The 72,089-nt window shown below is 43.6% G+C and overlaps 1 protein-coding gene across 2 annotated transcripts; it reads left to right on the top strand.

The window, feature by feature from the left end:
* Positions 1 to 27,827: 27,827 nt before the first annotated feature.
* LOC137384025 (biogenesis of lysosome-related organelles complex 1 subunit 4-like) lies at positions 27,828 to 59,487 on the top strand. Of its 2 annotated transcripts, XM_068057593.1 has the most exons (5): positions 27,829 to 28,135; positions 47,421 to 47,492; positions 48,972 to 49,073; positions 51,409 to 51,543; positions 53,217 to 59,485. In XM_068057593.1, the coding sequence occupies exons 1-5, from the start codon at positions 27,881 to 27,883 to the stop codon at positions 53,316 to 53,318; spliced, it is 666 nt and encodes a 221-aa protein (XP_067913694.1). In that variant the 5' UTR covers positions 27,829 to 27,880; the 3' UTR covers positions 53,319 to 59,485. The 2 variants fall into 2 exon arrangements, with proteins under 2 accessions (XP_067913700.1, XP_067913694.1); XM_068057599.1 differs by lacking the exon at positions 48,972 to 49,073 and having other exon boundaries at positions 27,828 to 28,135; positions 53,217 to 59,487.
* The last annotated feature ends 12,602 nt before the right edge of the window (positions 59,488 to 72,089 follow it).

Raw genomic sequence — 72,089 nt, 5'->3', positions numbered from 1 at the left:
ATGGCCACTGAAGAAAAGGGGATTGGCCTTTTGTGTATTCAAACTGTCTGACAAAGACAAAGCCTGAAAGGTGTTACTGGAACCCACCTTACACCTATCCTAAAACATTCCAGAATTGAAAGTCTTCTTCTGAAAAAGGTGTGAAGTAGCCATGTCATGGAAAAATCCGACATTTACATTATACAGCAGTGAGAGCTAGAAGTAACCCACCGTCTTCAACAGAACCTTCAATCAAAAGAGAAATCTGCCATCATCTCAGGCCTGCATCCATCTAGAATTTAATTCTCAAGAGAATTCAATAGGTTTATTGTAACCTTTCCTCCCACTGAAAGCCACCATCCTTTTTCCCTTCTCTATCTGTTTCTTCTTGTGTGTGTATGAGTGGATGCGGTTGCGACGATTTCGGGATATGGTGTATTGATCAATAAACAATTGATCTGTTTTTTAAAACCTATAAGAAAACCTGTCACTGTCTGTTTATTTGAGAAATAAATGCCAAGGAGCTAGACTCTAATACAAATACACTTGCTGTGGTCAGGTGAGGTGCTGAACAGTGGGAACCACCCACTTGACACCATGTGGCCATAACATACTAATGTATTACCATAACATAGCTATCCTGTCAAATATAATAAACTGTCAGTGGTATGGCACTTATTAAACACTATGACATTGAAAGTTAAGAACAACATTGACCTCTTAAGGCAATCTTATTGCCTTGGCTTTGACAGAAATGGCCAAATCAAAGGGTACAACTGCTGAATATTGGGAAATTGTAAGTATCCTCCTGCTTAGTCTGGCTTATTGGTTTGCTAAATAAGTTTTGATGAGATGTTTTCTGTGTTCCAACTTTAGAAGCTTAACTAAATTTCTATAGTAACACAAGGAAATGAAGTGGGTACTTTGTTTTCATTTGGTCTTTTTTAGAGAGGGCATTGTTGCTTACCTATCGGACATAAAGGAGGCCCCGGACTCTAAACTGAAGATTTTATTTCTTCTAAAAGTTTTCTGTCACTTATATCCTTTTCAGTTTGTGAAAAGCCCATGAAAGAATCCAAAGTGGATACAGCAGTGTTAGAAACAAAAGGCCAGCTAACACACCTGATGCCCTACAACAAACTAAAGAATGAAGTACCCAAGAAAATTCCAACAATTCTGTGAATATATTGAAACCCTCCAATGATTTTGAATCAATAAGCCTGTGCAGTGTACTGCATGTTGCCATAGAGAGAAACAATGAAGCACAAATGATACAACTGGACAGCCTGCTTATTATTTTACATTATTACATGTTTACTACAATGGAGCAATCCCCCAACCCATTTTCTGAGAAGCATCATAAAGAACAGAATTGAAGGTAACCTTTTGACTTCAGCTGGAGATTGGGAGGTAGGAGACATAGAGTGAGGATAAAGGGTGGGTACTCTGGTTGAATACCCCAGAGATCTGTTCTGGTGGCTCAACTTTCACTATATTAATAACTTGAATAAATTAAAAGAGTTCTATATCCAAGTTTGCTGACAACACTAATTTAGCAGGGGCAGTACGTAGTGCAGATGGGAGCAGGAAGTTACAAAGGGACATCAACAGATTAAGTGAATAAGAAAAACTGTGCAAATGGAAGTCATCCACTTTGAACCGAAGAAAGATGAATCAGAGCATTTTCAAAATGGTGAGAAACTAGGAACTATGGAACAGTAAACCGATTTGGGAGTTGAAAGTACAAAAATGATTCAATGTTGATAGGTATTAAGAGTAGTAAAAAGGCTAATGAAGTGTTGACCTTTATCTCAAGGGGCTGGAATGTGAGAGAGGGCTAGTTATGCTTCAGTTGTACAATGCCTTAATCAGACCCCATCATGAGCTCTGAGTTCAGTTTTGGTACTGCACCTCGAGAAGGATATATTGTTCATGAAGGAGGTGCAATGGAGACTCAACAGAATGAAACCAGCACTTCAAGAGTTAAAATTATACGGCTAGATAGCATAAATTTGACTTGTATTGGCTTGGCTTGAATTTAGTTCATGTGGGAATTAGGTGCAGAGGGGGTAGACTTGCACCTTTTTCAACCTCCAGTAGATGTAGAAGACGCAAGTTGCTTCCCAGAAATAGAGAGCAGTATTGAGACAGTGACATCACAGGAAAGCTGTAAGATGATTGGTTGGTGAGTAATTGCTGTTAAGGAGTATCTATAAACATCTAGCTTAGTGCACTACTGTTAGGGTGCATATGTTCATAGCTGGAGATTAGAAAAACATTTACGTAGCTACCTTCTAATAAATTAAGACATGCAAGAGGAAGGGAAGTATGTTGGTGAGTCTACTGTTTTGTTTTATTTTTAAGTGGTAAGGTTTATTGTTTTACCAAAGTTTAAATTAGTACAGTAAGTGCTGGTGGGGAGGCATTAATTTAAAAATATTAAAATACTTGATTATTTAAAACACAATCAGGATGGCAGGGCAAGTGATGTGTTGCAGCTGCAGTATGTGGGAGCTCTTGGACACCAGTGTGATCCACGGCAACCATATAGATTAGATTATTAGATTAGATTAGAGATACAGCACTGAAACAGGCCCTTCTGCAGTAACTGTCTATGGCTCAAAGTCAGTAAGCTGTAGGCCAACCTACAGACCCTGCAATGCATCAGGGAGGGGGAAAGTTACTTGGATACTTTGTTCCAGAAGGCTTTCACACCCCATAGGATAGCATTTTCTGATTTGGTCAGTGGTCAGGGACAGGGGATGTGACTGCAAGTGAGGCAGGTAAGGGGTCTGAGAAGGCAGCAGTGGAGAAGCCTTGCAATTGTCCAATTATTTGAGATTCTTTCAGCTTGTATGGATGACAGCAAGGGCTGGAGGATGCATGAGCAAACTGACCGTAGCACCATAGTACAGGAAGCCATTCAAGTGGGGGGAGTAAATAGAAATGTAGTCGTAGTAGGAGATAGTATAGTCGGGAGGATAGACACAGTTCTCTGCAGCCAAGAGCGAGAGTCCAGAAGGCTGTGTGGCCTGCCTGGTGCCAGTGTTCAGGACATCTGCTCAGGGCTGGAGAGAAACTCGCAGTGGGAGGGGGAGGATCCAATTGTCATGGTCCGCATGGGTATTAATGACATAGATAGGACTAGGAAAGAGGTTCTGCATAGGGAGTATGAGAAGCTAGGGGCTAAATTAAAAAGCAGAACCTCAAAGGTAATGATCTCTCAATACCTGAGCCATGAACAAATTGGCGTAGGGTAAATAAGATTAGAAAATAGAATACATAGCTCAACGACAGGTATGGTAGCATTGGGTTTTGATTCATGGGGCACTAGCACCAGTACTGGAGAAAATGGGAGCTGTACCTTTGGGACAGTCTTCACCTAAACCATGCTGGAACCAGTCTTCTGGCGAGTCGTATGATTAGGGAGCTGTACCTTTGGGACAGTCTTAACCTGAACCATGCTGGGACCAGTGTTCTGGCGAGTCGTATGACTAGAGAGGTTTTAAAAATAAATTGTGGAGGGAAGGGATCATGTGAAAGGAGATGTGGTAAATCAAAGGCAAACAAGGTAATAGAGCAGGAAAGCCAGAATATGGCAGGAAGGGACAGAGCATACAGACGTAAGACTGCACCATCGGATAAGGCCAAAGATTTCAAAAATGGTTAAAAGACAGAGTTAAAGGCTCTGTATCTGAATGTGCGCAGCATTCGTAACAAAATGGATGAATTGTAAGCATAGATGGTAATAAATATGTATGATCTGATAGCCATGACGGAAACATGGTTGTAAGGTGACCAAGGCTGGCACCTGAATATTAAAGGGTAATTGACATTTTGAAAAGACAGCAAGCTAGGAAAAGATGGAGGTGTAGCTTTGTTAATTAAGGATGTCATTAGTACTATAGCAAGAGATGATCTTAGCTAGACCTTAAGAAGAGCAAGATGTAGAATCAGTTTTGGTAGAGATAAGAAATAGGAAAGGTAAGAGGGCACTTGGGGGAGTAGTCTAGAGACTCCCTAACGGCTGCTATACTGTAGGACAGAGTATACAGGAAGAAATAAATGGGGCGTGTAAGAAAAGTACTGCAATAGTCAAGGGTGACTTTAATCTACATGTAGATTGTGCGAATCAGATTGGCAAAGGTAGCTTGGAAAATAAGTTCATAGAGTGTATTCAGGACAATTTCTTAGAGCAGTACAGTCTAGAGCCAACTAGGGAGCAGGCTATTCCAGACATGGTATTGTGCAATGAGACAGGATTAATCAATAACCTCATGGTAAAGGAGCCTCTAGGTGGCAGCAATCATAACATGATAGAATTTCACATTCAGTTTGAAGGGGAGAAATGTGGGTTTAAGACTAGTGTTTTAAACCTAGGTAATTAGGAGGATATGAAGGCAGAGCTAGCTAAAGTGAACTAGGTTAAAAGGTAGGACAGTAGAGATGCAGTGGCAGACTTTTAAGGAGATATTTAATAATTCTCAGCAAAGATTTATCCCAGTGAGAAAGAAAGAGTCTTTGAAAAGGATGCATCATCTGTGGCTAGGTAAGGAAGTTAAGGATAGTATCAAATTAAAAGAAACACTGTGCAAATCTGCAAAGATTAGTGGTAGGTCAGAAGATTGAACAGATTTTAAGAACCAGCAAAGAATGACGAAAAAGATAATTAAGAGGGAGAAATTAGATTATGAAAGAAAACTAGCTAGTAATATAAAAACAAATAGTAAGAGTCTCTACAAGTATTTAAATAGGAAAAGAGTAACTAAAGCTAGTGTTGGTCCTCTAGCGAGTGAGTCTGGGGAATTGATAATGGAAAACAAACAAATGATGGAAGAGTTGAACAGGTGTTTTGTGTCTGTTTTCACTGTAGAAGACTTAGAAAACCTGCCAAAGATACTTGAAAATCAAGTGATGAAAAGGAGAGAGGAATGTAAAACAATCACCATCACCAGGGAAAAGATGCTGGGAAAACTATCAGACCTAAAGGCTGACAAGTCCCCAGGATCGAATGTCCTATATCCTAAGGCCTTAAAAGAAATGGCTGCAGAGATAGTAGAGGCTTTGGTTTTAATCTTTTAAAATTCCTTAGATTCTGGAAGGGTCCCAACGGATTGGTAAATAGCAAATGTAACACATTTATTCAAGAAAGGAGGGAGACAGAAAGCAGGGAACTATAGGCCAGTTCGCCTAACATGTGTCATAGGGAAACTACTAGAATCCATTATTAAGAAGGTTATAGCAGGATACGTAGAAAATTATAATGGGATCAGACAAGAGTCAACATGGTTTTATGAAAGGGTAATCGTGTTAATTAATTTTATTAGAGTTCGAAGAAGTAATGCACAAAAGCAATAAAGGGGAACCTGTAGATGTGATGTACTTAGATTTCCAAAAGGTATTTGATGAGGTGTTTACGACACATGATAAGAGCACATGGTGTAGGGGATAACTTATTAGCATGTATAAAGGACTGGTTAGCTAACAGGAAGCAGAGAGTAGGGATAAATGCTTCTTTTTCAGGTTGGCAAGCTGTAACTAGTGGAGTGCCACAGGGATCAGTGCTGGAGCCTCAACTATTTACAATTTATATCAATAACTTGGATGAAGGGACAAAATGTATAGTAGCTAAATTTGCCGATGACACCAAGATAGGAAGGAAAGCAAGTTGTCACGAGGTGGTAAATAGTCTACAAAAGGATATAGATAGGTTAAGTGAGTGGGCAAAAATTTGGCAGATGGAGTACAGTGTGGGAAAATGTGAACTTGTCCACTTTGGCAGAAAGAACAGAAAAGCTGTATACTGTTTAAATGGAAAGAGGTTACAGAACTCGGTGGTACAGAGGGATCTGGGTGTCCTGGTACATGAATCATAAAAGGTTAGTATGCAGGTACAGCAAGTGATTAGGAAGGCAAATGGAATGTTGGCATTTATTGCAAGGGAAATCGAGTATAAAGGTAGGGACCTTGGTGAGATCACATCTGGAATACTGTGTACAGTTTTGGTCGCCTTATTTGAAAAAGGATATATTTGTGCTAGAAGCAGTTCAGAGAAAGTTCACTGGACTAATTACGGGGATGAAGGGCTTACCTTATGAGGAAAGGCTGAACAGGTTGGGCCTATACCCAATGGAGTTTAGATGAGGGGTGATCTTATTGAAACATAAGATCCTGAGGGGACTTGATAGAGTGGAGGATGTTTTGTCTTGTGGGGGAGACTAGAACTAGGGGACACAGTTTAAGAACAAGAGGTCTCCATTTTAAGTTGGAGATGAGATTATTTTTTTCTCAAAGGTTCATTAGAGTGTGGAATTCTCTTCCCCAGAAAGCAGCAGAGGCTGGATCATTGAATTTATTCAAGGCTGTGTTGGATAGATTTTTGATAGACAAGGGAGTCAAGGGTTATGTGGGGCAGACAGGAAAGTGGAGTTGAGATCAGATCAGCCATGATCTTATCGAATGGCAGAGCAGGCTCTACGGGTCGAATGGCCTACTCCTGCTCCTAAGTCCTACGTTCCTATGTATTCCCTAGTGTATAAAAGATTGAGGGGTGATCTGATTGAGATGTTCAAAATGTTAAAGGGATTTGATAGCGTATATACAGAGTAACTATTTCTTCTGGTGATGTTTCCCCTGGCTGGGGGGGTCTAGAACCAGGGGACAAAGTCTCAGAATAAGAGGTAGGCCATTTAGGACTGAGATGAGGAGGAAGTTCTTCACTCAGAGGGCGATGAATCTTTGGAATTCTGTACCCCAGAGGGCTCTGGAGGCTCAGTCATTGAGTGTATTCAAGACAGAGATCGATAGACGTCTAGATATTAAAGATATCAAGGAAAATGGCATTGAGGTAGAAGATCAGCCATGATCTAGTTGAATGGTGGAGCATGCTGGAGGGCCGAATGGCCTTCTCCATCTCTTATTTCCTATGTTTTTATGTCAGCCATGATTAATTAAATGACACAGCAGACTCAAGGGGCTACATAGCCTCCTAATGTTCCTATGTTTCTAACTCCTTTGTTGCTTCAAAAATTTCTAACTCCAGCCTTTATGAACCAGATAATACAATTCCTTTTGCAACTGCCCTTTCACAATGATCAAATTTGACTGTGCTGAAGTACCTTATGAATATTGTCCCTTTGTGTAAGGAAAGTCGGAAGAATCAGATTCTGAATAGCAGAATCCAGCAGTTCTAGCAAAGTGAAGAAATTACTTGCCCTGGCAATATATATTGTGTTGTGGCCAGTCACAGTTGCCTAGACCTAGAGCAAGAAAAGGAAAGGTTAGAATTTATCATCTGTATGTTCTGCCTAATGAGGAACACACAGCGGGACTCTGCAACATAACTACGGCGACTTCCTCTTCCTGCAGTCTGGCCCCCAAGACTTACCTGATGAAAAGCCCTCATTTCAAACCAAGCTTTCAGTAGGACAGGCACTCTGATCTTTGAGGTGCTCCTGCCCCTTTAACGTACTGTCTTCTGCAGCACTGTCGCGATTGTCCTCTTTGCACTGGCAGCTCCCTTTTGGTGGCAGGAATCCCACTATGCAAAAGAACAGGGGACAGATCCGGGTAAATGAGACAAGGTTGGGACAGGTCTGGAGAAAATTCCCATTCCACCCTGAGGAAGAGAATTCCAGCCATAATGTCATAGAACTGAATTTTCTCATTGGAGCAGGTAATGCGAGCCGGGACAATTTCCAGGTCACAAACTTATCCCCATGAGGAAATGTAAATGATGCATGATTTTCATGGGGGTGACCCCTTAATTGATATGGAGACAGGTTCGCCTTCCAATTAACAGCTGGGGGCGGAAGAGGTGTGACTTCTAAAGGGTGGGCCTGCTTTAAACAGACCATGGCAGTCACTACTCTAATGCAGACTTTGAGGCTATGTTGGAGGCTGTGAGGGAGAGGAGGGAGGTCCTCCTTCCAGAGGGTGCTAGGAGGAGGCCATTCGCACAAGCGAAGCAGACAGAGCAGCAATTGTAAGCAGCAGAAGTGGAACCCAAAGATCCTGGATCTAGTGCCAGAAATGGTTCAGTGATCTCATATGCTCTGGCAAGGTGAGTGGCACACCCAACCCTCTGGACTGAGATCTGGATGTTCAGCACTGCCATGGGTTGCAGACCTCTGGCTCTCCTGGGACACACCAGCTGAGGAGCCTTAGGATGCATGCTGCTCCTGAACATGAGAGAGTGCATGCCCAGGGAACTTAATGACCCCTTGGAATGACTCAGAGCCATGTTGCTGTTGAGGACTTGTCAGCACTGAAACATGCAGTTTCTAATGATTAGGAGCAAATGACATCGGTCATACAGGCAGCAGTGCCTGATCTCGCTCTCTTTTGTCAATGCAGGAGAAATGCGTACACACTGCAAGGGAGAGGACCCAAACAGGAGGTGTCTCCTACTTTCATGTGATACCACCCATAGAGGATCGAACAATGGAATAAACAGGATCACTGACCAGGAGGAAGTCGGCCCTGGTGAAATGGGCAGTCATGGTGGAGATGGTGATTTTGGAGGGCAATGTGCTCCTTGAGGGGGTGTATTGCACTCCACCATGTCCAACATCATGCTAAATACTGATTTGCATTGGGAAGCCTCAACACTGCAGAGACTTCTGCTTTCCAAGGTTTGCTCTCATCATCTTTTCTTGTGTCTCCCACAGGTTTAGACGTCCATCCCCAGAGACCCTCTCCCTCCCAAGCAGCATCCCAAGAGTAGCAACTAGAAACAGATGAAGCACCGTCACACCTTAAAAGCGCACTGTCCACCAGTGCAGATACTCTCAGCCCAGTGGATCCTTGCATTCAAATAGAGAGTGTGTCACAGGGTGAGGAGCACAACACTAGTGGGCAGGAGGAGGTGCCAGAGGCAGAGGGAGCTGTAGTCAGATATGGCATCTCCATGACGAGGACAACCGCCACATGCATCTCAGGCGCTAGCAGAGACAAGTGAGCAGGATGCCTCCACCTCCTCTGAGACCACAAGGAGCGCACTGCGTAGAAGTGGCCAAGTGCAGAGGCCACGGCGTAGCGCAAAGCACTGAATGGATTGCTAGGGTGCCTTCTTACTGTCTCTGAGCACTATGTCCATTTCTTTGCACTTTATAAATAATGGCACTTTAAGCCACATATCTGAAACTCATTTTATTGCTGATATGACTAGGAAAGTGGTATGAGGTGGTGAAGGAAATCAAGGGTTCCTTCACGGTGAGGGAAAAGCCTATGGTGAGATATGCATCCTTCATTGGCAGTAAATGATTAGATGTTTCAGGCTGTATTTTGCATGGATGTGTTAGCACAGGTACCTTGACTTATGTCCCTTCATCCTGGGTCAAAGGGTCTCGGTTGAAACGTTCCTGAATCAAATGATCCGTGATGTTTATGGCATCCTGACAAGATCTTGGCACCCATGCAGTGCCTGGCCACCTCCTTGTACAGCCACGATACCTTGCTGTTCTGCATCCATCCCTTCAGCCTCCATTTCCTCCTCTCTCACCTCCCTGCTCCTACTCTTCTTCCAATGAGCTATGTGGTTCCAGGGCCCGCCATCCTCAAGGTCCACAACTCGATGGAGGTCGCAACAGACCACCACAATGACTGAGATCTTTGCAGGAGGGTATTGGAGGGCGCCAAGCAACCAGTCCAGGCACCAGAATCACATTTTCAGCAGCTCGCTGGCCTGCTCAATGGTGGTCTGATTGAGCAGGTGGCATTGGTTGTATTGCCATTGTGCCTCTGTCTGGGACTCTCATAGAGGGGTGAGTAACCATCTCTTCAACTGATATCCCTTGTCCCCTAGGATCCATCTACAGACTTTGTGGGGTGGAGTGAAGATCTGCAGCAGCTTGGACTAGTGGAGGATGAAGGAGTCATGGGATCTGCCAGGAAAGTGACCACACACATGGAGGAAGCTCTTCTTGTGGTTGCAGACCAGCTGAACATTGAGGGAGTGAGGGTGCCCTTCCTGTTCATGAATCTCACTAGCCAGTCACTGGGTGCCTTGATGGCCACATGGTGCAGTCAATGATGCCCTGCACCTGGGGGGAATGCAGTGAGGGTGGCGAAACTCAATCCTCTCAGTACCTGTGAGGCCTCATCTGTTATGAAATGAATATATTGTCCAGCTCTGGCAAAAAGGGCATCAGTGACTGGTGAGATGCAGTGTTGTGCAGCTGTCCGTGAGGTGCCAGCAAGGTCTACAGTTGATCCTTGGAAGGAGCCAAAAGTGAAGAAGTTCTAAGCCACAGGGCATAGATGTCTGTGATCAACTGCCTGGAGAGTCGCAGTCTCCTGAGGCACTGGGTCTTGGTCATCTCCAGTAGCTGCTTTATCGGCAGTAGATTCTATGTGGAGGGTATGGCCTCACTGTCCTTCCAGCCTCTTGTTCCTCGCTCCTACCCTCCTGATGCCCAGTTCTCTGTCCTTTCTGTGGAAGGTGTTGCTCCTCATCGCCACCGGGCCCAAAGTCTGAGAGTTGTGCCCTCATTGCCGGCTGCTGCCCTCCTTGTCACCTGGTTGTTCAATTGTCCTGGCAGCCTTGCCCCCTACTCTTCTGGCCCTGTGATACCAGATGGGTGCCGACTGCCCACTCTGCCCAACACTCGTGCATTGCCAAGGGAACCTGTCTTCCAATGTCCGAGTCTCCTCTGCGCTGTTGAAACTTTTATGGCTCCAGGGTAATTCCTTTGTGCGGCCATGACTGGCACCCCACTCTGGACCCGTTTCCTCCACCTGTTCTGCCCCAGACAGCGCATGTAGCCATGTGCCCCCGTGAAGCTCTGAACACCCCCTGTTAACGAGCTCTGCAAGCACCTTAATTGGTCTTAGAACATAGAACATAGAACAGTACAGTCCCTTCGGCCCACGATGTTGTGCCGATCCTTTAACCTACTCTAAGATCAAACTACCTACATACCCTTCATTCTACGATCATCCATGTACCTATCCAAGAGTCGCTTAAATGTCCCTTATGTATCTGCTTCTACTACCACCGCTGGCAGTGCATTCCACGCACCCACCACTCTCTGTGTAAAGAACCTACCTCTGACATCTCCCCGAAACCTTCCTCCAATCACCTTAAAATTATGCCCCCTGGTGATAGCCCTTTCTGCCCTGGGAAAAAGTCTCTGGCTATCCACTCTATCTATGCCTCTCATCATCTTGTACACCTCTATCAAGTCAGCTCTCATCCTTCTTCGCTCCAATGAGAAAAGCCCTAGCTCCCTCAACCTTGCTTCATAAGACGTGCCCTCCAGTCCAGGCAGCATCCTGGTAAATCTCCTCTGCACCCTCTCTAAGGCTTCCACATCCTTCCTATAATGAGGCGACCAGAACTGAACACAATATTCCAAGTGTGGTCTAACCAGGGCTTTATAGAGCTGCAGCATAACCTCGCGGCTCTTAAACTCAATCCCCCTGTTAATGAAAGCCAACACCCCATACGCCTTCTTAATAACCCTATCAACTTGGGTGGCAACTTTGAGGGATCTATGGACGTGGACCCCAAGATCCCTCTGTTCCTCCACACTGCCAAGAATCCTGTCTTTAAGCCTGTATTCTGCATTCAAATTCGACCTTCCAAAATGAATCACTTCACACTTTTCCAGGTTGAACTCCATCTGCCACTTCTCAGCCCAGCTCTGCATCCTGTCAATGTCCCGTTGCAACCTACAGCAGCCCTCCAGACTATCCACAACTCCAGCAACCTTTGTGTCATCGGCAAACTTACTAACCCAGCCTTCCACTTCCTCATCCAAGTCATTTATAAAAATCACAAAGAGCGGAGGTCCCAGAACAGATCCCTGCGGAACATCACTGGTCACCGAGCTCCAGGCTGAATACTTTCCATCTACTACCACCCTCTGTCTTCTATGGGCCAGCCAATTCCGTATCCAGACAGCCAAATTTCCCTGTATCCCATGCCTCCTTACTTTCTGAATGAGCCTACCATGGGGAACATTATCAAACACCTTGCTAAAATCCATATACACCACATCCACTGCTCTTCCTTCATCAATGTGTTTTGTAACATCCTCAAAGAATTCAATAAGGCTTGTGAGGCATGACCTGCCCCTCACAAAGCCATGCTGACTATCTCTAATCAAACTATGCTTCTCCAAATAATCATAAATCTCTCAGAATCCTCTCCAATAATTTGCCCACCACCGACGTAAGACTGACTAGTCTGTAATTTCCAGGGTTATCCCTATTCCCTTTCTTGAACAAGGGAATAACATTTTCCACCCTCCAATCATCTGGTACTACTCCAGTGGACAGTGAGGACGCAAAGATCATCGCCAAAGGCACGGCAATCTCTTCCGTTGCTTCCCGTAATAACCTTGGGTATATCCCGTCTGGCCCCGGGGACTTATCTATCCTCATGTCTTTCAAAATTTCCAGCGCATCCTCCTTCTTAACCTCAACCTGTTCGAGCATATCAGCCTGTTTCACGCTGTCCTCACAAATGACAAGGTCCCTCTCACTAGTGAATACTGAAGCAAAGTATTCATTAAGGACCTCCCCTACCTCCTCCGACTCCAGGCACAAGTTCCCTCCACTATCCCTGATCAGCCCTACCCTCACTCTGGCCATCCTCTTATTCCTCACATAAGTGTAGAACGCCTTGGGATTTTCCTTAATCCTACCCGCCAAGACTTTTTCATGTCCCCTTCTAGCTCTCCTAAATCCATTCTTCAGTTCCTTCCTGGCTACCTTGTAACCCTCTAGAGCCCTGTCTGATCCTTGCTTCCTCAACCTTAAGTAAGTTTCCTTCTTCCTCTTGACTAGCTGTTCCACATCTCTTGTCATCCAAGGTTCCTTCACCCTACCATCCCTTCCTTGCCTCATCGGGACAAACCTATCCAGCAGTCGCAGTAAGTGCTCCCGAAACAACCTCCACATCTCTGTCGTGCATTTCCCTGAGAACATCTGTTCCCAATTTAAGCTCCCCAGTTCCTGCCTAATAGCATTTTAATTCCCCCTCCCCCAATTAAATATTTTCCCATCCCGTCTGCTCCTATCCCTCTCCATGACTATAGTAAATGTCAGGGAGTTGTGTTCACTATCACCGAAATGCTCTCCCACCAAGAGATCTGCCACCTGGCCTGGTTCGTTGCCAAGCACCAAATCCAACATAGCCTCCCCTCTAGTCAGCCTATCTGCATATTGAGTCAGGAAACCTTCCTGGACACACCTGACAAAAACTGCTCCATCCAAACTATTTGCACTAAGGAGGTTCCAATCAATATTAGGGAAGTTGAAGTCACCCATGACAACAACCCTGTTACTTCTGCACCTTTCCAAAATCTGCCTCCCAATCTGTTCCTCCGTGTCTCTGTTGCTATTTGGGGGTCTATAGAAAACTCCCAATAAAGTGACTGCTCCTTTCCTGTTTCTGACTTCCACCCATACTGACTCAGTCGACAAACCCTCCTCGACGACCTCCCTTTCTGCAGCTGTGATACTATCCCTGATTAGCAATGCCACTCCCCCACCTCTTTTACCTCCCTCCCTCTTAATGGGGGATGTGGCAGGATCATGATCCAGCCCTCTTTTCCCCCCGCCCCAGCGAACATAGCCAGCATCAGGAAACCGACATGCCAGCCAATCCTGGTATTTTGGGGCCCCGTCCACTTCCGATCCTGACTCAGCGGGACCCAAATATTTAGCCCATAGTTTCCTAAGGATATCATTCAATCTGGAATAGAGATAGATGTTCTGCGCCCTTTCAATATAAATTTGTAGAACTCCTGGGAAATGGATCTCATCTCTGAACATTAAAACTTGAAGGTTATCAGTATAAAGCGAGCTGATGCAGGATGTGAAAGTGATGTCTTTATAGATTGTCTTTCTCAAATATTCAAAGGCAGAAAAATATGATATCTATATCTGGCTAAATATACAGTACACAACCACTTGCAAGTTCCCCTCTAAGTCACACACCATCCCAACTTAGAAATATATCGCCGCTCCCTCACTGTCATTGGATCAAATTCCTGGAACTCCCTCCCTAACAGCACTGTAGGTGTACCCACACCAGATGGACTCCAGCGGCTCAAGAATGCAGCTCATCACTACCTTTTCGAGGGCAGTTAGGAATGGGCAACAAATACTGGCCTAGCTCGTGATGCCCACATCCCATGAAAGAATAGAAAAAAACCACTGCATAATGAAATCAAAAATTGGGAACTCTGGTTCTCCAATGTGAAAGCTTTATTATTTGAGCAATTATGGTGAAGTACAACAATCTTACCCATCCTTCCTTCCAAAACATCATAAAATCAACCAGTCTAAACTACACGGTGGCACAGGGCGGCACAGTGGCTCAGTGGTTAGCACCGCAGCCTCACAGCTCCAGGGACCCGGGTTCGATTCTGGGTACTGCCTGTGCGGAGTTTGCAAGTTCTCCCTGTGTCTGCGTGGGTTTTCGCCGGGTGCTCCGGTTTCCTCCCACATCCAAAGACTTGCAGGTGATAGGTAAATTGGCCGTTGTAAATTGCCCCTAGTGTAGGGAGGTGATAGGGAATATGGGATTACCGTAGGGTTAGTATAAATGGGTGGTTGTTGGTCGGCACAGACTCGGTGGGCCGAAGGGCCTGTTTCAGTGCTGTATCTCTAAATAAATAAACTAAATAAATACAGTGAAACAGAGCTAGCCTATAATTTCCTGAGGGGACACAATGTTCCCTCTATAACCGAACTACATGAAGGATATAATTGAATTATAGAGATGTATATCATGAGACCAGTGGGGAGACAGCGAATTAAAGATTTAAAATAGAGACATTACACAACACTACAGAACCCAATATATGGCAAGGATGAAGCTCTCAACAAAATCTTATGTGGGTTTGTCATTACTATTTTGCACAAAGGGGTCCCTTATGTGGAGAAAATCACAATAGCTGGATTAGGAACAAGAAAAAACAAATGTGGATCTTAAAATTTGAATTTGTGAAAATGTAACCTGCACTAAATGCTACAAGTTAATTTGACTTTTAAAATACTAGCATGAGAGTGAATTTGCTGTTAGAGATTTTGGTGAATTCACTCACACTAATCGAAACACACAAATTTTGGACTTCAGGTTAAAATCAAGTAATTGTTTGCTTCTGCATTCAGGCAACTAAACAGCACCCTACACCTATTAGTCAATGGGCACCCAATCCAGTGTGCAAGTTAGGTTTGGTCTATGTAATCCAGCTTATCTTTAGTAACTTTAGGATCCGGTCCATACAGTCAATTATCATATAGCTTATTGTACAAGAGTAGAGTGTATTTTTATCTTAGCTACGAATACTAATGCATGCATGGAAGCATGTCCTAAATTGACTGTGCACCATCTATATCAATGATGGCCCAGGTGCAATTTTTCTCACATGTGTTCTGTACAGTGTTTGCTCATATACTATTCCTGCTTCCTCCAAAAAGCTGCTCCAGCCCTTCAGTAGTCAATAGCTGTGTGAAACTGCACTTAAACAATCTACAGCCCAATAAGTATTATAACCCCAATGCTTCTGTAGATTAATGCCAGTTTCCTTGCACCATCGGCTAGGCATCTTAACCTCTGCGACCAGCTTTCACTGGCTCTTTACACAGAGATCTGATTCACCTGTAGGGTATCCAAGTGACTGCTACACAGACACATCTTCTGACTTATTAGCTGAATGTTATGTAGATGCAATAACAAATCAATGGAAAAACATCAAAATAGTTTAATTGAATAGCAAACATCTCCCTCATATTCAAGTCACTGAGGGGATCACATTGACCTTTTCCTATCCTGCCTCTGTTTTTTCTTCCAAGGCAGCAGCATTCCTCCAGTACTTTAATCAAGTGTTCATTTTTATGTGTGAGGCAGGGCTAACACTCACTAGAGTGCCTCTGGCACCTTGGGAGTAGTACCCATTAGAAGCATTGCAATTAAACCTAATACTGTCCTGATCCAGTATTAGTACACTTTCTAATAGCAGTCTATCAGCATAATACCCTTTGTAAAATTAAGATAAATTATAGTAGCCCCAGCTGAGATCATATCAGCTAACTGCAGCATGTCACAGACCTTCCTCAGTTCAGTCCCAAACCAAGCAGTCCATTCTTTGCCATATGAGAAGTGTTTGGGAAATTTCAACCCAGGAACGAGTTGCACCTCAACAGGACTGGGACAAATGCCCTCACAGGGATGTTCATTAGTGTGGTTAGGGAGGGTTTAAACTAAATTGGCAGAGGGATGGGGACCAACGTATCAAAATAGAAAAGAGGAATAAGGTGCATAAAGGATTGAGAGTGTTGGATAGTATTAGAGAAGGAAGTAATATCATGTTAGATTAAAAAAAAAGCAGGCTAAGAAGGACTACAAGGAAAAAAAGGACAAGTTTAGAATGCATGTATGTAAATGCACAAAGTGTGATGAATAAGGTTGATGAGCTGAGAGCAGTTACAGCTGTGTGGGATTTTTTTTATTTAGAGATACAGCACTGAAACAGGCCCTTTGGCCCAAGTCTGTGCTGACCAACAACCACCCATTTATACTAATCCTACATTAATCCCATATTCCCTACCACATCCCCACCATTCTCCTACCACCTACCTACACTCGGGGCAATTTACAATGGCCAATTTACCTATCAACCTGCAAGTCTTTGACTGTGAGAGGAAACTGGAGCACCCGGCAGAAACCCACACGGTCACAGGGAGAACTTGCAAACTCCGTACAGGCAGTACCCAGAACTGAACCTGGGTCGCTGGAGCTGTGAGGCTGCAGTGCTATCCACTGCGCCACTGTGCTACCCATATGATGTGGCAATAACACAAATGTGGATTAGAAATGGTGAGGTTTGGGTGCTTAATATTCAAGGATAGTGTTCAGAAAAGATAGGGAAGGAAAAAAAAATAGGTGGGGTGGTAGTACTGATTAGGGAAGACATTGTAGTGTAGGAAAGGGAGGATGTCCTTGAAGGGGTAAGGACAGAATCAATTTGGTTAGAGTTGAGAAGCAAAAAAAGGGTATGATCACACTATTCACCGAGGAGAGGGACATGACGGATGTTGAGGTTAGGGACAGATGTTTGATTACTCTAGGTCAAGTCGGCATAAGGAGGGAGGAAGTGTTGGGTATTCTAAAAGGCATTAAGGTGGACAAGTCCCCAGGTCCGGATGGGATCTATCCCAGGTTACTGAGGGAAGTGAGAGAGGAAATAGCTGGGGCCTTAACAGATATCTTTGCAGCATCCTTAAACACGGGTGAGGTCCCGGAGGACTGGAGAATTGCTAACGTTGTCCCCTTGTTTAAGAAGGGTAGCAGGGAAAATCCAGGTAATTATAGACCGGTGAGCCTGACGTCAGTGGTAGGGAAGTTGCTGGAGAAGATACTGAGGGATAGGATGTATTCCCATTTGGAAGAAAATGGGCTTATCAGTGAAAGGCAACATGGTTTTGTGCAGGGACGGTCATGTCTTACCAACTTAATAGAATTCTTTGAGGAAGTGACAAAGTTGATTGATGGGGGAAGGGCTGTAGATGTCATATACATTGACTTCAGTAAGGCGTTTGATAAGGTTCCCCATGGTAGGCTGATGGAGAAAGTGAAGTCACATGGGGTCCAGGGTGTACTAGCTAGATGGATAAAGAACTGGCTGGGCAACAGGAGACAGAGAGTAGCAGTGGAAGGGAGTTTCTCAAAATGGAGACGTGTGAACAGTGGTGTTCCACAGGGATCCGTGCTGGGACCACTGTTGTTTGTGATATACATAAATGATTTGGAGGAAAGTATAGGTGGTCTGATTAGCAAGTTTGCAAACGACACTAAAATTGGTGGAGTAGCAGATAGTGAAGGGGACTGTCAGAGAATATAGCAGAATATAGATAGATTGGAGAGTTGGGCAGAGAAATGGCAGATGGAGTTCAATCAGCGCAAATGCGAGGTGATGCATTTTGGAAGATCCAATTCAAGAGTGAACTATACAGTAAATGGAAAAGTCCTGGGGAAAATTGATGTACAGAGAGATTTGGGTGTTCAGGTCCATTGTTCCCTGAAGGTGGCAACGCAGGTCAATAGAGTGGTCAAGAAGGCATACGGCATGCTTTCCTTCATCGGACGGGGTATTGAGTACAAGAGTTGGCAGGTCATGTTACAGTTGTGTAAGACTTTGGTTCGGCCACATTTGGAATACTGTGTGCAGTTCTGGTCGCCACATTACCAAAAGGATGTGGATGTGGGTGCAGAGGAGGTTCACCAGGACGTTGCCTGGTATGGAGGGCGCTAGCTATGAAGAGAGGTTGAGTAGATTAGGATTATTTTCATTAGAAAGACGGAGGTTGAGGGGGGACCTGATTGAGGTGTACAAAATCATGAGAGGTATAGACAGGGTGGATAGCAAGAAGCTTTTTCCCAGAGTGGGGGATTCAATTACTAGGGGTCACGAGTTCAAAGTGAGAGGGGAAAAGTTTAGGGGGGATATGCGTGGAAAGTTCTTTACGCAGAGGGTGGTGGGTGCCTGGAACGCGTTGCCAGCGGAGGTGGTAGACGCGGGCACGATAGCGTCTTTTAAGATGTATCTAGACAGATACATGAATGGGCAGGAAGCAAAGAGATACAGACCCTTAGAAAATAGGCGACATGTTTAGATAGAGGATCTGGATTAGCGCAGGCTTGGAGGGCCGAAGGGCCTGTTCCTGTGCTGTAATTTTCTTTGTTCTTTGTACTAGGGATATTCTATAGGCCTCCAAATGGTGAGAGAAAGATAGAGAGGCAAATCTGCAGGTAAATCACAGAACTATAGAGTGGAGATATTAGGGCCTTTAGTTATCCAAATATCAATTGGGATAATGTTAGAGTAAAGGGGAAAGAAGGGGAGGAATTTCTGAAATATGTTAAGGAGAACTTCCCTGGCCAGCATGGTCTCGGTCCAACTAGGAGGGAGGCATTGCTGGATCCGGTGCTGGGGAATGAGGTGGGCCAAGTGGATCAAGCATCTGTGGGGGAACACTTTGGTAAGTAAGAGTGATCATTGTATAATAAGGTTTACATTAGTCATAGAAAAGAGCAAGGAACAATCTAATTGTAAGAGAGCTAACTTCAATGGGATGAGAGCAGATCTAGTCAGGATAAAATTGAAGCAAAGATTGACAGCAAAAATGGTAACAGAACTATGGGTGACCTTTAAGGAGGAGATGTTTGAAGTATATGCTAGGTCCATTCCAACAAGGGAGAAATAAAGGAGAACTAAAGCGAGGGATCCTTGGATGATGAGGAAGATAGAGAATATGATGAAACAAAAAAAGAGCGTGTATAAATCAGGTCAGGTGAATTCTTCAAGCGAAAACAGGCCAAATACGATAAGTTGAGGGGGGAAGTGAAGAGCAAAATAAGACTGGCAAAGAGAGAATATGAGAATAGAATGGCAGTTACCATAAAAGAGAATCCAAAAATCTTCTACCGGCATGTAAATAGTAAGCGGGTAAAAGAGGTGGGGAGGGACCTGTTCGAGACAAAGACGGTGATATATGCTTAGAGGCACAGGGCAAGGCTAGAATACTTAATGAGTATTGGTGCTTACTAAGGAAGAAGCTGCTGACAAAATATCGGTAGAAGTAGAGGTAATAGGTGAAAATTGATTGAAAGGATGTACTGGAAAGGCTGGCTATGCTTAGAGCGGATAAGTTGTCCGATCTGGATGACTTGCATCCCATGTTGCTAAAGGAAGTGGATGTGGAGCTGGCAGAAGGGCTTGCCATAATCTTCCAATCTTCCCTATATACGGAAGAGGTGTCAGAGGATTGGAGAGTGGCAAATGTGACATCCTTATTCAAGAAAGGGTGTAAAGTCATTCCTAGTAACTACAGGCTGGTCAGTTTAACATCAGTGGTGTGTAATATTTTAGAAACTATAATCAGGCGAAAAAAATCAACAGGCACTTGGACAGGTTTGAGTGAATTAAGGAGAGCCAGCACGGATTTGTAAAAAGAAAATTGTACTTGACACACCTAATTGAATTTTTGGTGAAGTACCAGAGAAAGTCGATGAAGAGAAAGCAATGGATGTTGTCTATATGGATTTTAAGAAAGTGTTTGACAAAGTACAACATAAAAGGATGGTTAACAAAATTAAGGCTCATAGGAGGTTCAGTGTCAGTTTGGATTAAAAAATTGGCTTAAGGACAGAAAATAGCAAGTCTTGGTAAATGGTTGCTTTTCAGACTGGAGGATTGTAGACAGTTCCCCAAGGGTCAGTGCAAGGATCACTACTTTTTTGATATATATCTATTTTTGGATAATGGAATACAGAGCAAAATTTCAAAATTTACTGATTTTACCAAACTTGGAGGTGTGGCAGACAGTGAGGATAACACCAATCAACTACAACAGGACATAGCTGGGGTAGCCTAATGGACAGACAAGTAGCAGGTGGAGTTTCATACAGAGAAGTGTGAGGTGATGCATTTTGGCAGAAGGGATAGGGAGAGGTGATGTAGACTTAATGGCACAGTTCTAAAGAGTATGCAGGGATAGAGGGACCTAAGAGTTCATGTGCGTAGATCTGTGAACGTGGCAGGACCTATTGAGAGAGTAATTAGCAAAGCCTATGGGCTCTTGGGCTTCATAAATAGAGGTATTGAGTACAAAAACAGGGAAGTTTTGCTACCTTTATAAGGCTCTGGTTAGACCAAAACTAGAGTATCGCTTCCAGTTCTGGTCACCACACTTTACGAAGGATGTGAGGGTCCCTGAGAAGATGCAGAGGAGATTTACCAAAGTGGTTCCAGGGATGAGGGATTTTAGCTACAAGGTTAGATTGGAGAAGCTGGGGTTGTTCTCCTTGGTGCAAAGGCATATGAGGGGAGATTTGATATATGGTACAAGGACTAGGGGATACAGATTTAAGGTGTATGGGGGTGGGGGAGAGGTGGTGAGGAAGAATTGTTTCATGCAGTGAGGTTAATGACCTAGAATTTGTTACCTACGAGGGTGGTAGTAGCAATATTTGGTTTGGTTGACACAAAAGGCAGTACAAGTTTCAGCATGCTAACGTGCTTCACTCTGTAAGCATCCATCTTTATTTTCTTGTATCTGTGTGGGTATGCGGCCCTAGCCACTAGAGGGAGGCAATATGAATAGACTCGCATCGAGTGACGCGCAGGGTCTTAAAAGGTAGCCTGCTCTGGTTATCACAACAGCACAGCAAACAAGTCATGTTCTCCTCACATACTGCTTTTTAAAAAAAAATATTGTCCAAAAGAATAAAAGTAAAACTGCACATTGATCCCAATTACAGCACAATAATAAACAACAAATGTATGTATATTCATAACAAGTGAATGATATGTTTTTTCAACTGAATCTTTTGTTGTTCATAGTGTTCTTTTCAGTTCAATGAGTCAATAAAACTTAGTCTTTGTGCATCAATAAATGTGTATCCAGTGTTCTCTTTAGCAACTGTTCTCAATGCTGAATAGACCATTAAAAAAAAACTTGATCTTTATAAAAGAATTCCCTATGTTCTAGTAGGCACGCTCAGCTGAAAAACTGCTTATATTTGGCTGTCATCTTGATATTCTGCCTTGATCTGGTGGACCTAGTCAGCCAGCTTTGCTGTGCTGCAGTCACAGATGTTGTGACTGTTGATTTCTCTGCTCTAGGTCTTGTGGATGCAGATGCTCCTTCATGTTTCTGAAGCTGGTGTTTGTCAGTCTCAGCTATGACGGGTGTGCTACCCATTGCTAGTGCATGGGAAGGGTTTTCCTTACTCTCTCCACTTTGAGCCGTCATCCGATCTGCTTCTCGATGATTCTCTCGTGGGCTGACTCACCGGCCCAGATTGAGCAAGAGGTTGTATCAGTTCATCCATCAGTCTCAGGAATTTACGATTTCTCCTGTAGACTTATCCTGTCTCTGTCTGACGTAGGTAAGATCTGGGTCCTACTTTGTCTTTACACCAGCCTACCCTCCATTCAAGGCCTTGACTGTCTGGCTGGATTCTGACTGGCTGTCCTATCCCCAGTTTTGTCATATTGCTTCTTTGCTTGTTGTTTTCTGTGTTGAATGTTCTCAGCTATTCCTTCTACTACATGTGGTTTCAGTAATTTCTCAGGTGTAGGTAGTAGGGGCTGGTACGATGAGACATCCTGTATCAGGCTGCTTCCACTCTCATTGGGCGTGTTGCACCAATCTAGGACTGCCAAGCAGGCATCTCGCTCTTCTCTTGAAGTTTCCTTGAGAATATTCTTTGCTATCTTCATTGCTGATTCAGCCTTCCCGTTGCTCTGGCTGTGTAGTGACGATGTTGTGATTTTTTTTTTATTCATTCATGGGATATGGGCATCGCTGGCCAGGCCAGCATTTATTGCCCATCCCTAAATGCCCTTGAGCAGGTGGTGGTGAGCTGCCTTCTTGAACCGCTGCAGTCCATGTGGGGTAGGTACACCCACAGTGCTGTTAGGAAGGGAGTTCCAGGATTTTGACCCAGCGACAGTGAAGGAACGGCGATATAGTTCCAAGTCAGGATGTTGTGTGACTTGGAGGGGAACTTGCAGGTGGTGGTGTTCCCATACATTTGCTGCCCTTGTCCTTCTAGTTGGTGGAGGTCGCGGGTTTGGAAGGTGTTGTCTAAGGAGTCTTGGTGCGTTGCTGCAGTGCATCTTGTAGATGGTACACACTGCTGCCACTGTGCGTCAGTGGTGGAGGGAGTGAATGTTTGTAGATGGGTTGCCAATCAAGCGGGCTGCTTTGTCCTGGATGGTGTCGAGCTTCTTGAGTGTTGTTGGAGCTGTACCCATCCAGGCAAGTGGAGAGTATTCCATCACACTCCTGACTTGTGCCTTGTAGGTGGTGGACAGGCTTTGGGGAGTCAGGAGGTGAGTTACTTGCCGCAGGATTCCTAGCCTCTGACCTGCTCTTGTAGCCATGGTATTTATATGGCTACTCCAAATCAGTTTCTGGTCAATGGTAGCCCCTGATATGCTCAAACTGCCAGGTTCATGCAAATTCTTCATACTCTCTTGCCACAAATTGGGGCCCATTGGCAGTTATCACCCTATCTGGCCTGTCATATCTTGCAAACTGGACCCGTGTGTGTTTGACTTGCTGCAGCTGTGGTGTCACCTGTTAGTCTATCCACCTTTCAGTAATCACTAGTGATCTGCTGCTATCAAGTAGTCCTCACTCCAGTAGCTAAACAGATCGTGTGACACAACACTTCAGGGACGTGACTGTATGTCATATGACAACATTGGCTCTTTCTGCTGCTTTGTCTGAAAAGCATTGCACGTGCTACATTGTGTTACTTTGTCTTTCAGTTGTGCAACCATTCCCAGCTAGAAAAGAACATCTCTGGCTCGTCTGATGCAAGCGCCTACTCTAAAGTGACTGTTGTGGATTCTCTCCAACATCAGTGACACCATTGCTTTAGGTACAATGACTTTCATTCCCTTGTAAAGAATTCCATTCTGCACTGTTATCTTCTCTCTGAAATTGAAGTACTCTCGAACTGAGACTGCTCTTTCATCTGGCCATCCATTCATCACCATGGATGCCAGTATTTGTAATGTCTGATCCCTCAAAGTCTCTTTCTGGAGATGGATGGATATTACATCAATCACTTTCGGATAGTCTGCTTGATCAATCTGTACTATTTCATCATAGATTTGATCAGCCTTTCTGTTATGGGATTCATATATGTAGTCTCTACTCAACCCATCAGCTATGCACATCTCTTCCCAGGACAGTACTTGACATCTAGCTGGTAGTTCTGTAATCTCAGCATCATTCTTTGAAGCCTCTGTGGAGCACTGTGAATGGCTTTGCTGAAGATTGGAACAAGTGGCTTGTGATTAGCGTGCACCATGACCTTCCTCCCCTTGTATGTAAAGGTCAAACCTCTCGCAACTGACGACTATGGCCAAACATTCCTTCTCTATTTGAGCATAGTTGCACTCTGCTTTGCTCAAGGCTCGTGACGCAAAGATAACTGGCTGGCCACTCTGACGAAGGGTGGCTCCAAGTCCTTTCTCTGATGCATCACATTGGATTGTGACCTCTTCATGCAGGCTGTAGTACTTCAACACTGGAGCTTGCATGAGAAGTTGTTTGATCTCATGTAGTGTTTGAACATGGTGTTCTAGCCACTCAAAGTGAACATCTTTGTCCATCAATCTCCTTAGTGGCTTTGCAACCTGAAACAGTTTGGATCGGAACTTTGTCAGGTATGCAACACACCCAAGAAGATGCTGCACTGCCTTCTTGTCTTTAGTGACTGGCATCGCCATGATGGCCTTTATTTTGTCCAGATCTGGATGTAGGCCATCCCCTGTCAGTATGTGTCCCATATAAGGCACTGATGAGATGAAGTTGAAGCTTCTTGCTGTTCAAGTTGACTTCTCTTGCTCTCTGCAGGAACTTATCTAAGTTCTTGCCATGGTCTGCTGCTGCTTCCTGGTGGGTGTCACCACTGCCAAATATCAGAAAGCCATCAGTTATGACATCAACACCATCCAAGCCTTCAATAATTTCATACTGCATCATTGAAGCTCTTCCAGGGCTGTTGATATCCCAAACGGCATATGTGCCCATCTATAGCGGCCATAGGGTGTAGCAAACATTGTGAGAAGACTACTCTCTTCATCTAGTTTCATTTGCCAAAATCCATCTTTTGCATCAAGAACTGAGAAGACATGGGCTTTAGAATGCCTCAGTAGGATGTCATCTACAGTGGGAATAGGATAGTGTGGGTGGTTCAGAGCCTCATTCAAGTCCCTAGGGACAATACAGATTCAAAGTTTGTTAGGCTTCTTCACAATGACTGCACTGATGGTTGTGTAACTTTGACAAGGATTCGCCATTCTTCAAGTTTACAGAACTTCTGCTTCAGTTCCTGCTTCAAGGGAGTAGCTACTTTACGAGCTGCATACTTCACTGGAGGTACTGTGACATCTATGTCGAGGTGATACTCCCCTGGAAGGCAGCCTAAGCCTTCGAAAACATTGGCATACTCGTTGATTACATCTGTTTAACTTCCTTCAATGTCTCTAGGGTATTTATTGTAATCAATCCCATCTGGAGTGATGTTTTGCTTGACAGAAGAGGCATCTGTTGCACATCCACTACCTTGAAAGTGACCTTGTGCACACAACCCTTATGTTGGCAGAAAGATCACGCTCTCCTCTTACAGGAATATTAGTTCCATTATAGAGTCTAATCTTTGTCATGCTAGGTCTTAGCATTGGATGTCCTGTCTTATCAGTCTCACACAACTGCCTAAATGATATGACACTGCATGTTGTTCCTGAATCAACTTGGCACACTATCAGTTGTTTGCCACAAAATAATGGTACGGTTAATTTCTTTCCTTCATCATGAATGTGGAGAGCTCCAACTTCCTCAATAGCTTATGTCTCATCCTCTGAATCTGACATCTCATTATCATCCTGTACTTGATGTAGTGCTAAAGCTTTCCTTTTGCAGACAGCCTGGAAATGGTTCACCTTGTCACATTTCCTGCAGACCTTTCCATACGCTGGACATTTTTCTCATCCTTTTCCATGACTTTCTCCACACTAGGGACACATGTTGGAAATCTTGTGGCTTCTTTGTGTAGGCCTTTGGCTGTGTGATGTCTTTTGCAGGCATTTCTTCACGCCGTAAGTCTGCTTTGAGGAGCCTGCTGACCTTGTCTTGGACTTGGAAGATAACTTGACATGGCTGTAGTGCATCTCTTCTTGCTCTCCAACAACTTTGAGTTGCTGATGAGCAGCCTCACTAACTTCAAGGTCTGCAATAGCCTTCTTCAGATCAAATACTGTATCCTGCTGTCTAAACAATCTGGCTTGAGCCCGTTTATCTGGACAGTCTAGCACCAGCCTATCTCTCAACATTTCGTCAAGTAGTGTAACAAACTTGCAGGGCTCAACTAACTGTCTCAATCGGACCACAAACTGGTCAACACTCTCATTTGGCTGCTGGCTGGCACAATGAAAAATGTATCAGTCATACAAAACATTCCTTGCAGGTGAGGTGCAAAATGTTCAGATAATTTGTCAAGTATCTTGCTTGGCTCTCTTGCATCATCCTCACGCATTCCAAGCATGCTCAGTCTCCCTTTGCACTCCTGACATATTACAGCCCCCAGGGTAGCCATCTGGATTGTCTTTAGCTTCTTATCCAGTTCTGTAGCCACTAGATAATCTTGACAGAATACTTCAAAAACTTTCCAGTTCACCTCTAAGATCACCTTGCAGCACGCACATCAGCTGCGGTGCTGGAATCTGGCAACACACCATTTTGACTACATGGGTAAGTCACTCAGACGGTACTCACTACTCCGACAAACTTTGTGTGAAGAGACGATGTGAATCTCTCAGGCTACTATCCAACATGTCAGCAATCCGCCGCTTTTGACACCATGTTTGGTTTGGGTTGACACAAAAGATAGCACAAGTTTGTGTCTGTGTGGGTGTTTGGCCCTAGTTATTCGAGGGAGCCAATATAAATAGGCTCACATCAAGTCACACACAGGGTCTTAAAGATAGCCTGCTGTGGTTATCACAACAGCACAACAAACAGAATTACAGAATTATTACAGCACAGAAGGAGGCCATTCACCCCTGCTCGCCGAATGAGCAATTCACCTAGTGCAATTTCCCTGCCTTCTCCCCTGAGGTTTTCTAGCACTCTCAAAAATATTCACATGCATTTAACTAAGACTGTAACAAGTCATGTTCTCCTCAGATACCATAACAGCGGAGATAATGATTTCAAAAGGATATTGGATGGGCACTCAAGGGAAATAAACTTGCAGGGTTATGGGGATAGAGTAGATGAATGGGACTAATTGTATTTCTCTAGAGAGCCAGCATGGACTCGTTGGGCCAAATGGCCTCCTTCAATGCCATAATGACTCTATAACTCCTTGTAGACATGGGCACAAACTATAGAACAGGTCAGTTTAGAAACAGATGAGCCAGTATCACCAGGAAACCACAAAATGTATGAGAGAAGCTATCTTGCTCAGGTATGTAAACCATCTGATCAACTGGAAGTAAAAAGTGAAAGAATTCCATTAACAGGAACTTCTGTTTTGAAAAAGATACATAATTATACATGAGACAGAGTCCTAACCAATTCTATATATATTTATTAGATAGGTAAATAAAATTGTTCTTGATATTGAGCAAGTAGTTGGGGTTACGAAGAAGGGTCACTGACCCGAAACGTTAACTCTGCTTCTCTTTCCACAGATGCTGCCAGACCTGCTGAGTGAATCCAGCATTTCTTGTTTTTGTTTGGGGTAGAAGCATGTTGCCAGGGCAGAGAAAGCTTTGCTCTGTGAAGGAATAAAGGAATCCTTCCACTTTATTTAACTTAATTGTGCCTGATGTAGACACTGGATGTTGGAAACTGATTTGTACCTTTTGGTAGTCCGCTCACTGTTGTGCATGCAGTTTTTCCGCGAAACGACAGTTTAGTTTCAGCCAAGCCATGTAACCAGTGCAGTCTTGCTGAAGCCACGTGCAAATGTACTTAAGGCAACTTTGTGTAGAAATCACAGCAAAATAGTGCAGATGCTGGATAGAAATCCTCTCGTTCTTGTTTGATTGGTACAACTTTGCCCAGCTGGAAGGGAGCGGAGCAGACGGTCTGGAAGGGGGCGGGGCCTGAGCCTGGGCCGGGCAGAAAGAGGGCGGGGCCTGAGCCTGGGCCGGGCAGAAAGAGGGCGGGGCCTGAGACTGGGCTTGGCTGCAAGGGGTGTGGCCTGAGCCGGGCAGAGGGCGGGTCCTGGCTTGGCTGGAAGGGGTGTGGCCTGAGCCGAACAGCCAGAGGGCGGGGCCTGTCCGGCCTGGAAGGGGTGGGGCCTGAGCCTAACAGAAAGAGGGCGGGGCTTGGGCCGCCTCCGTGATTGTGGACGATGGAGGAAGAGCGTATTCGAGCTCCTGCGGTAACTGTAGGTCCCGGTTCCCGTGGTAGGCCGAGCGGCCGGGTCAGTAGACAGGGGGAGGAGGAAGAAGAAACAGAGGAGGAGGAGGACGGGACAGGCTGTTCGGTGGAGGGTCTGGCGATGGAAGCTGTCGGCGAGGCCGGTGCGGAGAGTGAGCAGGAGGCGGTGCTGTGGCGCACAGCGCGCTGTTACTCGAGCTATTTAACAACTGCTGCCGGGGAGGAGGTAAGTGGCCGGGGGCACTGTGCCCTTGCTTGGGGTGGGGGGTTGCTGTTTACTGGCCCCCGGAGCGGGACTGAACTTCCTTGCCCAGCGGATGGGCTGACTGGGCGGCGCCATTCACTTCCTCACAATTGTAGGAAAGTTGAAGCTGCGGCTTGTACTGCATCTGAGGTACTCAGTGTCGGTGCAAAGTGCAGCGAATCAGGTCAATAGCAGTGGCATTTAAGTAGGAATACAAAACACAGTGATAATACATAGCAAATCAGTTAGAATTTGTGAAGAAAGTTGATGTTTTGAGTTTTGTAGATTTGTTCTGTCTGTATCCGAACTCGCACCAAATCCCCTATCACCCCTATTCTCGTTGATCTACATTGGCTACTGGTCCTGCAACACCTCGATTTTAAAACTCAACTCATCCTTGTGTGTAAATCCCTTGGTGACTTGGAAACATTGTGAACTGTGAGGAGGATAGTGTAGGACTTGTAAAAAGACAGACAGGTCAGTGGAATGAACAGACAAGTGGCATCTGAAATTTAATGCAGAGAAATGTGAAGTGATTCATTTTGGTAGCAGGAAGATTGAGAGACAATATAAAGGGTACCATTCTAAAGGGGGTACAGGAGCAGAGGGACCTGGGTGTATATGTGCGTAAATCATTGCAGGAGGCAGAACAGGTTGAGAGAGCAGTGAATAGAGCATACAGCATCTTAGGCTTCATTAACGGGCATAGAGTGCAAAAGCGAGGAAGTTATGTTAAACTTGTATGGAACACTCGCTTGATAACTGGAGTATTGTGTCCAGTTCTGGGTGCCACACCTTAGGAAAGATGTGAAGGTATTAGACTATGTGCAGAAAAGATTCATGAGAATTGTTCCCGGGATTAGGTTACGTTGATAGTTTGGGACTGTTTTCATTGGAGGAGAAAGTTGAGAGGAGATTTGATAGAGGTGTTCAAAATCATGAGGGGTCTAGACAGAGTAGATAGGGAAAAACTTCCCATTGGTGGAAGGATCGAGAACAAGAGGGCACAGATTTAAGGTGTTGGCAAAAGAAGCAATGGCGACATAAGGAAAACGTTCTTCTCTCAGTGAGTATTTAGGATCTGGAATACACTACCTGACAGTGTGGTGGAGGCAGGTTCAATCAAGGCATTCAGGAGGGTATTGGAGTGTTATCTGAAAAAGAAAAATGTGCAGGGGAGAAGGCAGAGGAGTGGCACTAGGTAAATTGCTTTTTGAGAGCCAGCATAGATACAACAGGCTGAATGGCCTCCTTCTGTGCTGTAACAATTCTGAGATTCTGTGAGTGAGCCCCTCCCTAACTCTGAAACCTCTTCTAGCCGTTTTGAATCGTTGAATACTTTCGCCCACTATTGATAACCATGCCTTGAGCTTTCTAGACCCCAAGTCTGGAATTTCCTCCCTAAACCTTTCCTTCTTTAAAATCTACCTCTTTGACAAAATGTTTGGTCACCTGCCCTAATGGCTTCTTTAGCTTGGTCAATTTTTGTCTGATTACAATCCTGTGCATTACCTTGGCATTTTATTATGTTATGGACTTCCTCACAGCTATTTTGGTGAATGAATGATGAATTAAAAATATTTTGGTGATGTTGGTTGAGTCAGGAATGTTGGTCAGGATACTGAGAGAACGGCGTGCTATTCTTTCATTAGTACCCAAAGATCTTCTGCAGCCTCTTACCCCCAGCAGATGGGGCCTCAGTTCCAGTATCTCAGTCTAAAGATGACAGCTGTGACAATATAGCAATCCCTCAGTACAGCACTGAAGTTTTGGTCTACGTATGCACTGAAGTCCTGTATCGGACTTGAACCCACTAATTCGGATTTGGGTGAAAATCCTAGCTGCTGTGCCAAGCTGATATGTAGAAATGAAAATCTCATTAAAAAAGGTTGTCAGGATGCCAATCTCATTGCATTGCATCCTTTGGTACATTTCTGATAAAGAATCCACAGGAATGTCACTAAGTGATGTCACCACTGCTAAGACTGCCTATTTCCACCTCTGTATCATCACCTGGCTTGGCCCCTGTCTCAGCTCGCCTGCTAAAGCCCTCATCCATGTCTTTGTTACTTCCAGAGTTGACCATTCCTATGCACTCCTGACTGACCTTCCATGTTCTGCTCTGTAAACTTGATATCAAAACTCTGCTGCCCATGTCCTTACACCAAGTCTTGTTCACGTGTGCTTGCTGACCTACATTGGCTCCAGTTAAGCGCAACGCTGTCGATTTAAAAAAATAAAATAAAATTCTCATCCTTGTTTTCAAATCCCGCTGTGACCTCACCTCTCCTTATCTCTGTACGCTTCTCCAGCCCCACAGCACACTGAGATAGCTGCCTCTCTCTCTAATTCTGGCCTCTAGGGCATCTCAAATGTTGTACCATTGGTGGCCGTGTCTTTAGCTGCCAAGTCCTATATGTTGGAATTCCCTCCCTAAACCTCTCCTCCTCTACCCCTCTTTCCTGCTTTAAGATGCTCCTTAAAACCCAACTCTTTGACCAAGCTTTTAGCCATCTACCCTAATATCACCTTGCATAACTCGGTGTCAAAATTTACTTTAAAACGCTCCTGTGAAGCACATTGGAAAGTTTTATTGTGTTAAAGGCACTATATAAATGTGAATTGTTGTGTGTCAACATTTACAGGGTCTCCCAACACACAGTTTGAAAACCATTGTGACTATGGTGAGTGGCAGAGATGTCTAATATGAGGACTTCCTTTGTCTCTGCAGGTTCCTGTAGATGCTGTTAGCAACACTGGTGGGGTACTTCTAGTGCCTGCATTTACATAGGGGGATGTGGGGTCTAACTTTTCAAACATTTCGGGATTGGGTGACCAGACAGTAGGGGTTTCCATTTGGGATTCCTCCTGGACTCTCTTTAACCTGCCGCCTTTGTCCTTTTTTCCTCCTTCCTTTCTAACCTTTTGCCAGCCTTGTGCCTGCTTGTCCTCTTTTGTTCTCGGCAGGGATCCCTTACAGTCCACCAGCCCTCTGCTGGAGGGTCCAACGAACACTGATACAGGACTTAGGGGTGCAGATTTCACTGTAGGTTAGGGTTTCCCCTTAACCTAGCACATGTGGCAACTCCTACAGTGCTCCACCACATCTTTGTGGCGTTTTGGCCAGTCAAACTGCCGTCTTATGTAGATTTTGGTTTTTCGTATACTGACATGTACAGCCACTGTAATCTCATGGGCCATTCTTAATATTTCTCTCCGGTACCTCTGTGACACCACTAACTGGTGAACCACTGTCCACCCCTTGCTCTCAGGTCTGTGAGGAGAACTCCACTTCCTCATTGCTACCATCTAAAGAATGAGGTACTGATCAGGGACTCCCTCTGCTTCAATTTTGGACTGGGCAGCCTATGCTAACACTGTCAATACTGGGTCAGCTTGCTGAGCCTCAGCTAGGGAAGATCCATTTAACTCATTCCCTGGGTCTAACTTTCCAAAGAAAGTCTTAGACAGACAGACTTCATGGTCATCTGCCTGCAGTGCCAATTCAGTTTTCTCTAGGGGAGCAGGTTTGATCATGGCCTGATTCACTACACATTCAGGGAAACGGCAGGGGATTGTCTCCTGCCACAGCCCTGTCTCTCTGACCTCCTGCAGTGTATCTTTCACTACTGGTGAAACTACCATCTTCGTCCCCATCAGATCATTACCTAGGAGCAGGTCAACCCTGTCCACAGGCAAACTAGGGACAATCCCTAAGGTCAATGGTCCCGAAACTAGGTTGCCCTCCAAGTGCACCCGGTGTAAATGTACACTGTCCTCCAATACATTCTCCACCATTCTGATGTTTACTGCACTCTAGTGGCCCCTGTGTCCCTGAGGATTACTATGTGCTTGCTTGCCCCTCTCGAGGGGTTCTGGGTTACTCTACCTTCAGACACAAAACCCTGATAACCCTCAGGAATCCTATTAAATTTTCCTGCGCTTGCCCCATTTCGTTGGGGCCCAGTGCATGCTTTAAAACTTGTTTCGACGTAGGAGTCTTTTCTCTTGTGGTTTAAGTGACTTCATTGGATCTGGAGATTATTGAAAGAGAGAGAGCCAGACAGGAGAGAGGCTATTGTTCCAAGTTTAGATGCAATCTGCAGTCTTACCCAAACTGTCCTGTGAGCAGTTCAAAACCAGACTTGGGCTAGCAGGTTAGTCATGTGACTTTTTAAACAAACGCCAGCGCTTGTGGATTCCAAAGTCTCGGTGGGTGGGTGTAGTGCTGTCTCTTACCCGACAAAATGTGGATCACCATTTCCCAGCCCAGTCTCTGTTAATTGACTCAGTGAGCAATTCTTTTGTCTCTCCAAGCACTGTCTCTAAGTATGCAAATGTTTTTCCATCCACTGCTGATCTCTTTAAACATGTCATCTCTTTACTCCAGCAACAGTTTAAAATTGATGTTCAAATGACAAAATTAATATGCCTCATTCTTGGCAGGTGGGGGTTTTCATGACAGGTGCCAAGATCTGGTTGTTTCAGCGACTTGAGACATGCACAGTTTAATAGAAATGGTGATTTTATGTTTCATTTGGCTGCAGCTTCTATGATGCACAGCTATGCAGCCCATGGAGATGTGCTTAGACAGGCCTGCTCGATGGTACTGTTTAGAGTCAGTCATTACACCAACAGAAGGAGGCCATTCGGCCCATTAAGTCCACACTGGCTCTGTCTTGAGCAATCCAATCAGTCCCATTCCCTGCTCTATCCCCGTAGGCTTGCAAGTTTATTTCGTTCAAGTGCCCATCCAATTGCACTCATTCATCGTCTCCGCTTTCACCATCCTCACAGGCAGTGCGTTCCAGGTCATTACCACTCACTGTGTAAAAAAAAAAAGTTCTTCCTCACATCCACCCTGCATCTCTTGCCCAAAACCTTAATTCTGTCTCCCCTAGTCCTTGTACCATCAGCTAATGGGAACAGCATTTCTTTGCCTACCTTATCTAAAACTGCCATAATGTTGTACGTCTCTATCAAATTTCCCCTCATTCTCCTTTGCTCCAAGGAGCACAAGCCCAGCTTCTCCAGCCTAACCTTGTAGCTAAAATCCCTCATCCCTGGAACCATTCTGGTATATCTCCTCTGCACTCTCTCTCGGATGCTCACATCCTTCTTAAAAGTGTAGTGACCAGAACTGGATACAGTACTCTAGTTATGCCCTAACGAGAGCTTTATGCAGCTTCAGCATAACTTCCCTGCTCTTGTACTCATACCTCTATTTATGAAGCACAAGATCCCATATGTTTTGCTAACTACTCTCATGTTTTGTCACCTTCAAAGATTGATGCACATGCATCCCCAAGTCCTTCTGTTCTTTTTCACTCTTTAGAACTGTGCCATTTAGTCTATACTGCCTCTCCCTATCCCTTCTGCCAAACTAACACATCTCTGTATTAAATCCCATCTGCCACTTTTCTGCCCATTCTGCTAGCCTATCTGTCATATTGCAGTTGATTGGTATCACCCTCACTGTCTGCCACACCACCAAGTTTGATATCATTAGCAAATTTTGAAACTTTACTTTGTATTCTAATATCCAAGTCATTTTTTACATATATTTTTAAAAAAGCAGTGGTCCTAGCATTGAACCTTGGGGAACGCCACTGTCTACCATCCTCCAGTTTCAAAAACAACCATTTACCGTGACTCGCTGTTTTCTGTACTTATGCCAATTTAAAAATTTGTATTTGTAAATTTGTAAAATAAAAATATTTAGTAGCATGAAGTTCTGCGCAACAGAGTGCTGAACTCGGGAATTTAAGTGTGGGAATTCAGTGCAGTGAGGGAGGAGGTCCTGTTCAGAATAAGCAGTGATCTAAGAAAGGGAACTGGAGACAGTGAGGCCTGAGAGCTGTTGAGGCATTAATTAGAGCAGGTAGGTGATTGGTGAGTTTTAAGGTTTTTTTTCTTTCTCAACTAAGGCGGTAGTTTAAACTGGTACTGGGGAAATACAAGTATTAAATTTGTAGCTTAACTAGTTAACTTGTAGTTATATTAAGTAGTTTATCAGTATTTTTATTTGAATTAATTAAATTAAATTAAACTAATTAAATAAAACACAGTAGAGATGGCAGGGCAGGTGATGTATTGCAGATGTAGCATGTGGGAGCTAGTGAACACCAATATGATCCACTGCAACCACATCTGCAGTAAGTGCAGGTCGAGAAACTTCGGCTCAGAGTTGATGAGCCGGAGTCCGAGATTTGGACATTGCGATGCATCAGGGAGGGAGAAAGTGCCTCCTGGAACAAAGCGTCCAGGTAAAACACACCCCTTATGTTAGGTACTTCAGATTTGGTCTGTTCTCTGGGACAGGAGAGTGTGACTGAGTGAGACAGGTATGGGGGTCCAGACAGTGGTAATGGAGGAGCCTCAGCCCTTGCACCTGTCCAACAGACATAAAAGGCATCCCAGGAATGGCAGAAAATCAAGAGGCAAAAGGGAGGGAGGAACTTAAAAACAATCACGATAGAAGAAGTACAAGGTAAACTAATGGGACTAAAGGCTGACAAGTCCCTTGGACCTGATAGCCTCCATCCTAGCGTCTTAAAAGAAGTGGCTGCAGAGGTAGTGGATGCATTGACTAATCTTCCAAAATTCTCTAGATTCTGGGAAGGTCTCAGTAGATTGGAAAACCACAAATATAACACCTCTTTACACGAAAGGAGGGAGACAGAAAGCAGGAAACTGTAGGTCAGTTAATCTTTGGGAAAATGCTAGAATTCATTATTAAGGAAGTAGTAGGCAGGACATTTAGAAAATCATAATACAATCAGGCAGAGTCAACATGGTTTTATGAAAGGAAAATAGCATTTGACAAATATTTTAGCATTCTTTGAGGATGTAACAAGCAGGGTGGATAAAGGGGAATCAGTAGATGTAGTGTATTTGGATTTCCAAAATTGATACGGTGCCACAAAAAGGTTACTACACAAGATAAGAGGTCATGGTGTTGGGGGTAATATATTAGCCTGGATAGAGGATTGACTAACTCACAGGAAAGAGAATCAGGATAAATGGGGCATTTTCAGATTGACAAACAGTAATTAGTGGGGTGCCACAGGATCAGTGCTGGGGCCTCAACTATTTATAGTCTATATTAGTGACTTGGATGAAGGGACTGAGTGTATTGTAGCCAAATTTGCAGACGATGCAAAGATAGGTAGGAAAGCAAGTTGTGAGGAGGACACAAAGTGTTTGCAAAGGGAAATAGATAGGTTAAGTGAGTGGTCAACAATTTGGCAGATGGAGTATAATGCAGGAAAATGTGAGATTGTCCACTTTGGCAGAAAGAATAGAAAAGCAGAATATTATTTGCATGAAGAGAGACTGCAGATTGCAGAGGGATCTGGGTGTCGTACATGAATCACAAGAAGTTAGCACGCAGGTACTGCAAATAATTAGGAAGGCAAATGGAATGTTGGCATTTATTGCAAAGGTGATGAAGTATAAAAGTAGGGAAGTCTTGCTACAACTGTACAGGGCATTGATGAGGCCGCACCTTGCATAAGGGGCATTCAGAGAGGAGACTTTGCCTGAGTGAAATGCAGTCAGAGTGTGAAATGGGAATTTGGTTCACCTGGGAATTCAGTGCAGACGGGAAAGAAGTACTCCTTTTTCAGCCTCCAGTTGCTGTAGAAGATGCAAATTGCTTCACAGAAAGAGGGCAACCTTGACACAGTGACATCATGGGAAAACTCTAAGGTGATTGGTCGGTGAGTTACTGCTTTTGGGGAGTATCTGTAAACAGCTAGGTTAGTACATAACTATTAGGGTGCGTGTGTTAATAGCTGGAGATTAGAAAAACGTAAATTAAAAATTAAATTTTACAGAGCTACCTTCTAATTAATTAAGAAACGTAAGCAAAAGGGAAGTAAGAAGTTGGTGAGTCTACTGTTTTGTTTTATCTTTAAGTGGTAAGGTTTATTGTATTACCATGGTTTAAATTAGAACAGTAAGCGCCGATGAAGAGAGGCATTAATTAAAATTAAAAATAATTAATTAGTTATTTAGCACACACAGTTAGGATGGCAGGGCAGGTGATGTGTTGCAGCTTCAGTATGTGGGAGCTCGTGGACACCAATGTGATCCATGGCAACCACATCTGCAATAAGTGACTATGGCTCGAGGAACTTCGGCTCAGAGTAGATGAGCTGGAGGCCGAGCTACAGACACTGCAATGCATCAGGGTGGGGGAAAGTTACTTGAACACTTTGTTCCAGAAGGCAGTCGCACCCCATTGGATAGCGTCTTCTGATTTGGTCAGGGTCAGCAGAGTGGTAGGTAGGTGAGGCAGGTAAGGGGATCGAGAGGGCAGAAGTAGAGGAGCCTCAACCCTTGTAATTGTCTAACAGGTTTGAGGTCCTTTCAGCTTGCATGGATGAGAGCGAGGGCTGCAGAGTGGATGAGCAAACTGACCATGGCACCGTGGTGCAGGGGGAGTGAACAGGAAATTAGTGGGAGTAGCAGATGATATAGAGCGTCACTACCTGACCCAAACCCAACCAGATCCGACGACATGTCAGGTTCAGGTTAGGTCTCTCTTCCGGGGTCCGGCAATCGGGGTCGGGTCGGGCCGGGCCGGGCCAGGTTGGACACAGTGCTGCCTTTTGGTCAGGGAGGGAAAAGCTTCCAGATTTGAACAGCCAGGACATCAAGGTGGGAAACGTGCATCCGGACTCCGTACTATTCTGCAGTGAGTGATTCCATCCAAAGTAGAACACAACCTCTTTAATATAACTTAATTCGGGTCTGGTCGGGCGCTGGAAAAAAATCAAAGAACTTGGGCCAGGTCGGGCTTGGGTCGGATTTCAATTGCAGACCCGAGCAGGCCTTTAAGATGATATAGTCATAGGGGTAGACACAGTTCTCTGTGGCCAAGAGCGAGAGTCCAGAAGGCTGTGCTGCCTGCCCGGTGCCAGAATTTGGGACATCATCTCAGGGCTGGAAAGGAACTTGTAGTGGGAGGGGGAGAATCCAGTTATCATGGTCTACGTGGGTACCAATGACATAGATAGGACTAGGGAAAAGTTTCTGCATAGGGACTATGAGCAGCTAGTGGTTAAATTTAAAAAAGCAGAACCTCAAAGGTAATAGTCTGTGGATTATTACCTGAGTCACAAGCAAATTTTAGAGAGGTGAATGCACGGCTCAAAGACTGGTGTGATAGAAATGGGTTTTGATTCATGGGGCACTGGCACCAGTACTGGGGAAAGTGGGAGCTGTACTGTTGAGCTGGTCTTCACCTGAACTGTGCTGGGTCAATGTTCTGGTGAGTTGTTTAACTAAAGTGGTAGAGAGGGTTTAAACTAAATAGTGGGGGGAAGGGATCATGAGAGGGGATATGGTAAATCAAAGGGAAACAATGAGGTAATAGAACAGGGTAACGATTTGAGTAATAACGAGAGTATGACAGGAAGGGACAGAGTGTACAAACATAAGAATGTTTCAGCAGATAAGGCCAAAGATTGCAGAAATGATAAAAAGAAGAGTTAAAGGCTCTGTATCTGAATACATGCAGCATTTGTAACAAAATGGATAAATTGTTGGCATGGATAGAAATATATATGTATGACCTGATAGCCATTACAGAAATATGGTTGCAAAGTGACTAAGGCTGGCACTTGAATATTGATGGGTATTCAACATTTTGAAAAGACAGGAAGCTCGGAAAAAGTGGTGGTATAGCTTTGTTAATTAAGGATGTCATTAATACAGTAGCAAGAGATGACCTTTGCTTGGTAAAGCAAGATGTAGAATCAGTTTTGGTAGAGATAAGAAATAGGAAATGCAAGAGGGCACTTGTAGGAGTAGTTTATAGGTCCCCTAACTGTTGCTACACTGTAGGACAGATTATACAGGGAGAAATAAATAGAGCGTATAAGAAAGGTACTGCAATACATGGGTGACTTTAATCTACATGTACATTGAGTGAATCAGATTGGCAAAGATAGCCTGGAAAATTAGTTCATAGAGTGTATTCGCAACAGTTTCTTAGAGCAGTATGTTCTAGAGCCAACGAGGGAGCAGGCTATTCTAGACCTGGTAATTTGCAATGAGACAGGATTAATCAATAACCTCATGGTAAAGAACCTGTAGGTGACAGCGATCATAACATAATAGAATTTCACGTTCAGTTTGAAAAGGAGAGGTATGGGTCTAGGATTAGTGTTTTAAACCTAAATAAAGGTAATTACAAGCGTATGAAAGCAGAGCTAGCTAAAGTGAACTGGGAAGCTAGGTTAAAAGGTAGGACAAATAGAGATGCAGTGGCAGACATTTAAGGAGATATTTAATAACTCTTAGAAAAGATTTATCCCAGTGAGAAAGAAAGAAAGTCTTTGAGAAGGTTACATCATCTGTGGCTAAATAAGGAAATTAAGGATAGTATCAAATTAAAAGAAACACAGTACAAATCTGCAAAGATTAGTGCTGGGCCAGAAGATTGGACAGATTTTAAGAACAAGCAAAGAATGATGAAAAAGATAATTAAGAGGGAGAAATTGGAGTATGAGAGAAAACCAGCTAGCAATATGAAAAACAGGCAGTAAGAGTTTCCCTAAGTATTTAAATAGGAAGAGAGTAAGCAACAATTGGTCCTCCAGAGAGAGTCTGGGGAATTGATAATGGAAAACAAACAAATGGAGGCATTGAGTAGGTATTTTGTCTGTTTTTCACAGTAGAAGATTTAGAAAACCTGCCAAAGATACTTGAAAATCAAGAGGTGAAAAGGAGGGAGGAACTTAACAATCACCATCACCAGGGAAAAGGTGCTGGGAAAACTATTAGACCTAAAGGCTGAGAAGTCTCCAGGATCAGATGGCCTACATTTTTTTTTTTCCTGGGATGTGGACATCGCTGGCTAGGCCAGCATTTAATGCCCATCCCTAATTGCCCTTGAGAAGGTGGTAGTGAGTTGCATTCTTGAACTGCTGAAGTCCATGTGGGGTAGGTACACCCACAATGTTAGAAAGGGAGTTCCAAGATTTTGACCCAGCAACAGTGAAAGAATGGCAATATAGTTCCAAATCAGGATGGTATGTAGCTTGGAGGGGAACTTGGTGGTGTTCCCATGCATCTGCTGCCCTTCTCCTTCTAGTTGGCAGAGGTTGTGGGTTTGGAAGGTACTGTCTAAGAAGCCCTGGTGCGTTGCTGCAGTGCATCTTGTAGATGGTACACACTACTGTCAGTGGTGGAGGGAGTGAATGTTTGTAGATGGGGTGCCAATCAAGCCACGGATTTTATATGGCGACTCCAGTTCAGTTTCTGGTCAATGATAACCCCCAGGATGTTGATTGTGGGGGATTCAGTGATCATAATGCCATTGAATGTCACGGGGAAATGCTTAGATTCTCCCTTGTTGGAGATGGTCATTGCTTGGCACCTGTATGGTGCGAATGTTACTTGCTACGATCAGCCCAAGCCTGGATATTGTACAGGTCTTGCTGCATTTTTACACAGACTTGTTCAGTATCTGAGGAGTCGCAAATGGTGCTGAACATTGTACAATCATCAGCGAACGTCCCCACTTCTGACCTTGTGATTGAAGGGAGGTCATTGATGAAGCAGCTGAAGATGGTTGGGCCTAGAACACTACCCTGAGGAACTCCTGAAGTGATGTCCTGGAGCTGAGATGCTTGACCTCTAACAACCACAACCATCTTCCTTTGCGCTAGGTACAACTCCAGTCAGTGGAGAGTTTTCCCCTGATTCCCATTGACTCCAGTTTTACTAGGGCCCCTTGATGCCATACTCAGTCAAAGGCAGTCACTCTCGCCTCACCTCTTGAGTTCAGCTCTTTTGTCCGCGTTTGAACCAAGGTTGTAATGAGATCTGGAGCTGAGTGGCCCTGGCAGAACCCAAACTGAACGTCACTGAGCAGGTTATTGCTAAGCAAGTGTCGTTTGATAGCACTGTCAACGACACCTTGCATCACTTTACTGATGATTCACAGTAGACTGATGGCCTGGTTGGACTTGTCCTGCTTTTTGAGTACAGAACATACCTGGGCAATTTTCCACATTGCTGGGTAGATGCCAGTGTTGTAGCTGCACTGGAACAGCTTGACTAGGGGCACAGCAGGTTCTCGAGCACAGGTCTTCAGTACTATTGCCGGACATTTGTCAGGGCCCATAGCCTTTGCAGAATCCAGTACCTTCAGTTGTTCCTTGATATCACATGGAGTGACTCGAATTGGCTGACGACTGGCATCTGTGTTGCTGGGCACTTCAGAAGGAGGCCGAGATGGATCATCCACTCTGCGCTGCTGGCTGAAATTTGTTGCAAATGCTTCAGCCTTCTCTTTTGCACTGATGTGCTGGGCTCCCCCATCATTGAGGATGGGAATATTTGTGGAGTCACCCCCTCCTGTTAGTTGTTTAATTATCCACCACCATTCACGACTGGATGTGACAGGACTGCAGAGCTTAGATTTGATCTGTTGGTTATGGCATCGTTTAGCTCTGTCTGTTGCATGCTGCTTATGCTGTTTGGCATGCATGTAGTCCTAGGTTGTAGCTTCACCAGGTTAACGCCTCATTTTGAGGTATGCCTGGTGCTGCTCCTGGCATGCCCTCCTGCACTCTTCGTTAAATCTGGGTTGGTCCCCCGGCTTGATGGTAATGTTAGAATGGGGGATATGCCGGGCCATGAGGTTACAGATTGTGGTTGAGTACAATTCTGCTGCTGCTGATGGTCCACAGTGCCTCATGAATGCACAGTTTTGCATTGCTACATCTGTTTGAAATCTATCCCATTTAGCATGGTGGTAGTGCCACACAACACAACAAGGAGTATCTTCAATGTGAAGATAGGACTTTGTCTCCACAAGGACTATGCGGTGGTCACTCCTACCAATACTGTAATGGACAGATGCATCTGCAGCAGGCAGATTGGTGAGGACGAGGTCAAGTATACATTTCCCTCTTGGTTGCCTCACCACCTGCTGCAGACCCAGTCTAGCAACTATGTCCTTTAGGACTCGGCCAGCTTGGTCAGTAGTGGTGCTACGAACCACTCTTGATGGACATTGAAGTCCCCCACCTGGAGTACATTCTGCGCCCTTGCCACCTTCAGTGCTTCCTCCAAATGCTGTTCAACATGGAGGAGTACTGATTCATCAGCTGAGGGGGGGGGGGGGGGGGTAGGTAGTAATCAGGGGATTTCCTTACCCATGTTTGACCTGATGCCATAAGACTATATGGGGTCTGGAGTCAATGTTGAGAACTCCTAGGGCAACTCCCTCCAGACTGTATACCACTGTGCCGCCACCTCTGTTATGTCCTGTCCCACCAGCAGGACAGACCCAGGGATGGTGGTGACCGTTATCTGAGGAAGGATGTTCTTGCTATAGAGGGAGTGCAGCGCAGGCTTACCAGACTGGTTCCTGGGATGGCGGGACTGACGTATGAGGAGAGATTGAGTCGGTTAGGATTATATTCACTGGAGTTCAGAAGAGTGAGGGGGGAAATCTCATAGAAACCTATAGAATTCTGACAAGACTTGACAGGGTAGATGCAGGAAGGATGTTCCCAATGGTGGGGGTGTCCAGAACCAGGGGTCATAGTCTAAGGATACAGGGTAAACCTTTCAAGACTAAGATGAGAAATTTCTTCATCCAGAGAGTGGTGAGCCTGTGGAATTTGCTACCTCAAAGCAGTTGAGGCCAAAACATAGTATGTTTTCAAGAAGGAGTTAGATATAGCTCTTGGGTCTAAAGGGATCAAAGGGTATGGGGAGAAAGCGGGAAGAGGTTACTGAGTTGGATGATCAGCCATGATCATAATGAATGGCGGAGCAGGCTCGAAGGGCCGAATGGCCTACTCCTCCTATTTTCTATGTTTCTATGACATTGTCTGTTAGGTATGATTCAGTGAGTATGACTGTCAGGCTGTTGCTTGACTAGTCTGTGGGACATCTCTCCCAACTTTGGCACAAGCCCCCAGATGTTAGTAAGGAGGACTTTGCAGGGTTGACAGGGCTACGTTTGCTGTTGTTGTTTCCGGTGCCTAGGTCGATGCTGGGTGGTCCTTCTGGTTTCATTCCTTGTTGACCTCTTGGTGGTTAGGTACAACTGAATGGCTTGATAGGCCATTTCAGAGTCGACCACATTGCGCCTGGAGTCGCACGTAGGCCAGACTGGACATTAGTAAACCAGATGGTTTTTTACAATAATCGTCAATGGTTTCATGGCCATCACTGGGCTAGCTTTTAATTTCAGATTTTATTTTTATTAATTGGATTCAAATTCCACCTTATGCCATGGTGGGATTCGAACCTATGTCCAGAGCAATACCCTGGGTTACTAGTCCAGTGATAATACCACTATGCCACCGCATCCCCAAGGGTCCTAGGGTCTGAAAAGAAGTGGCTTCAGAGATAATTAGAGAGAGAGAGAGATACAGCACTGAAACAGGCCCTTCGGCCCACCGAGTCTGTGCCGACCATCAACCACCCATTTTATACTAATCCTACACTAATCCCATATTCCTACCGCATCCCCACCTGTCCCTATATTTCCCTACCACCTACCTATACTAGGGGCAATTTATAATGAAATGGCCAATTTACCTATCAACCTGCAAGTCTTTTGGCTTGTGGGAGGAAACCGGAGCACCCAGAGAAAACCCACGCAGACACAGGGAGAACTTGCAAACTCCACACAGGCAGCACCCAGAATTGAACCCGGGTCGCTGGAGCTGTGAGGCTGCGGTGCTAACCACTGCGCCACTGTGCCGCCCATAATAGTCTTTGATTATAATCTTCCAAAATTCATTAGATTCTGGAAGGGGCCCAGCAGATTGGAAAATAGCAAATATAACACCTTTATTCAGTAAAGGAGGGAGACAGAAAGCAGGAAACTATAGCAATATGAAAGCAAAATACTGCAGATGCTGGAAATCTGAAATAAAAACAAGAAATGTTGGAAATACTCAGCAGGTCTGGCAGCATCTGTGGAGAGAGAAGCAGAGTTACCGTTTCAGGTCAGTGACCCTTCTATAGGCCAGTTAGCCTAATGTGTTCTAGGAAAATTACCAGAATCCATTATTATGGTTATAGCAGGATACCTAGAAAATCATACTGGGATCAGACAGAGTCAATATGTTTTTGTGAAAGGGAAATCTTATTTAACTGATTTATTAGAGTTCATTGAGGAAGTAACAAGCAAGGTGGATAAAGGGGAACCTGTAGATGTGGTGCACTTGGATTTCCAAAAGGCATTTGATAAGGTGCCACATCAAAGGTTACTATACAAAATAAGAGCACATAGTGTCGAAGGTAACATATTAGCATGGATAAAGGACTGGTTAGCTAACAGGAAGCAGAGAGTAGGGATAAATGCCTCTTTTTCAGGTTGGCAAGCTGTATCTAGTGGAGTGCCACAGGGATCAGTGCTGGTGCCTCGCTATTTACAATTTATGTCAATGACTTGGATGAAGGGACCAAATGTATGGTAGCTAAATTTGCTGATGACACCAAGATAGGAAGGAAAGTAAGTTTTCAAGCGGACGTTAAGAGTCTACAGAAGGATTATAGGTAGATTAAAGTGAGTGGACAAATATTTGGCAGATGGAGTATGATGTGGGAAGATGGGAACTTGTCCACTTTGGCAGGAAGAATAGAACAGCAGTATATTATTTAAATGGAGAGGGGTTGCAGAACATGGTGGTTCAGAGGGATCTGGGTACATGAATCACAAAAAGTTAGTATGCAGGTACAGCAAGTGATTAGCAAGGCAAATGGAATGTTGGTGTTTATTGCAAGGGGAATCGAGTATAAAAGGGAAGTTTTACTGCAGCTGTAAGGGCCTTGGTGAGATCGCATCTGGCGTACTGTGTACAATTTTACTCTCTTTTATTTGAAAAATGATATAATTGTGTTAGAAGCAGTTCGGAGAAGGTTCACTTAACTAATCCTGGGGATGAAGGGCTTATCTTAGGAAGAAAGGTTGAACAGGTTGGGCCTGTACCCATTGGAGCTTAGAGTAAGAGGTGATCTTATTGAAACATGTAAGGTCCTGAGGGGACTTGATTGAGTGGATACCAGGAGGATGCTTCCTCTTGTGGGGGAGACTAGAACTAGGGGGCACAGTTTAAGAATAAGAGGTCTCGCTTTTAAGATGGAGATGAGAATTTCTTTGCTCAAAGGATCGTTAGTCTGTGGAATTCTCTTCTCCAGGAAGCACTGGAGACTGCGTCATTGAATTTATTCAAGGCTGAGTTAGATAGATTTTTGGTAGACAAGAGAGTCAAGGGTTATAGGGGCAGACAGGAAAGTGGAGTTGAGATCACAACCAGATCAGCCATGATCTTATCAAATGGTGAAGCAGGCTTAAAGGCCAAATGGCCTAATCCTGCTCCTAAGTCCTTTGTGCAGTTTTGGTCTCCTTACTTAAGGAGGGATATGCTTGCATTGGAAGCAGTTCATGAGGCTAATTCCTGAGATGAAGAGGTTGTCTTCTGAGGAAAGGTTGAGCAAGCTGGGCCTATACCCATTGGAGTTTAGAAGAATGAGAGGTGATCTTATTGAAACAAGAAGATTCTGACGGGCATTGACAGGGTAGATGCTGCGACGATGTTTCCACACTTGGGGGAATCTAAAACTGTGTGCACACTTTCAAAATAAGGGTGTCCCATTGAAGACTGAGGTGAGGAGGAATTTCTTCTGAGTGTCGTTAATCTTTGGAATTCTCTTCCCCAAAGAGCAGTGGAGGCTGGGTCATTGAATATATTCAAGGCTGAGTGAGACATGTTTCTGATCTACAAAGGAGTCGAGTGTTATGGAGGGCACACAAGAAAGTGGAGTTAAGACCACAATCAGACCAGTCATTACCTTATTAAATGGCCGAGCAGGCTCGAGGGACCGATTGGCCTACTCCTGTTCCTATTATGTTCTTAATATTAATATTGTGATACCACTTTAAAAAAGGGCATTTATGTTCTCACCCCAATGTTCCAAAGCACATTCCAATCAAGTACCTCTGAATTGTCGACACTTTTGTGTAATGTAGGATGTTACCAGCAGCTAGCTGTCCACCATACATTAATATAAAATATCTGTGTAAATCTGCCAGAGCTGAGTTTATTTTACCTCCATTTCTCCCCCTCCGCCACCCCCCCCCCCCCAACCAAAGTTCAGATGGGATAGCATGTTCGTTTGTTCCAGTCCACCTTTGGCCTGAATCTATTTTGGAAGCTACGCCTGAACACAGCTGACAGTCTTTCTATCCTGTCTGTCATGTTAGTTGATACTGTTCACTGAACTGAAGGAGCAAAAAAAAAACTCTGCAATTTCTATGTTTTCAAATTGCTAAATATGTTTCCCTGCCCTGTGGAATTAGTTGTTCTAATATTTGAATTTGTCCTGTTGTGTGGCATCCCATAGGTTTGAAATGTTTGGATTTTGGATTAGGAGTGTGTGACGGAACAATCATTCAGTATATATATTTGTACTGCTGCATGATGCAGAAGGAACTGGAATAGAACTGTTTGCATAAAATCTTTGTCACAACTCAAACAGGTCATTCAGGCCACCAAATGTGCACTGGTGTTTTTCTCCAGCCTATCCTTTTCTTCACTCCCTCCCTATTCTGTAAATATTCCTCTTTTTCAAGTAATTATCTGATTCCCTTTTAAAGGAATTTATCGACTCTGCTTCAATATTTGGTTATGGCAGAGAATTCTACCCTCGCAGATTCCGGTGATTTGTATACCTTAAGTTTGAGCAACTTCTTTGCTTATCACTTCTCTTTGATTACCTCCACATCTGGTGGTTCTAAAGCGTCAACATCCACCTCCTGTGTGAAAACTGAGGCAAAATACTTATCTAGTATCTTTTGTCATTCCATCATTTTCCATTACAAGCTTGCTTCCTTCATCATTTAATGGCTTACTCCTATGTTATCATTTTCAAAATTTGTTTATGAAAAACCTTTTTATGATCCTTTTTTGGGTAATTTTCTCTTGTACTCCCTTTTCGGACTTTCTAATTTTTCAGATTTTCCTATATATTTGTTGTCTGCACTGTTGATGCTAAATTCTCATTTTAAATTTTTTTTACCTAATTTCTCTTTGCCCATAGGCCTCCAGCCTTGATGCTTTATTTGTGCCCTTGCTGTTTTCTGTAGAAACATTTCTCATTCCTGATCTATTTGCCAATTTTGTTTCATTTGATCTGGACATGATCCTTTTTTATCTTGCTATCATTTGCTTTTTTCCACTAGTCAAGTACCCTCATTCTTGACTCGCTCTTTCACCGTTGCTATTCCTTCATTGATCCTAATTTTATTATGGATACTGCTTCCCAAACACACCTCATTACCCAGAACTCGGTCCATGTTGGAAACAGACTCCCGTTGTTTGAGAAAGTAGTTATGCTGTGGAAACAAAAAACCTTGCTTACCACAAATGTTTTTTGTATCCAGCTCAATTTTTAGTTTATTAAAATTTCATAACACATTGTTAGTACATGACTCTAATTTGTCTACAAATTTTATCTTTGATTTATTTCCGTTGTTTGGTCATATCGATGCTGTTAATACTATATTTAAATCTTTGTGTTCTAGTACTAAGAGATATGACTCTACTAGCCTGCCTTTCTTTCTGCTGTCTTGTTTTAATAAATACTCAAAGGATTTGGAAAGTCATATTGTAACTGAAAGTAGTTTCAGGCCAGCCGCATTTTGGAGCCAAACACCATACTGACTTAGCTAACTTCTCGCTCGACTGGCCCTTCACAACTTGTTTGTCCCTAGCTTGTACAATCTTCTTAAAATCTCAAAGCAACACAGCCAATGTATACACAGTTACCTGCCTGATATTGGAAATCCAGTCTACTGTCTCCTTACCAAACTCATCTTCACTATTGGATCACCAATATCTTGAAACAGGAGAGGGAGAGCGGTAGCAAAGAGGAGGTTGTAGACAGCCCAGCAGTGGCAAACGGTATGATAATTCGAGGTAGTGGGAATGGCAAAGGATGGGTGAGAAATGTAATTAGTAATATATAGGATACAGTAGCTTAGTGTTTGTTAACTAGACTAGTTGTTCAGAGGTCTGGACTAATGATCTGGAGACATAAGTTAAAATCCCATATAATAAATTAAATCGGCAGCTGGAGAATTTAAATTGAATTAAATAAATCTGGAGTAGAAAGAAAGACTTTCCATTTCCATCTTTGACCTCGGAATGCTATATTGTAAGTAGAATTGTACTTTTCAATAACAGTAAAACTCCACCTTGACCATTTTGTGTGTTTGTCACAGATTCAACAATTGGAGACAAGTTTAGAAGAAATGCTTACCAGAGTGGATGAATTCTGTGGGATGTTGGACATGGTAAGTAGTGATTTTAGCATATTTATTTTTGCCGTTTATATATTCTCCTTTAGTAAGGAGCTTTCTTCTGCTGACCACACCAGGTCAGGGAGCATTTCCTGTAGGTCATGGCATTTGTCAGTGCTGTTGCATGAGCAGTCAGAAGTGTGGTTTTAAAGTTGGATGAGTTGGGCTGTCTCTGTTCTTCAAGAGGGAATTCCTCACTCCCAAGCAGAGTTCACCAGGTTGTCCAACTGAAAACTGATTTCAGCTCAACTGAGATAAATGGAGTTGAGGCAGACACCACCAAGACTTAAAGCAGATTAACTGGCATGACAGTCCAAAAGCAAGCCTTAACTTTTGTTGGTTCTCAATGCAGAAGGTTAATCTATCAAGTTGCTGAATCATAAGTGCACCCTAGTGCAGAATCATAGACTGGTTACAGGACAGAAGGAATTCGGTCCGTTACGTCTATGTCGGCTCTCTGCAAGAGCAACTCAACTAGTCCCACTCCCTTGCCCCTTCCTCTTGGCCTTGCAAAAATTTTAGCTTCATATTCTTGTATCCAATTCCCTTTTGAAAACCTCAGTTTGTATCTGTCTGCACCACGGTCTCAAGTAGCGCAAACCAGATCCTAATCACTATGTTAAAGTTTTTCCTATGTCGTCGTTGGTTCTTTTGCCAATCACTTTAAATTGGTGTCTTCTGGTTCTCGTCTCTTAAACCAATGGGAACAGTTTGGCCCTATTTATGCTGTCTAGACCCCTCATGATTTTGAACACCTCTATCAAATCTCCCCTCTTCTTTCTAAGGCAAACAACCTCAGCTTCTCCAATCTATCCATGTATCTGCAGTGTCTTATCCCTGGAGCCATTCTCCTAAATCTTCTGTGCACTGTTTCTAAAGCCTTCACATCTTTGCTAAAGTCTGATGCCCAGAATTTGACACAATACTCCAGTTGAGGCTGAACCAGAGTTCTATAAAGGTTCATCTTAACTTCCTTGCTTTTGTACTGTATGCCTCTATTTATAAAGCCCAGGATCTGGTATGCCTTTTTAACCACTTTCTCAAACAGCCCGGCCACCTTCAACGATTTGTTGTGTCTCTGTCTGTTCTTGCAACCCCTTTAGAATTGTGCTTTTTATTTTATATTGCCTCTCCTCATTCTTCCTACCAAAATGTATCATTTCAAACTTCTCTACATTAAATTTAATGTAGTCATCAAAAAACTCAGTCGTTAGTTGAAAACTATTTGCCTTTAACAAATCCATGCTGGATTTCCTTAATTAATCCGCTCGCCCAAGTGACTGTTGATTTTGTCCCGGATCATCCTCTCTAAAAACCACCAAGATTAAACTGACTGGCCTGTAGTTGCTGGGTTTATCCTTGCACCCAGCAATGTAATATAGGGGTGTAACATTTGCAGTTCTCCAGTAAATCTTTTGAAATTACAGGATTCGCAGCACCATGTATGGAATAAAATACTATTTTCTGCTGTAGATTCGAAATGATTCTTCTCAGATAATGAATGAAAATATCCCTGAAATCCATGCAAAGGCAGATGAAATGAAGCAATTGTACAAAAAGATTGATAACTTAGAGGTGGGCAATTTGTCTTTTCACTATTGTTGGACAATTACCTTGTGATAACAAAGGAAACAGTTGTCTTATAGAAACTTTCCATCTTGTAGTTATTTATAATAATGCTTCAGTGTGGACCTCCTGTCTAATATTTCCATTTATAATGGAAACCATCGATGTAAACAGTTTTTCTCTGAATGCTATCAACTCATAGATGAAAGATGAGCATGGATTTTGGAGGTGACAATAGTTCAAGGGCTTTGGAGGGGGAAAAGGAGGTTGGAGATGGGACGGTAGTTTGCAAGGACAGTAGGGTCAAAGTTTTTTTTTTGAGAGGTGATGTTGGCAGATTTGCAGGAGAGAGAGACGACACCTGAAGAGAGAAAACCATTAATGATACCGGCTAATATAGGGACCAGGAGGGGAAGTTGGATGGTCAGCAGTTTAGTGGGATAGGGTCGAGGGAACAGGAAGTGGGTCTCACGGACAAGATGAATTCAGAGAGGGCATGAGGGGAGATATCAGAGAAACTAGAGAAAGATGCGAGTTCAGGGCTGGGACAGAGGGAAACTTTGGAGGAAGTTTAGCCCGGTGGGCTAGTGGAAAGGAAGGGTGTGGCAGAGGCAGCTGATGAGATCATCTCAGTCTCGGTAACAAAGAAGGCCATGAGCTGCTCCCACTTATTGTTGGAGTATTGTGTCCAATTCTGGGCACCACATTTTAGGAAGGAGGTGAAGGCATTAGAGAGGATGCAGAATAGATTCATGAAAATGGTTCCAGGGATGAGGAACTTCAATTACAGGGATAGATTGGAGAAGCTGGAGCTGTTCTCCTTGGAGAAGGGAAGGTTGAGAGGCGATTTAATAGAGATGTTCAAAATTATGTGGGTTCTGGACAGAGTTAACAGGGTGAAACTGTTCCCATTGGTGGAAGCATTGAGAGCCAGAGGAAAAGGCAGGGGACTGGAACTAGCTGTGTAGCTCTTAACAGAGAGCTGGCACAGACACGATGGGCTGAATGGCCTCCTTCTGTGCTGTTACCGTTTTATTTTAATCTTACAATGTAGAAGGAGGCCATTCAGCCATTGAAAGTGCTATCCAATTAATTCTGCTCCTCCTTCGTAGCCCTGCAATTTTTTTTTCGAACATAGTCATGCAACACAGAAGGCGGCCACTTGGCCCATCGAGTCTATGCTGGCTCTCTACAGAACTATCCAGTCAGTCCCACTCCCCCGCTCGATCCTCATAGCCCTGCAAGTCTATTTCCCTCAAGTGGCCATCCAGCGTCCTCTTGGAGTCATTGATTGTCTCCACTTCCACCAACCTTGAGCAGCGAGTTCCAGGTCATTACTACCCACTGTGTAAAAAAAAAAACAAGTGTTTCCTCATAATCCCCCTGCAACTTTTGCCCAAAACTTTCAATCTGTGTCCCCTAGTCCTTGTATCATTAGTTAATATATCTAATTCCATTTTGAAAGTTACTATTGAATCTGCTTCCACCATCCAAGCAGTGTATTCCAGATCATACCAGTTCAGTGTTCATAAAATAAAAATAAAATTTTCCTCAACTCCCCCAGTTGAGTTGCCAATTATCTTAAATCTGCTCCCTCTGGTTATTGACTCTGCTGCCAACCGAGAAAGTTTCTCCCTATTTTAGTCTGTCAAAACTTAATTGTTATTTTGAACACCTTGATTAAATCTTCTCGTAACCTCTTTAAGGAGAACAATTAATAAATGTTTGGTTCGGTATACCTTTCTAATGTTGTTTTATAGCACAGCCTTTTAAAGATATGGAAGCTAATCTAGTTCTGTAGATCTTGTACGATAAGGAAGCTGTACTTGCATTTAAAGCTGAGAAGAACATGCTGCATCAATGGCTCAGTCAGTTCATCCAGTGAGTAGCTGAGGCACACAGACCAGAAAGGTGTCTGGTTCAATCCCTGTGCTGAGTAAAGGCATGCAAAATGTCTCCTAACCTGAGGTTAGGAATGGGAAAATCAGCCAAACCATCTACTCCTGATAACTATTTGGCAGCCCATGCTGAAGACATTGGGTGTAGGTTTGAGTGGGCCGCACTATAAGCATTCACTCTCGAGGGTCACAAATAATGGCTACATGGATGTGGTAAAGGAAGGATGTCTGTGAAAGCAGAAAAGCATTGATGACTTGAGGAAGGAAAAACACTTGATGTTCATACTTGTACAAAGTTTTGCACACTGCCACGGTAAAAGAGGACTCCTGCATACAAGCAAGATTGATTTTTGAGAGGCATTTTCAATGTGCTTTCAAGGGAAGCTGCCTGTATTATAAAAATACAATCAATTGGCTGTTTAACCAAATGCTAATGTAAATTACAGGCCTTTGTCAAGATGATTGGACAGAATGTATGTGTATTAGATGACCAGGTGACACAAGCTGAAGCCGAACTCGGAACATTTCCTAGTGCATTTAGAAAAATATTGCACTCAATCGGTACTCCAGCATTCCTTAATGTGAGTATTGTTCCTGTATTTATCTTAGAATTCTTAGCATGTTGAGTTTAACTATCCACATTTTGTGTTGTTTGGCCATTTTAGAAGCTACTATGTGTATTTGTGGAAACCTCATTGGCAGCTGCAAGTGACCCTTTATAGCTGTCAACCTTTATGTTTAAGAATGTGAAGTTCTGAGCAAAAAAACTGATATCTAACCCATTGAGAACAAAAATGATTAACAAATGCTCGAAATCTGAAATAAAAACTGAAAATGTTTGTCTAAACAGCACTTTGTTTTTAATTTTAACATCTGTAAAGAGGAAAAGCAAGTTTTAACATTTTGGCATGTGGATTATTAGTCAGAACTCAGTAGGAAGATTAGCAAGTTACTTAATAGAACTGAACAAAGGGGAAAGGAAGAGAAAGAATGAGTTTTATTGAAGAGCTAGAAGGGTTGAAAACTGGTGGAGGAATTATGAAGACCCGTACCAATGAGGCAGTAAAAAGATATATTGGCCCAAAATTTCCTGAGCCAGGACAACGAAAGGCACCTGCTGTTTAATGTGGACGATATTTGGCCCTACAAGTTGCTGGATGTGCGTGATGGAAAAAACATTGGCACCATCTGCAGGGCATATGGGATCGGAGTGGACAAGGTAAACAACTATCTCCATAACCAATCTGTTTGAATCATTGTGAAATTAATAGTGCAAGAACTGAGAAGGAAGTGTAAATTTGAGTGGGTGAATTCAATGCCAAATCAGGTACTGAAAGAGAAATGGAGAAGGAAAAAAAGATTGGATTAAGGGACATAGATAAAGTTTTTTTAAAAATATATATATTATTAAAATTTCCTACAACAATTAAAACCTGAAGAAATGAGAGTGCACACTAGTAATAGTAAATTTTCAGAGCCAGAGAGGTTGATGGGCAATCACTAACATTTTACAATGGCAGAGCAGCACATCTCTGACAGAAACTCATCGATTTCTACCTTCAATCACCTGTCTGACTCACCTGAGTTGTTGTGGCATCTGCGCATAAATATCAGCAAGCGCTATTAGCCTCTTGTTATTCTGATAGCAAATTTTGGGCCATTTAAAGTAAAAGTATCTACAGAAAATATGGGATCTGTCGTTTTAAAAAAAAAGTCAGAAGGGTACAGCAGGCTGTCAGCACCTGTAAAGGGAATGCTGAAATACCCAGAATCACAACATCCCATCAGTATTGTGTTCGGATAGAGGGATCACAGCTGCACCATCTGCCACTCCTCAGACATTGCAATGCAGCCCTAGCTCTACCTGCCTCTTAAGCAATGGTCTGATGTTATAAGTGATTTTTCAGACCAGCGGGCTTACACTATGCAGGCCTGCAAAGGCGCTTTTATTTTTGTGACTGTTTAGATACTGACGCTTGGTCTGATGAATTCCATATTTGGTCAGTTGTCAAACATTAGAGAATCATGTGGTGGCTGTTGTACAGAGTACAGATTCTTTATAATCCCTGAATATATCTATCGTTTACTTAAATGTAGAGGAAGATTCACTCCAGCTTGTAGAAGATGTGTCGTTTGCCTATGGGAGGACCAATGATGCTGATATCAAGGGTTAAAAGATAAAGTGGTCGAGGCTATAATATACTGGGGCACAAAAGGTGGTAGGATCCTAATTGATCTGCTTTTCTCATTATAGAAATCATCCTTTCCAAAGCGACAACAGCAAAAGTTTGAGCCACCAGCTCTCTTCCGGACAGAAGATTACTTCCCAGTGCAGAACTCTCAGCCAAGTGAATAATGACACTGAAAGAATAGCAGCACAAAAGAGGGAATCTAATTGCCTAAACCTACCAAATGCACTAAATCAGTAATTTTCAGACAATAATGAACCAATGTTCAAACCCTTACGAAACAGGCTGACGTTGAAACCCTCATGGAACAAGTCAACACTCTTGTCTTCCTTTTGAATCTCGAAAAATTACTTTGGTTACAAAACTGCTGCTTAAATATATGTACAAAGTAAATAGTGCTGCAAGATCAGATTAGACCAGTCTTGACATTTGTCTACAGATTTATGGTTGCCAAAGATGGGCTTTTATGCTGTTTTGATAACCAGGTTGGGTTGGAGATTGGCTTTGGATTTTGTTGATAGCGCTGTATGGTATCTCTGCTTGTGCCCAAGTCATATTTTTTGCACTCTTTTGAATACATTTTTTGCCTTAAAACATAATGAGCTTCCAATTTAAAAAAAAATATCCGCAGACTTTATATAGAGGGAAAAAAATCCCTAATTAGTTGTTGAGCAAAATATCTGATTTTTATTTTATACAAATGACTGCTTTGGACATTTGATTTTATAAAAGGTTTTTTGCTTTGGAAAATATTAAATTGCCATTCAGTATTGTAACTCGTAACAATGCATGCTGTGTATTTGTTTTAATTCTTAAAATGGTACAGAATACATTCTATTTCTAAAGAAAATTGAAAACAAGACGGATGATATTTCACTGGCAATATTGGGGTGCATTTGCATTACAAATTTTGCATTGGTGCAATACAGATTTGGCTAAAATTGTGTAGTGTAAATGGGGTGTTGATGTCCAAACTGACTCTGATGTGGATTGAGACCTTCCTGTCCTCCTGGGAGCCTCTGGTTGGACAATGATTCCGGAGTCAGGCTGCATTTACAGTAACTACAGTATCAGTGTAAAGTGAAATTAATTTACCCAGACAATATAGCTGTATTGTGAATATATTTGTTTGCAATAGTATCTTAGGCTGGATTTATAGTATGTACCTTAGGAACTTTGAGCAGCTCTAAAATGGGCTCCTGGAGAAGATCTCCCATGTGAGGACTTCAGTGCGCTCAGTCGTCTGATTTTGTATCATTTTTGCATTGTTATGCACCCAAAACCACTTAAATTGAGTAATAACAGGATCATACAAATAGACAAAAACAGCAAAAATTTGCCCTTGTATAGAAAAATATTTACCTACAAAAATATTTTTTATCTTTTCATGGGATGTATCGCTGGCAAGGCCAGCATTTGTTGCCCATCCCTAGTTGCCTTTGAGAAGGTAGTGATAAGCCATGCCCTTGAACTGCTGCAGTCTGTCTGGTGTAGGTACACCCACTGTGCTGTTAGGGAGGGAGTTTTGACCCAGCGACAGTGAAGGATCGGCGGTTATAGTTCCAAGTGTCTTGGAGGGAACCTTGCAGCTGGTGTTCCCATTCATCTGCTGCTCTCCTCCTTTTAGGGGTGGAGGTCATGGGTTTGGAAGGTGCTGCAGTACATCTTGTAGATGTACTGCTGCCACTGTGCATCGGTGGTGGAAGGAGTGAATGTTTAAGTTGGTGGATGGGGTGTCAATCAAGTGGGCTGCTCTGTCTTGGATGATGTCAAGCTTCTTGAGTGTTGGAGATCCATTCATCCAGGCAAGTGGAGAGTATTCCATCAAACTCCTGACTCGTGCCTTGCAGATGGTGGACAGGCTTTGGAGAGTGAGGAGGTGAGTTACTCACTGCAGAATTCCCAGCCTCTGGCTGCTCTTGTAACCACAGTATATGGCTTATGCAGTTAAGTTTCTGGTCAATGGTAACCCCTAGAACATTAATGGTTGGTGATTGAGCAATGATAATGCCGTTGAAGGTCAAAGGAGGTTGGTTACATTCTTGGAGCTTTTCATTGCCTGGCACATGTGTGGCACAAATGTTACTTGCCAATTATCAGCCCAAGCCTGAATGTTGTACAGGTCTTGCTGCATGTGGGCACAGACTGCTTCAGTATGTGAGGAGTCATGAATGGTAATGAACACTGCAATCATCAGTGAATACTCCCACTTCTGACCGTATGATGGAAGGAAAGTCATTGATGAAGCAGCTGAAGATGGTTGGGCCTAGGAGACCACCCTGAGGAACTTCTGCAGCGATGTCCTGCAGCTTAAATGTTTGGCCTCCAACAACCACAACCGTCTTCCTTTTGCTGGATATGACTCCAACCAGTGGAGAGTTTTCCCCCTGATTTTTCACCGACCAGAGTTTTGCTAGGGCTCCTTGATGCCATACTCCATCACAGGCAGTCACATTTACCTCACCTGTTGTTCAGCTCTTTTGTCCATGTTTGGACCAAGATTGTAATGAGGTCTGGAGCCAAGTGACCCTGGCGGAACCCAAACTGAGCACCGGTGAACAGGTTATTGCTGAGCAAGTGGCGCTTGATAGCACTGTCAACAACACCTTCCATCACTTTGCTGATAATTGAGAGTAGATTGATGGGACAGTAATTGGTTGGATTGGATTTCTCCTGCTTTTTGTGTAGAGGACATGTCTGGGCAATTTTCTAGATTGTTTAGTAAATACCAGTGTTGCAACTGTACTGGAACAGCTTGGCTAGTGGCACAGCTAGTTCTGGAGCAGAAGCCTTCAGTACCACTGCTGGTATGTTGTCAGGGTCCATAGCCTTTGCTGTATCCAGTGCCTTCAGATATTTCTTTATCACATGGAGTGAATCGGATTGGCTGAAGACTGGCATCTGTGAAGCTGGAGACCTCAGGAGGAGACTGAGATGGATCATCCACTCGGCACTTCTGGTTGAAGACGGATGCAAATGCTTCAGCCTTGTCTTTTGCACTGACATGCTGGGCTCCCTCATCATTGAGGATGGGGATATTTGTGAAGCCTCCTTTTCTGGTTAGTTTAATTGTCCACCACCATTCATGTCTGCATGTGATAGGACTGCAGTGCCTTGATCTGGCATGTTGGTTGTCGGATCACTTAGCTCTGTCTATCGCATGCTGCTTCCACTGTTTAACAGGCATGTAGTCCTGTGTTGTAGCTTCACCAGGTTGGCATCTCACTTTTGGGTATGCCTGGTGCTGCTGGCATGCTTTCCAGCATTCTTCATTTGAATCAGGATTGATCCCCTGTCTTGATAGTAATGGTAAAGTGAGGGATATGCTGGGAATGAAGTTACAGATTGTTCTACTGTTCAGACAATTCTGCTGCTACTGCTGCTGTTGGCCAATTTTGAGATGCTAGATCTGTTCTTAATCTATCCCATTTAGCACAGTGGTAGTGCCACACAACATGATTTAGAGTATTCTCAGTTTGAAGATGGGACTTTGTCTTGTCAGACAAACCCCCCACCAGCCAAGACTGAGGCACACATTATTTCGCCACATGAACAAAAGCTTAAACATTGCAATCCCTGACTGGAAGGATATTTGCATAGTACCAGACAATGTTGAAACAATGGGGACCCAGTAGTTGCTTTCCCATGACACAGAAGTGATCAAACCAGTTTTAGTCACATGACTGGCTGGAGTTTTTGAATTTGAACTTCTGACAAAGGATGTTGAAGAGACTGTTCCATATAAGGAGCTAGTCACATGATTAACCTGATGTGCAACCTGGGAGTTTTTTTTTAATTTGAACTTCCGACAAAGGGATTGAGACAGTGAATGCCATGTGCTCATGGACTGAGAACATCTCCCCTCCTGCCTGCTCATCTCTCAGGGAACTGAAAGCTTTGAAGACACAAACTCGGAGAGAAAAAGGTTTCCTACGTGAACAAGGTTCTAAGAAGATTACAGGGCCCCAATGAAACGCAAGACCATATCTTCAATCAAGAACTTCAGCGAGCTCAAGAAACAGTAACAAGATATTGCCTCAAACTGTTATCTTTTCCTCTACTCTTTTATGTCCCTGTCTGCATGTTTATATCACATGTGCATGCTAGCACATATATCCATAGGCATGAATGGTGTTAGAGTTTAAGTTTAAGGTTTGATAAATTTCTTCATCTTTAAACCAAAGAAAACCTGTTTGTGCTCATTTCTTTACCTTATAATTGGCAAGTTGTGAACAAGGATTCACAAAGATGAGCTCAAAACACAGTGTTCAAAATTAAACCCTGTTACAGTAAGACCAGGTAAAGACGGCAAAAGACCCCTAGACATATTCCTCACCTGGTCGTAACAGTCTGCACAAGGTCACTCCTCCAAATGCTGACATGGACAGATGCATCTGCAACAGGTAGATTAAGGGTGAGGTCAAGCAGATTTTTCCCTCTGCTTTCCCTCACCTGCTGCAGGCCCATTCTGGTACATATGTCCTTCAGGACTCTGCCAGCTCAGGCAGTGGTGGTGCTACCGAGCCACTCTTGGTGATGGGCATTGAAGTCCCCCACCCAGAGTACATTCTGTGTCTTTGCTATTTTCAGTCCTTCTTCCAAGCGGTGTTCAACGTGAAGGAGTACTGGTTGATCAGTTGAGGGTGGGGGTAGCTGCTAATCAGGACGTTTCCTAGCCCATGTTTTATTGATGCCATGAGACTTCATGGGTCCAGAGTGAATGTTACAGACTCTCAGGGTTATAACACTGTGCCGCCACCTCTTGTGGTCTGTCCTGCTGGTGGGACAGGACATACCCAGGGATCGTGATGGAGGAGTCTGGGACATTGGCTTTTAAGGTATGATTCAGTGAGTATGACGGTCAGGCTGTTGCTTGACTTGTCTGTGGGACAGCTCTCCCAATTTTGGCACAAGTCCCCAAATGTTAATAAGGAAGACTTTGCAGGGTCGACTGGGCTGGGTTTGCCGTTGGCATTTCTGGTGCCTAGGTCAAGGCTGGGTAGTCCATCTGGTTTTAATATACCAAATTGCTTCCAAATGATAAAATCAGAAAAATGGGCAATTACCCACATAAGGGGATGTTGGTAGGAGTGACAAAAGTGACAGAGCTGGATTTTAAGTGAGGGTAGGGGGTGTGGAGGATTTGGAGAGATGTAGCAGAGAGGTGTAAAGAAACCAAGTTACCTATTTTGATCTTTTGTATAAAATGAAATTATTACCAAGTAACTAACTAAGGCTCCTTAACACCTTCCAAACCCGCGACCTCTACCAGCTAGCAGGACAAAGGCAGCAGGTTCATGGGAATGCCACCACCTGCAAATTCCCCTCCAAGCCACATACCATCCTGACTTGGAACTATATCGCCGTTCCTTCACTGTCACTGGGTCAAAATCGTGGAACTCCCTTCCTAATAGCACTGAGTGTATCTACACCTCAAGGACTGTTGTGGTTCAACAATGCAGCTCACTAGGGCAATTAGGGATGGGCAATAAATGTTGGCCTAGCCAGTGAATGCATGAACCAAAATAAAGTGATATAGCATATTTATGTTGCATCTTTAATGAAATGAATTCCCAAGGCACTTTACAGGAACATTCTAAAACAAAGTATGACACTAAACTCTCGCCACAAAAGGAGATATTGGGTCAGATGACCAAAAGCTTGGTCAGAGGTAGGTTTTTAAGGAGTGTCTTAAAGGAGGAAAGCGAGGCGGAGAGGTGTAGGGAGGGTATGCCAGATCTTGGGGCCGAGGCAACTGAAGGAGCGGCAACTAATATAAAAGCAAAATACTGCAGATGCTGGAAATCTGAAATAAAAACAAGAATTGCTTGAAATACTCAGGTCTGGCAGCATCTGTGGAGAGAAAAGCAGAATTAACGTTTCAGGTCAGTGACCCTTCAGAACTGACAAATATTAGAAATGTAAAAGGTTTGAAGCAAGTAAAGCGGGGGTGGGGCAAGAGATAACAAAAAAGGTGTTGACAGGACACTGTCACAGAGAATAACTGACCAGAAGGTCATGGAACATAGGCAAATGATATGTTAATGGTGTGCTGAAGGACAAAGCGTTAGTACAGAGAGGGTGTGAATTGACTGTAAAGCACAAAGCACTCCAAGCACAAACATTAAAAAAAAACTTTTTAAAAACAGTGGTGGAGCATGTAGAAACAAGCTAACCAAACTAAAATAAAATAACCAAAGAAAAAATAACATAAAAAGGGGGGGGGGGGCCCATCATGCTCTGAAATTATTGAATTCATTGTTCAGTCCAGCAGGCTGTAGCGTGCCTAATTGGTAAATGAGGTGCTGTCCTCGAGCTTGCGTTGATGTTTACTGGAACACTGCAGCAATCCCAGGACAGATGTGAGGGGGGGTGGGGGGAGAAGGGGGCAGTTGAAATGGCAAGCAACTGGAAGCTTGGGGTCATGCTTATGGACTGAACGGAGGTGTTCTGCAAAGCGATCACCCAATTTGCGTTTGGTCTCCCCAATGTAGAGGAGACCACATTGTGAGCAGCGAATACAGCATACTACGTTGAAATAAGTACAAGTAAATCGCTTCTTCAACTGAAAGGAGTGTTTGGGGCCTTGGATATGAGGAGAAAGGAGGTAAATGGGCAGGTATTACACCTCCTGTGATTGCAGAGGAAGGTGCCGTGGGAAGGGGGCGAGGTGGTGGAGGCATAGAATATAAGAGCAGGGAGGTTATGATGGAGCTGTATAAAATGCTAGTTAGGTCACAGCTGGAGTACTGTGTACTGTTCTGGTCGCCACACTATAGGAAGGATGTGATTGCACTGGAGAGGGTGCAGAGGAGATTCACCAGGATGCTGCCTGGGCTGGAGCCTTTCAGCTATGAAGAGAGACTGGATAGGCTGGGGTTGTTTTCCTTAGAGCAGAGAAGACTGAAGGGGGGACCTGATTGAGGTATGCAAAATTATGAGGGGCATATATAGGGTAGATCAGAAGAAACTTTTTCCCTTAGCGGAGGTGTCACTAACCAGGGGTATAGATTTAAGGTAAGGCGCAGGATGTTTAGAGGGGATTTGAGGAAAGGAATGTTTCACCCAGAGGGTGGTTGGAATCTGGAATGCACTGCCTGAAGTGGTGGTAGAGGCAGGAACCCTCACAACATTTAAGAAGTATATAGATGAGTACTTAAAACGCCATAGCATACAAGGCTACGGGCCAAGTGCTGGAAAATGGGATTAGAATAGATGGGCATGATGGCCAGCATGGACACGGTGGGCCGAAGGGCTTGTTTCTGTGCTCTATGACTCTGAGCTGAGACGAGAGAAGCTGGGTGACGTTACAGACGTGGAAATAGGCGATCTTAGTGATGGCACAGAGATGAGGTCAGAAGCTCAGGTCGGGGTCAAATGTGCCACCAAGGTTGTGAACATACTGGCTTAGAGTAGTGCTCAGAGTAGTGCTGGGGAGAGGATTGGAATCAATAGCTCGGGAACAGAGTTTGGAATGGGAGCCGAAAACAATGGCTTCAGTCTTCCCAATATTTGGAGGAAATTGCTGCTCATCCAGTACTGGATGTTGGATAGCAATCTGATAATTTTACAACAGTGGAGGAGTCGAGAGAAGTGGTGCTGTGGTAGAGCTGGATGTCATCAGTGTACCTGGGGAAACTAGCGCTATGCTTTCAGATGATGTCACTGAGGGCTGGCATGTAGACAAGCAATAGGAGGGGGCCAAGGATACATCCTTGGGGAGCACCAGAGGTAACTGTGCGGGAGCAGGAAAATAATCCATTGCTGGTGATTCTCTGGCTATGATTCGATAGATCAGACTGGCACCAGGTGCGAGCAGTCCCACCCAGCTGGATGACATGGAGAGGTGTTGGAGGAGGATGGTGTGGTCAACCATGTCAAAGGCTGCAGACAAGTCGAGAAGGATGGAGGAGAGAAAGTTTACCTTTGTCACAGTCACACAGGATGTCATTTGTGACGTTTTGATAAGAGCTGTTTCGGTACTGTGGCAGGGGTGGAAACTGGATTTGAGGAATTCAAGCATGGAGTTCCAGGAAAGACTGGAATAGATTTGAAAGGCGACAACATGTTCAAGGATTTTGGAGAGAAATGTGAGGTTGGAGATGGGACAGCCGGGGGTTATCTTTGCATTCCAAGATGATCGTTGAATAGTGAGCAGTTTTTGCAGATGACAGAAGGACCCAATAGTGTTTTAAGTGGACCAGCCAGATCCGGCAGTGAATGGCTAAACCAATTGTCTGCCATATCCTTTCAAGTCTGCATCCCTTGGACTTAAGGGAGTCCAGATGAGAGCCCTACCTAGGGAACAGCCAGGCTGAGAGAGACTGATCTTTTTATTGGGGACTCGGGCATCAAAGTATAACAATATGAATGCATCCACAATACAGAATTTATTTGTTATTTCTAAAACTCAGTTTTAAAAAGCCTGTTAAAGGGAGATTGGGGACTCATTTATTCACTAATTTCCATATGCACTACAGGCCTCCCCATCATTATGGCAGATATTCATTGTGCAATAATGTGGCTTCCTGTTGGATTTTCTTTTGGGCTGTTGACTTTTTTTAAAAAGGCTGGTCACTTCTGCCCTAGATTGAACAGCATTTGAAGGTAGGTTGATCATGTGTAAGTGCGTGACTGATAGAATGGTTACAGCACAGAAGGAAGCCATTGAGTCAGTGAAGGCTCTCTGGAAGGTCAATCTGGCTGATCCCATTCCATCCTCTCCCTGTAGCCCTGCAACTTTTTTCCCCTTCAAGTACTTATCTAATTCCCTGTTGAGAGTCACGATTGAATCTACCATCCTTTCAGGCGGTGCATTCTCCTCGTGTCACCATTGGTTCTTTTGCCATTCACCTTAAATCAGTGTTCTCTCGTTCTCGACCCTTCCACCAATGGGAACAGTTTCTCTTTATCTACATCCTTAATGACTTTGAACATCTCTATCAAATCTCCCCTTAATCTTAGTTTAGTTTAGAGATACAGCACTGAAACAGGCCCTTCGGCCCACCGAGTCTGTGCTGACCAACAACCACCCATTTACAGTAATCCTGCATTAATCCCATATTCCATACCACACCCCCACCATTCTCCTACCACCTACCTACACTAGGGGCAATTTACAATGGCCAATTTACCTATCAACCTGCAAGTCTTTGGCAGTGGGAGGAAACTGGAGCACCCAGCGGAAACCCATGCAGATACAGGGAGAACTTGCAAACTCTGCACAGGCAGTACCCAGAACTGAACCCACTGCGCCACTGTGCTGCCCAATTCTCTGCTCTAAGCAGAGCAACCCCCACTTCTTCAATCTATCCACGTAATTGAAATCTCTCATCCCTGGAACCATTCTCATAAATCTTTTCTGTACCCTCTCTAACACCTGCACATCCTTTCACATTCAGGGTAAACTAGAGGCTCTGCTGCAATGCCTTTCTGCTCCCTATCCTATTCTGCCCAGCAATTGTGGGTTTAGCCTGTGCCTGAAACTGGCTGTATTTTCAAATATTGTGCCAGATTTGCTGTTGTCTTTAGTGAACTGCTCCAGTGCTGCTTTCTGCCAGATTTCACAAAACAGTTTACAATTTTGGAACTAATTGTCAGGACATTTTAAAATCTTTTTTGTATTTGGAGTTTTCTTTAGGTGGGTGGATCAATTAAAATCAGATTGTTTTCAACTTGTTTTTAAAAATTACTGAATCTACAATTTTCTTTTGAGGAGGAGGAAAATGCACATGCATGAAGAAAAGCTTTTCTCCTTATGCGCATTCTTTATGCAATAAATGGTTAAGATTTGGAATACACTGCCTGATAGCGGTGGAAGCAGATTCAACAGTAGCTTTCAAAAGGGAATTGGGGAAATACTTGAAGGAGAAATAAAACAGGGATGTGGGAAAACAGCTGCAGAGTGGGACAAACCAGATTGCTCCTCGAAAGAGCCAATGTGAACCCAGTGGGCTGAATGGCCTCCTCCTGTGCTGTACTGTTTTATGATTCTATGTTCATGATGTAAAAATGTATAATGCTTGAATGTCAGCTATGACTTAGTGGTACCACTCTTGCCTTTCAGTCAGAAGGTTGTGGGTTTAAATCCTACTACAAAAGCTTGAATACACTTCAATGCAGTACAGAGGGTGTACTGCATTGCTGGTAGTACTGTCTTTGGTTCCCAAAGGCTGCCCAGGACATTGAGGTATTCAGATAGTATGAATTCTTGTTCCCATACCCACCCCCCGCCCCAACCCCCGATTCTTCTCTGTCCTTTCTGCTAGCAGGTATCTAGATGACATTTTGTATAGTAATTTCAGCCCATTCATGAGCATTGTCCAGTTGTAATCCTTGTTTTCAAACACTCCATGCATAGTAATCAAAATTGCTGCACAACTAACTGAAACAGTACCAGTATCATTTGTTCACCCCACCGATACCATCCAAATGATGACTCCCACCAGCTCACAACTAATCTGATTCAAAGTTGTGCAAGTGTTCTCAACTTCAGTAGTGTGATGGCTAATGTCCACAACAATAGCTTGATTCAAATGCTGAAGCAGTTGAAATTTTGTACTAAATTTCTACATCACTTTCTTCCAGATGGCGACACAATTAGGATTAAAGTAGGGCTGCTCCAGACTGATTCTCAGGATGCCATTTTAATGTCCATTCATCTGTGATCTCTTTGTGTCAATAGAATTGCAAATTGCCACATTCCACAATTAGAAGAGATTGATTAGAATAATAAAATTCAACATCCATATATATATCTGTATTTGGTCATTGGTAACAACAAAACCATTCCAAGGATGCAAATTATGTACATATTATCGCCCAAACCTCATATTCACAATTATAGATTCATTTAACCACCGCACTTCAAAAATAAACGAGCAGGATCGTTCCATACTGAATGTTAAATTACCATTGCCCTGAAGAGTATTATCGCATGTCATCAAACGTGTAACAAAATCTCAGATCAATTTCGGATTCGGATGAGCAGTTTTGTTTTGTAAAGCATATATCAGGCTCTCTGGTTCTCATCAGGATATTGTCATTCAAATATTCAAAATTTAACTAGAAAGCAAAAAAAAAGGCTGTTTGTGGAAAGAGTTAACTTTGTTTGATGTCTGGGTTTGTCTTTTGAAATGTGGTGTCAGCTTGTATCACACAGCTTCTTGCAGTTTGAGTAAATTTAAATTTTTTTTTGCCAAATTAAGAAAAACAGACTTTTACTTTTGCAACGTTTTTGTGCCTTTAACTCTTGCACTAAGTCCCTGATACAATTAAATTCAGAAATAAATTTAAGCTTCTTGTTTACTTCCATTTTTCAAAACATGAGCTATAAAGGCATAAAAGTATTACCAAGGTTTTATCAATCCTTAGGAAATAAAAATTGGTTCACAGCAGCATAGATCATTAGCAACATCACCATCAATGTTCAACATTCTGAAACAATTCTGTAGTACAATCCAACTATAAGATGTTTTGAGATTGTTCTCATTGTCAGGCAAGCCCCACCTGCCAAGACTGAGGCACACATTATCTCACCACATGAACATTAAAACATAAAACCCTGACTGGAAGGACATTTACATAGTACCAGACAATGTTGAAACAACTGGGACTCAGCAGTGCTTCTCCAAGACACAGAAGGGGTTGGACCAGTTTTGGTCACATGGCTAACTGGCTGTGACAAATTTGGACCTCCAACCAAGGATGTTGAAGAGACTGTTCCATATAAGGAGCTAGTCACATGACTAACCTGCTGAGCACCCTGGGAGCTTTCTGACTTTGACTTCCCAAACAAAGGGATTTGAACTAAGATAAAGCAGTGTGCTCATGGAGTAAAGACCTTCTCCTGGGACTGAGAACATCTCCTCTCCTGCCTGCCTTCATCTCTTCCCACGGAGCTGAATCTTGTGAAAACACGTGAAAGTAAAAGAGCGAAAGATTTCCTACGTGAACAAGGATTTTAAGAAGATGAATACTGGGCCCCAACAAAATGCCAACCATGTCTTCAATCAAGGACTGCAGCAAGCTTGAGAAACAGTAACAAGAGATTGCTTCAAACTGTTCTACTTATCTTTTCTTCAGCTCTTTTCTGTCCCTATTTTGCATGTTTATATCGCGTGTGCATGCTAGCATGAGCGCGTCATATATCCGTAGGCATGAACTGTATTAGGGTTTAAGTTTAAGGTTTAATAAATTTCCTCTTTCTGCTTTCAAACAAAGAAAGCCTGTTTGTGCTCATTTATTTGCCTTATAATTGGAAAGTTGTGAACAAGGATTCACAAAGGGGGAGCTCAAAACACAGTGTGTTTAAAATTAAACCCTGTTACAATAAGACCAGGTGAAGACAGCAAGAGACCCCTAGACACCTTGCTCACCTAGTCATGACACCATACTGCTCGATCACAGTAGAAATTCCCTTTTCTTTTCTGGTCACACGCTCCAGCCCCTTCAAGATAATTAAAAAGACTTGCAGGTTGATAGGTAAATTGACCATTATAAATTGCCCCTAGTATAGGTAGGTGGTAGGAGAATATAGGGACAGGTGGGGATGTGATAGGAATATGGGATTAGTATAAATGGGTGGTTGATGGTCGGCACAGACTCGGTGGGCCGAAGGGCCTGTTTCAGTGCTGTATCTCTTTAAAAAAAAAATAAACAATCAGAATCACTTCAAATCCCTGACTTCTTGCCAGTGGTCAGGAATTTAAAAAATACCAATTATTTAAGCGACAATCTCCTATCTGGAACTGGAGACTTTATCACAATTTACAACAACAATTGCAACTGTAATAAAAGTCTGATTTTCACAATTTAATAGGTTAGTTAACTTCAATAATTTCAATTTAATTCAGATTAATATTTTATGAACCGAACACAATACGGAACAGAAAATAACACACACTTACAAAAAATAGTAAATTATGTCATTTTTTTTCTTTTTCTTTTTTTAGGTGGCTTAGTGGTAATGTCACTGAACTAGTAATCCAGAACCCAGGCTAATTCCCTGGGGACATGGGTTCAAATCCCACTATGGCAGCTGGTGGAATTTAAATTCAATTAATTAATAAACATCTGAAATTGAAAACTAGTCTATGTAATGGTGCCATGAAACTATCATCGATTGTCATTAAAAAAAAACCCTCTAGTTCTCTAATGTCATTCAGGGAAGGTAATCTGCCGTCCTTACCTGAACTGGCCTACATGTGACTCCAGACCCACAGCAATGTGGTTGACTCTTAACTGCCCACTGAAATGGCCTTGCAAGTGTTACAAAAGTACTTTCATTTTTTGTTAAATTTTGAGGACTTTTGTTTTATTAAGGTAAACTGAAAAAGATTCCATGGATTTTTTTTTTCACTGGGGTCACTGAAAGGACTGAGAGGTCTTGTTTGCAAACAACATGTACTGGAAGTCACCTGTCTTTAGATAAATACCTGGCAGGGATTTATTTTGACTTGGACATGGTGTTTACCAAGAAATGACAGGTCAAGTTTTATTGCGGTCAGTAGGCTTGACTCTTGAGATATTGTTTTTGGTTTTGCTTTGGACAGTGTGCTTGAGTGTGAACTGTTTCAAAGGCAGTTGGAGAAAACCAGCCAAGAGAGCAGTCACCTCTTCCATCTCTTTGAGAAGCTCTGAAGAAGCCAGTGTAAGAAATAGAGAAATTGATGATACATTTGTCCTGAAAGGCCTGCTTGAAACCCCTGTTGCCACATTTCTCCTGAGATGCTGGAAAAACATGCTGGATAAATCCTCAATGCTGCCTGAACGAATTGCTCCAGAGAAAGATCCCAGTGACAGCTGTCTATGCGTAATGGGAACGCCAAGCCAAAAAAGGAATAACTGACATCTTTCCATATTTTCTCTTTTTTTCTTCCAGAATTAGTAAGTATTTGGCCAAAGTATTATTTTTTGTCTTTTTTTTTGTAACAGAGCTCTAAAAAGAAATTCTCTAGTTTTTTCGGTTAACCGGTGTGTGTGTGTGTCTAAGGTCAAAAGGAAACTTTCACATTTCACTCTATGTGTTGATGCTTTGCTTTGATAGTGGTTATATCTTGTTTTATAATAAAGTGATAATGTTGTTTATTAAAGAAACCTGGTTGGTGTATTTTATTCTGGGATAAAGAGTAGAGTCTCTGATTAACCATATCAGTAACTGGGTAAACACTTAAATATATGTTGTGACCTGTGGAGAAGTGGAACTAGAAAAGACAGTGCACTCCTTCCACCTTGGTCGTAACACATTTCCCTCAGTTGTCAAGGGCAATTAGGGATGGGCAACAATGCTGGCCTTGCCAGCGATGCCCACATCCCATTAAAGAATTTTTTTAAATTGCAAAAATTTTGGAAAAATACTGAATATAAGTGAAATAAAATCTGCAAAAGATTAAAGAATGCGGGTTCTGATTTTTTTTTTAAAAGCCCGCCGAAAACCACTAACTTATCCTGAGTTCGGAAGCTGCTGTTCCCGCTCCTAGCACCTGTCAGCTGTGAAATTGAAACTGTGGCTGTGAATGTTGAAAAAACTGACTAATCACAAAGCAGCTGTGGGGAGAGTGCCTACTCTCAGCAACTGTCACAGAGAGAGGGCAAGAGAGAAAGTGGAAAGAAAGACAGTGGGAGAGTGGAGAGGGAGAGAGAGAGGTTGGGAGTAAGGGGAGAGAGAGAAAGAGAGAGGGGGGAGATGGGGGAAAGGGATAGACACAGGAAGGAGAGAGAGGGGGGAGATGGATGGACACAGAGGGAGGAGAGAGATGGCCACGGAGAAGGGAGAGAGCGAGGGGTGAGAGGTGGACACAGAGAGGGGATACGAATTGACACAGAGAGGGAGAAAGAGACCGAAAGGGAAGGAAAGAGATCAAGATCACTCTGGCGGATGGGCATCTATCTGGATTCTCTGCATTACTACGTGTGTGGGCAGACATTGACTACTTGTGCAAGCAAAAACAATGCCATGTATTCACTAAACAGGGAGAAAGGCATTTTAAATAGGATTATGTTTTGATAGCATTAGATTGGCTACACACTTTATATACAGATTAATTGCCCCCATGTCCGTGGCTGAGTCAATAATTTTGTCAAATGTCCATGGTGCAACATGTTGGTGCCTATCCCTGCCTGCACACAATGCTCCATTAGTCACCGCAGCTCTCTCCTAGTGTTTAATTTGGCAGTGATTATAAGCAGCAGTGCGGGGACTTCAGGTTCTTCGTCGCCCCCGTGATGTCATCCTTCTGCACATAGCCACCAATGATGTTGCACTCAGTTCATGTTAAAAGAAAACTGCGGCTCTGCAATTACCTGTTCTTCTTGAATGAAATGTGCCTCTCTAAGCCAAACTTCCAGCTCAAATTATGTAAAATCAGTGTTGTGGATTTGTCAAATTCAGCCTTAGAGGCACACTACATCACCCCAAATGATCTTACATTGCCTGTTCATGTAGCCACATATTTGAAGGTGCGTCAATTGCTTGGTTGGCCAGGCATGGGGTGTTTTCAGAGTCAAAGTCAGGTGGGAGGCTTCTTATTGTGCAGGCCTCACTCCTCCAGCAGACAGGGGAGTTTTTACAGATCATGCTTGTAGTGTGCCATGCGTCACTCCAAGTTCATAACGACTGGCACAAATTGTGCCTTCTGTAGAGTGGGTTCTGGCGAGTTCTCAGCTACTTAATTTACCCTCCTGTCTACTTGGTTAGCCCTAAACCAGAGACATAGCTATTGTGCTGCTCCTCTGCCTGGTCACAGGACTCTTCTGTGCCTTCTCATTGAATTCTCTTAGTACCTTGGTGCACGACACTTCAATGATTGCCACCCACTTCCATGTGGGCAAGGGCCAAATTTCTGTGAGAGTCACAGTAAAGACTTTAAAATGGCACCAAGTCAGCTGGAACATTTCTTGTTCCAGTCCTACTCAGGCCCCCTCCCCAACTCATTTTCCTGTACATTGATGACTGTATCGTTGCCGTTTCCCACTCCCGCCCCGAACTGGAAAACTTTATCAACTTTGCTTCTAATTTCCACCCTTCTCTCACCTTTACATGGTCCATCTCTGACACTTCCCTCCCCTTCCTCGACTTCTCTGTCTCCATCTCTGGGGATAGGCTGTCTACTAATATTCATTATAAGCCCACCGACTCCCACAGCTACCGCGACTACATTTCTTCAAACCCTACCTCATGTAAGGACTCCATTCCATTCTCCCAGTTACTCCATCTCCGACGCATCTGCTCTGATGATGCTACCTTCCACAACAGCGCTTCTGATATGTCTTCCTTTTTCCTCGATCGAGGATTCCCCACCCCACTGTGGTTGACAGGGCCCTCAACCTGTCCGGCCCATTTCCCGTATCTCTACCCTCACCCCATCCCCTCGCTCCCAGAACCGCAACAGGGTTTCCCTTGTCCTCGCTTTCCACCCCATCAGCCTCCACATCCAAAGGATAATCCTCCACCATTTCTGCCACCTCCAGCGTGATGCCACTACCAAAGGCATCTTCCCCTCCCTTCCCCTGTCAGCATTCCGAAGGGATTGTTCCCTCCACGACACCCTGGTCCATTCCTCCATTACACCCACCACCTCGTCCCCTTCCCACGTACCTTCCCCTGCAAGCGCAGGAGGTGTAATACCTGCCCATTTACCTCCTCTCTCCTCACTATTTACAACAAGAGAGAATCTAACCATCTCCCCTTGACATTCAATGGCATTACCATCGCTGAATCCCCCACTATCAACATCCTAGGGGCTACCATTGACCAGAAACTGAACTGGAGCAGCCAGATAAATACCATGGCTGCAAGAGCAGGTCAGAGGCTAGGAATCCTGAGGCGAATAACTCACCTCCTGACTCCCCAAAGCCTGTCCACCATCTACAAGGCACAAGTCTGGAGTGTGATGGAATACTCTCCACTTGCCTGGATGGGTACAGCTCCAACAACACTCAAGAAGCTCGACACCATCCAGGACAAAGCAGTCCGCTTGATTGGCACACCATCTACAAACATTCACTCCCTCCACCACCGACGCACAGTAGCAGCAGTGTGTACCATCTACAAGATGCACTGCAGCAATGCACCAAGGCTCCTTAGACAGCACGTTCCAAACCCGCGACCTCTACCTAGAAGGACAAGGGCAGCAAATACATGGGAACACCATCACCTGCAAGTTCCCCTCCAAGTCACACACCATCCTGACTTGGAACTATATCACCGTTCCTTCACTGTCGCTGGGTCAAAATCCTGGAACTCCCTTCCTGGGCACTGTGGGTCTACCTACCCCAAATGGACTGCAGCGGTTCAAGAAGGCAGCTCACCACCACCTTCTCAAGGGCAATTAGGGATGGGCAATAAATGCTGGCATAGCCAGTGACGCCCACATCCCATGAATGAATTTTTAAAAAAACTATCCAAAGCCCCAAACACTCCTTTCAGGTGAAGCAGTGATTTACTTGTGCTTCTTTCAATTTAGTATACTGTATTCGCTGCTCACAATGTGGTCTCCTCTACATTGGGGAGACCAAACGCAGACTGGGTGATCGCTTTGTGGAATACCTCCGCTCAGTCCGAAAGCAGGACCCTGAGCTTCCGGTTGCTTGCCATTTCAACACTCCCCCCTGCTCTTATGCTCACATCTCTGTCCTGGGATTGCTGCAGTGTTCCACTGAACATCAACGCAAGCTCGAGGAACAGCATCTCATTTACCGATTAGGCACACTACAGCCTGCTGGACTGAACATTGAGTTCAATAATTGCAGAGCATGATGGGCCCCCCATTTTACTTTTATGTTTAGTTGTTTTTTCTTTTTTCATTTATTTTTTGTATTTATTTTATTTTAGTTTGTTCAGTTTGTTTCTACTGTGCCTACCCTCTGTATTTTTTTTCATGTTTGCGCTTGTGGCTGTTCAGTTTTCAGTCCATTAACACCCTATCTGTACTAATGCTTTGTCTTTCAGCACACCATTAAGATATTGTTTGCCTTTGCTGCATGACCTTCTGGTCAGCTATTCTGTGACCTTGTCCTTTCTACACCTCCTTTTGTTATCTCTTGCCCCACCCTGGCTTTACTTGCTTAAAATCTTTTACATTTCTTATATCTGCCAGTTCTGAAGAAGGGTTCACTGACCTGAAACGTTAACTCTGCTTCTCTCTCCACCGATGCTGCCAGACCTGCTGAGTTTTTCCAGCACTTTCTGTTTTTATTCTAAGTCAGCTCTGTTTGAAGTGCAGGATAATTCTGTGATACTGAAGTGTGTCACATCCTTATGATGCACAACTCAGTTGCTTGTCCTTTGCTCAGCTCAAAGGTGCTGAATACTTAGAGAAAGGCACATCTGGAAAGGGTGGGCTCCAGCAGGTCCCTTCCTTTACCTCACAGAAGATCAGTGGGAGCTGTTCAAAAAATAATTGAATGTGATACAGAATCAGTTTATACTGCTGAGGGGCAAAAAGGATGGACAACTGAAGAGGTAAGAGACAAAAAAAAAAGAAAAAGCATACAAAAATGCAAAAAATAGCGCACATCCTGGTAAATGGAAAAGGTACAAAGAACAGAACAGGGTGACAAAACAGATAGTAAAACCCACAAAAAAGGAATATGACAAGAAATTTGTAAGGGATATGAAAATCAAAAAATTTACATTCGGAATTACATTAGGAAAAAGAGAATGGTCAAGAGCAATGTAGCCCCTTGAAAAGTGATAAATGGTATTGTTAGATCAGAACAGCCATGATCTTGTTGAACGGCAGAGCAGGCTCGAGGGGCCGAGTGGCCTATTCCTGCTCCTAATTTGTATGTTCGCATGTTAATGAAAATATGGAAATAGTAGACATGCTGAATAATTATTTTGCACCTGTATTTACAGTAGAGGAAGAGGTCAGCATACCAGACTCCCAAGGAAACGAATACTGAATCAGGGTCAAGGACTCGCCAAAATTAACAAA

Source organism: Heterodontus francisci, chromosome 2, assembly GCF_036365525.1.
Source record: "Heterodontus francisci isolate sHetFra1 chromosome 2, sHetFra1.hap1, whole genome shotgun sequence".
Classification (NCBI taxonomy): Eukaryota; Metazoa; Chordata; class Chondrichthyes; order Heterodontiformes; family Heterodontidae; genus Heterodontus; species Heterodontus francisci.
The sequence above is the reverse complement of the archived record's forward strand: the minus strand, read 5'-3'. Positions and strand labels throughout refer to the sequence as shown.

Bases quoted from the DNA above. Each gene is read 5' to 3' on its own strand.
- LOC137384025 (XM_068057593.1), top strand. From the start codon at position 27,881: ATGGAGGAAGAGCGTATTCGAGCTCCTGCGGTAACTGTAGGTCCCGGT. The intron at 28,136-47,420 runs GTAAGTGGCCGG...TGTTTGTCACAG, and splicing joins CAACTGCTGCCGGGGAGGAG to ATTCAACAATTGGAGACAAG. The intron at 51,544-53,216 runs GTGAGTATTGTT...TTCTCATTATAG, and splicing joins GTACTCCAGCATTCCTTAAT to AAATCATCCTTTCCAAAGCG.